The 71,541-nt window shown below is 43.5% G+C and overlaps 2 protein-coding genes and 1 long non-coding RNA gene across 4 annotated transcripts; 1 reads left to right on the top strand and 2 right to left on the bottom strand.

Annotated features, from left to right (window-relative positions):
* Positions 1-2,182: 2,182 nt before the first annotated feature.
* Positions 2,183-4,379, bottom strand: TMSB4X (thymosin beta 4 X-linked). The gene is made up of 3 exons (XM_055268349.2): positions 4,241-4,379; positions 3,040-3,155; positions 2,183-2,629 (listed from the first exon to the last, which is right to left on the bottom strand). Exons 2-3 carry the CDS (start codon positions 3,137-3,139, stop codon positions 2,595-2,597), a joined length of 135 nt encoding a protein of 44 aa, XP_055124324.1. The 5' UTR covers positions 3,140-3,155; positions 4,241-4,379; the 3' UTR covers positions 2,183-2,594.
* Positions 4,380-48,096: 43,717 nt separating this feature from the next.
* Positions 48,097-64,923, top strand: LOC129475155 (uncharacterized). Its single transcript, XR_008654765.1, has 3 exons — positions 48,097-48,144; positions 54,059-54,144; positions 64,733-64,923. It is a non-coding gene; the product is annotated as an uncharacterized lncRNA (long non-coding RNA).
* On the bottom strand, positions 53,298-68,909 carry TLR8 (toll like receptor 8). 2 transcript variants are annotated; one of them, XM_055267157.2, is made up of 2 exons: positions 68,830-68,909; positions 53,298-56,471 (listed from the first exon to the last, which is right to left on the bottom strand). In XM_055267157.2, the coding sequence occupies exon 2, from the start codon at positions 56,463-56,465 to the stop codon at positions 53,349-53,351; it is 3,117 nt and encodes a 1,038-aa protein (XP_055123132.1). In that variant the 5' UTR covers positions 56,466-56,471; positions 68,830-68,909; the 3' UTR covers positions 53,298-53,348. The 2 variants fall into 2 exon arrangements, with proteins under 2 accessions (XP_055123132.1, XP_063491020.1); XM_063634950.1 differs by lacking the exon at positions 68,830-68,909 and adding an exon at positions 65,081-65,389.
* Positions 68,910-71,541: the final 2,632 nt, after the last annotated feature.

Genomic DNA, 71,541 nt, shown 5'->3' with positions numbered 1-71,541 from the left:
CCCCTCCCCCCATACACACTCAATCTTTGCATACACAGCCTAAAAGCTGTGTTGTTCTCCTGAAAGAATAAAATAGCTTTAAAATTCCAACCACTGGAAGGCTGGAAATGTGGCTGTGATGGTTGACAAATTTGTAAGATTTCAAAATGAAGCCAGCTCAATCTCCAAGGTCCTTTAGTGAGTCTCTTTTTATTTCCTTTATTTTTGCTTTATTTGTCTTGATCAATTCAAAATTTGCAGAAATCCCAGACTAAACTGTGTGACCTTCAGGGCTTACTTAAGCTACGTTGGCCTGTTTTGTCCTGGGGGGAAGAGAAACAGTCATAGGGTCTCCTTTAATCCCAACGTTCTCTCATTCTAAGGGTAAACCTAATGTCCCCTTTGTATCTGTGAAAAATACTGTCGACTCCCAAGTCCTACATAGCAGGAACATATGTCCCCACACTGACTCATAAATACCCCCAGCCCTTCTGGGAAGAATCTCTCTTGGGAAAAACAAAGAATCCCCCATCAAAATTTAAAAAATAAACAAATAGAGTCTCTCCTATCCCCGTGTGCAGCAGTTAAGTCTACAGAGTGTGATATGGGCAGAAGTTTCTGAATTTCCCCATTCCACACGTCAAGCAGCCTGAATTCAATCATTACCAGATTTTTTATTTTACTTTTTTTTGTGTGTGTGCTATGTTTTAGCTTTGTCCTTCTAGGGGAGAAAGGCCTTCTGTTCCATGAATCACCCCTTTTCCTAAATGTTCCTTCTTCAACTGAGGAACACTGGGGCTGGGTTAATTTCTTAAAATCCTCTTTCGTCTTTGCATTGTTTGAAAAAGGCACACAGCAAAAGCCTACGTGGGAATGGTTTCTCTTTGTGCCTTGGGCATTTGCACTGTGCCCACACCCTTCCTTATAGGCAAGAAAACTGCAGGGCTCCAGGCCCGTCTCCATCTTGAGATGGCTCCAGAACCTTTGTGCTTACTCCTGTCTTCACCGAGCTGAGCGGGCTGTGGCGCTTCAGGTTTTGTAGCAGCCTCTGCAGCAGCCGGTACACACCCCTTCCCTTGCAACGCAGAACAAGGCTTCTAGCCTGATGGTCTACTTGATTGTCTAAACCACAGGTAAATGGTTTCCTGTACATTTCTCAAAATAAGCGTTGAGCAAAGGAAATGAAAGCAACCATTTTAATAGTGATCAACAATTTTCCCTACCCCTCCGCTTCAAAAAGCGTATTTTCATAAGTCGGTTTTGAGAAAAATGTTTAAGTTCTTGGACACTTGCATTGCAAAATTTAGCTTTGCAGAATTCAGTGAACTAAGAGCCTTCTTAAATGCTGTTGTTTTCCGCTTAATAAAATTGGTGCTTATTTAAAAAATCTCCACCCTTTCCTACAGAACCAAGGAATCCATTAAAGACCTTATAGAATGGCAAATCTTTAACTCTTAAAAAATTGGTGGTTTGTCTTCCTGCACCAAGGACTTTGCTTTTACCCATCAGTGAAAATAACTACTTCCCGATGATTGATAAGTTATCAAAGACTTAAAGACCTAAATGTGAGTCAATTAATTCCCGCTGGATTTAAACTTAGTACAAATCTCACCTGTGTCCTGCTAGTGTCCTTTAAACCCAAAAGATCGAATAAGTTCTTTTAAATCCAAAGATTATTCAAATGAAGAGGACCCAGTAAATTTAAAATCACGTTCACTAATGGTAACTGTATTCATTTAAGCAATCGCAAATATTGAACTCTAATTAGAAACTGGCCATTAGAAAATGAGTAAGCTTGAGTCCTAAATTCCTTAATGCAGCTAAAAATGTAATTTTTACTCATCTATGTTAATGCTAGCACTTGGTTAAATAACCAAGTTCAATTTGATACCCTAAGATACTGTGCTGTAAATTATCACCTTTATTTTCTTGAGCACGTGCAAGTATGTCAGCTTATCAAAACCCGTAACTGCAAATATATTTTTATTAAAGCTCTCACACAATTCATACTAGGAATTCAATCAGCCTGAGAAAATGATCTCCTAGTATAGACAAGGTATTTTGCATACCTGGTTGAAACCCATTTCTATGCCATAAGGGAATTTATCCAGTCACCAGATGCTTGTCCCTCCCCAGTGGACCAAGAGGTAGGCCTCTTTGCAAAGGTTTCATCCGCGATCCTTCCAGAGACCAGACACACCAGTTAAGTTTTTAAACTTTTTATTTGCATATTAAAAAAATTGTGCATTCCAATAATTAAAATCATTTGAACAAAAAAAAAATGGCACTCTGATTAAACTGCATTACAGCCTGCAGGACACCTTGGGCCAGCTTGGTTTTACTCTAGATTTCACTGTCGTCCCACCCCACTTCTTCCACCCCACTTCTTCCTTCACCAACATGCAAGTTCTTTCCTTCCCTGCCAGCCAGATAGACAGATGGGAGAGGCAGGCGCGGCCTTCGTTGTCAGTAGTTCTTTGATGTGAAAGGGGCAGCACAGTCATTTAAACTTGATCCAACCTCTTTGCATCTTACAAAGTTAAACAGCTAAAAGAAGTAAAATAAGAAGGCAATGCTTGTGGAATGTACAGTGCATATTGGCGGCGCACGCCTCATTACGATTCGCCTGCTTGCTTCTCCTGTTCAATCGCTGTGACCAGAAAAAAAAAAAAAAAAGATGGAGGGAGATGATTAAAAGGATTCAGTACAGACTAAAGGGCTTTCATTTAAAGCATCTTTTCAAATCATAAACATTCTGCACGGTATTCCATAATGGAATAAAATATGTATATCGAATAAACTAACTAGAAATACATTTTAATGGGTGTGTTTGTATTAATATGGCATATTAAATATTCCATTACTAAATTACTAAAGCCCCGTGTTTGTTGGCTGCAAAACCATTTTTAATTAACCTTTGCAAGCCACATTCATCAACTGTCGGCTCTTCCCCCGCACTTCCCCCTCCCGAATTCTTCCGGCGGCCGCTCCCAGCCTCCCGCCCTTCCACCGGCCGCTCCCACCCAGCCTTTCTAAAGATGGGGGTGGGTCGCAGCTTACTTTCTTTGGAAGGCAGTGGATTTTTCTCTTGCGTCTCTGTCTTCTTCAGTTTCGACTTATCGAATTTCTCGATCTCAGCCATATCGGGTTTGTCAGACATGGTTGCGGAGAAAAAGCTGCAGGGAGCAAGCCAAGAGCGAGCGTGAGGAAGAGCCACCCGCCCCACTGTCTCTGGGCTGGGAACTGCGCTTCTGCCCCACCGACCCGCAGGCTGAAAACCCTTCCCGCCCTCCTTCCGCTGCCGTTCCGCGCTCACGAGCTTCCTCTTTCTACAGAAAGAGAGGCGACACCCCCCGCGCCCCTCCTCCCCATATTTCAAAACGCTGTGGACCAAAGAGGGCGGATGCCTCTCAAAGCCGAATCTTGCAGAATAAAGGAAATTGACCACTGCGAATTGTTAATTACAGCGTTTAAAATTAAAGGCTGGCTAGGACAAGGGAAGAATAGGAAAGCCACTTCCGAATTCAAGTGGAAAAAATCGGCAAGAATTCCTAAAATGGAGCCCAGGTAGGAAAAGCGTTTCCATTTTCTAGCCGCGGCCTCTCCGCAAGGATGCGGGCCGGATCCGGCTTTCTCGTCCTCTCACAAAGGCGGCGGCCGCGGCTGGAGCTTCCGACCACCGCCCTACCCGCTTCCTCGCCCGCGCCACAATGCAGCCCCGCACACAAAGCGGCCGCCGCGCGCCCCGAAGCCGGTCTTGCCTGCTCTCCTGGCAATTCGGCATCCCTGGCACCCATGTCTCTGCAAAGACTGTGAAAATGTCATAGTATATATAGCCCCGCCGCCGCCAGGCTGCACAGATGCAGCCCGCGCAGCCGTCCGAGGCTGGGAGGAGGCTCGGGGCTCGGGAGATGAACCTCAGAACAAAGGACCTGTCTGTTCCCCCATATGTCAGCCTGCAAGGCAACGCACGATACCTTTGCGGGCAGACACTAACAAATTTTTTAATGTCCCCTCCGAGCGGCACGGCAAAACGCCAGTTTTTCGGTTTTGTTCTTAAATCATCGATTTCCCCACCCCATTATCCAGCATCTAGGGTGTTTCGCATCCCCCCAGCTCCCCAAAGCAGCCTTCCCGGGGAGAACCACTGGGGCTCGGCTTTAGGGAATGCGTTCACAGGGACGCAGATGATGAAAGGGCGAGCACGGTGGGAAAGGGACGGAGGAAGGAGGAGGAAGGAGGCAGGGGCCCTGGGGCTCACCGGAGCGAGGCGCGCGAGTACGAGCGAAGACTGGTCTGTGCAGTGGCCACCACCGAGTTGTCGGGCGGGGTGCGGCGGGCGCCACTTTATGGGCGCTCCTATGTAAATGAGGTGATGTCACCCGTCGGCCCGCTTAACTCCTTCGCGCCGCGTCTCGGAACGGCATCCGGAGGCCTGCCGGGCTTTTCGGGAGCCCCACCCCCATCCGGGGTCCACTAGTGCACGCTAACCACAACGATGGCGAAAAAAATAAATGAGCAAAGCACGCTCCAACACTTCATAACACATTTTCCTCTTTTACGTTTATTTCATTACGATGAATTTTTGCAACAGCAGCGCAAAAATTGCTCTTGGGGACCAGTGCATAATAACTAAGGGTCGGGGTGGCACCTGGGGTGACAGGCATTCTTTTACTGCGAAACTGCCTTTGTCTACTGTGGACATCTCCACACAAGGGCGCGGTGTCTCTCCCTGGAGGGCCTGGCCCGCTGCAGGGGTACGATTCCTGTGACTCAGCTTTCAGACCAGTGGAGGGCATGCGCCCCACCCCGGGCCTCTTTGTCTTCCTTGCTGGCGTTCCTCTTGCCTTGGGTGGGACGTAAAGCACCCTTAAGTGATTTTAAAAGAGAAAGTTTCATCACTGAAACATCCATATTGTTTCATCAGCATAATTTTTGTGAGCACTGGAGTCAACAGTAATATTTGCTGGGTGTAAAGTAATTTGGAATTTATAGGGTAAAACACCTCCCTCTTAGCAAAATAAGTCAAGCTCAAGCTCTGCCATTGACTTTACTGCCTGACAATGAGGAAGTTCTTTACCTTCCTCTTCCTTATTTTCATAAATTATAAAAGTGATGGCTAAGGAGGCCTGCGTTGAATTCCAAAGACTACAGTTACATTATCTCTAACGTCTTAAGGTGAAATTCAAAAATCAAATTATATTTTCGAGGGAGCGTTTCCAGCACTAGGACATCTCTGAAGTGCATCTGCATCTGGAAATATAAGAGATTCGGGTAGAGGGAAGCAGTTTTCAAAATGGCACCTGACTCTGTGAATACCAGTGACCCACTTGCTACTGAAAATTAGTTACAAATACCATGCCACGCGCCTGCAAATGGCGTGTGAAAGGAAAAAGACGCGCCGGTTACAAAGAGGCCTAGCTGTGATTATTTCTAAGAGACAAGGCAGTGTGCAAAATATTCCTTCTCCTTTTCCGTGGCCTAGGGAAATGTTTTTAGAAACCCCTTGCTAATCATTTTTATGGCAAGGCTTTTGTCTCGCTGGGGATTAGAGTCAACCTTATATATAGACCCTTGAATGCCACTGCCAGCAGCTTGGACTTCCCCGTTTCTCCATCTACTTGACTTCCTTTTTCCTGGGGAGGAAGGAGGTGGGGGTGAGCAGGGGCAGGTGACCGTCTGGTTCCCTAGTTAATGCTCTGCTGGGTGGCTACCTTCCTGGCCTCCGAATGGGGCACTGGACCTGTTCGTGCATGCACCAAATGTCACCTGTCTGGTAACAGTCCCCCCGCCCCTGTTCCATGTTGGGAGTCCACTTCATCGTTGAAACACGGAAAAGATCTTGCAGGGTGCCTTTTTGCCCGGTTAGCTGGCAGCTGCCATTGTACCGACACCGTTTCCGCAGGTTCTGTGATTCCATTTCCCCTCACCCAGCTGCTGTCGAAAATCATTTCTTTCCTCCCAATGTCTCCTGATGACAAAGGAGTGCCACTACCTTCTCCTGGCTTCTTCTCCCAAGGGCCTTTCCTCAGAAAGGGTTAGGCCTCACCGAAGCAATTCTCTAAAGGAGATGGACGAATGCAAACTTGGAAATGTCTGGAGAAGTTTTCCAGTGCGGTAGCAAGCAGCCTTACACTGTGCTGAGACACTGATAGAGGGCAGGTGGAAACAGAGAGGAAGAGAAAGAGAGACGTCTGCTTAAAGGAAAAGAGTTCCCATGATTGGGATTGACCTGCCAACCGGTCAGGAGACCTAGAGAGAGAGGAAAGGGAAGGGTGGTGCAGATACAAGGAAATACAAACCAAAGGAATATTCTTAAAAGTTGCATGACTCTGGCCACGTGAATGAATCTTTCTGTGCTGGAGTTTTCTCATCTGTAAAATGGGTTCATTGCAACGCCGACCTCACAGGGTTGTTGGGAGGATTAAATGCTTCAGACAGTGCATGACAATTAGTAAGCTCTTTCTATTGTTATTATTCATATGATTTAGGATGGAAGGTTGAGGAAAAATAATAATTGTCTTAGTGTTTAGAATTAATTGAAAATTTTAGGTGTCTTGATATTATTTCTCCTATAGAGACATTTATATATTATATATTATTTCTATATAATTAATATATATGAATATATATTATTATTTTCGCTTACAAAATGTTGATAGAAGATCTTTTGGTAGTTTTACAGCAAATAAAAAATGACAACTGTCGGTTGATATTTTCTAAGAGTCAGGCATTGTAACAGAAGTTTTACATTGGTTTTTTCCTTTCTTTCCCACCGCCTTTCCATGAGAAGTTTCCAGATGGGGAAACTGAGGCTTAGAGAGCCATCATTGGGTTACCTCAGCTGGTAGCCACTCTGTCGTATATGCCAAGAGCATAGAAAAGTCCTCCCCGCATCCTCTTAGTCTGTACCCGAGAATCACCAGGAAGAGTGTGAGTAACTAGGCTGCTGTGCTTTCCACAGTGTCTGGTGGATAGTAGTTGCTCAATAACAGTTCTCCCACTGCATTGAATTGATTTTCTTTTCTTTTCTTTTTTTGAGACAGTCTCGCTCTGTCACCCAGGCTGGAGTGCAGTGGTGTGATCTTAGTCCACTGCAGCCTCGACTTCCCGGATTCAAGCCGTTCTCTGCCTCAGCCTTCCATGAATTGATTTTCTTAAATGAGGGAGGTACTTGAACTCAGGTGTTGAACCTGTGAGTCTAATTGCCTTGCTTTCTTCTCCCCAGATAATTAAATCCATTTAGTCTTCATGTTCTAGATGTCAGAATGTTCCAGGATCATTCCTGCCCCAGGCAGCTATTTATAAGTCTGTTAGTATGTGCCGGGCACAACTACCATTGAGGTAGGAGTTTTCGATCCCAATTAAAAAGACAGAGGCACACAGGGGCAAAGGAACTGCCTACAATGGGTGCAGACATTGTTCCCAGTGAGAACCCCGCGCCCCCCCCCCCAAAAAAAAGGCCTTGGGTGACTCCGGGTTGTATGGTGCACTCTGGCCTTGGGGCTCTCCGGTGAAAGATTAGAGTCCACTTTGCACCTGTCCTGCCTTCCTCATCTCACGGGCCACAGCGCCCCATGAAAACTGTGCCAACATTGCCTGCATTGAAGGGCGGTTCCCCTCCAACCCTGTGTCCGGTGGAACCCGGAAAGGGTGGCAGGGGACGCAGTTTTATTTTGCTTTCCAGGGCGGGCCTGGGATAGAGTCGTGGCTATTTCTAACCGTGGAGGAGTTGGCTAGAAGTCTGAATTCATGAAAATGAGTTCTATTAGTTTGAACCTATTTAATTTTGTGCCAAGAACTTACCAGAAGAAGAGGAGAAGGAAGAGGAGGGAGGAACAGAAGAACAGAAACAAAGCTGAGCTCCCAACTCTTGCCTTCTCAAGCCCAGATCCCTTTGTCTGAGTTTCAGGGCCTCCTACCATCTGCCCCACCTGCCTGCACCCCACGTTCCCCTGTGGCCCCTGCAGTCTCCATCTGGTCTCCCTCACAGCGGAGCCCTCCTTCCACTGATTGGAATCTAAAACCCCTTAAAGACACAGCCTAAGTCCCCCCCCGTGAATAACAGGAAAATGAAAAGAGAAAGGATATTTAGTAGACTAGCTATATCAGGTACCCTCAGTTATAAGCCCTTTTAAACAATGTCTGATTCCATTCTCACCCTATGGAGTGAGTACTAATATCCCCATTTTTCTACTAAAGAAATTGAGGCTCTGAGAATTTAAGCAATTTGCTCTTTATCAAACGCCCAGGTCTGTCTACCAAGTCTTTCCACCGAGGCCTATCTCTGCCTTATCTTTAGTTGAAGTATCTTTCTCCAGGACTCCCACCCAGAGCGGCCCCACATGGTGCAAAGAGAAAGGCGAGCAGGGGGTGGCAGGAAAGCAAAGAGGAGTGAAAGAACACCCTCGCCCGTGCTCAGTGCTGAGTGCCGGGCTGCTGATTGTCCTGTTTGCTTTATTGATCTGATGGAAACTTTAGAGCCAAAAGAAATGTAAAAGGGGATCTCATTCAACCCAGTTTCCCTTCTGTGGCTTGAATTTTCCTCTACAACATCCCCTCCAAGTGGTTACTCAGCCTCCACACAGCCAGGGAACAATACAGAAGCAGAGAATCTTCGAGTTAACGCAAGGGGCAATGAGTAGCTTAGCTTGGCAGGCACTTGTGTAAAATGAGAGAAAGTGACAGGAAATAACGCTGGGAGCCAGGCAGGGGCCAGGTTGTAGAATAATGATAGTAACAATCATGGCTGTAACCATAGCAGTAATAACAGCAAGTGCTTTCTGAGTGCTTTCCATATACTTGAGGAGCTTTCCATGTAGTATTTCCCGAATCCTCACACAATCCTATGACAGTGGCACCGTTATTTTCCTCATTTTGCAGATGAGGGAATCCTAGAGGGATTAAATAACTTCCCCAAGAAAACACAACGAAAGCCAAAGGCAGGATTTGAACTTAGAATGGCTGGCTCAGAAGCCGCCTCATTTAAACACTACTTTTCTCTAGAATCCTAAGGCCTTTTAAAGACTTTGTTCCATACGCCAGATAAGGGTAAAGTTATATTCTGTCTCAATCAGCTGTCTAGCTCTTTCATCATGTAGATGTTTTTTCTCTTTTTCTTTTCTTTCTTTTCTTTTCTTTTTTTTTTTTTTTTAAGAAACAGGTTCTCTCTATGTTGCCCAGGCTGGTCTCAAGTTCCTGGGCTCAAGCAATCCTTCCACCTCGGCCTCCCAAAGTGCTGGGATTACAGGTGTGAGCCGCCGCACCCAGCCTACATCATGAAGACATTTAAACATACATATCGTAATAATGTCATATACATTAAAATTTTCCCTGCCCCAATTTTCAAATTATTTCATTACAGAAATTCAATCTGCTCTTTTTCCTCCTCCTGCATGGCCAAGGCACTGGAAATAAAGAGAATTTGTATCCTAAACGTTGGTAGTTTTCCTCAGCTTTTCACTACTTCAGTATTTTTTTTTCTTTTTTTCTTTTTTTTTGAGTGGGAGTCTTGCTCTGTCACCAGGCTGGAGTGCAGTGGCGCAATCTCGGCTTACTGCAACCCCCGCCTCCCAGGTTCAAGCGCTTCCCCTGCCTCAGCTTCCTGAGTAGCTGGGATTACAGGTGCCCACCACCACTCCCAGCTAATTTTTTGTATTTTAGTAGCGACAGGGTTTCACTGTGTTGGCCAGGATGGTCTTGATCTCCTGACCTCGTGATCCACCCACGTCGGCCTCCCAAAATGCTGGGATTACAGGCGTGAGCCCGGCCTTACTTCAATATTTTTCTAAGAAGTCATTCATATTACAATGGCTAAAAAAATTCGTAGGTTCAATAGCATATTGAAAGGGGAGGCATTACACACTCCCAATGGCTTTCCGTGTTAAAAATGACAAACCTTTCATTCCATCGTGAAGCAGAATTATCCTTAGCAAGTAACAAGTGTTTGTATATTATAATGTGTTTTTTCTGTGGGTGCAAAGCTTTATATAAAATATAGTTCCCAGATCATCAGCAGAAGATGGTTAATAGCTTTATGGTGAGGAAAATGGAGTGTAGGTAATGGAGCACTGGCTCAAATCTGAGGGGAAAACCCACGTAGGCCAAGATCAACTTCCCTGGCTGACCCTGACGATTTGGCCTCTCCAGGACTGGCCTCACAGGTGCACAGCTGTGCAGCTGCACTGGGCCTTACGCTCAGAAGTCCCTGGTGCTTGGCTTAATGTACTGCTGCCGCCATTTTGAAATTCTTACCCCACATTTCCATTTTGTACTGTGTCCCCCAAGTTCTGAAGCCAGTCCTGCCCTTTTTAGATTCTCATTCTCTGAGTGCCTCCAGTGCTACTGTCTTTTCCTGGACCCAGGAATGGGCCCTTACACATGTGCCTCTTCCTCTGCCTATAATGCCCTCTCAGGTCAGGCCCATTAACACTTCTCAGGTGTGGAAACTCCTTGTTCTTCTTGAGTTGAGAAAGTGGTGGCAATTTAGAAAAAAAAAAAATTTTTTTATTAGGAAACTAGAGGAAAACAAATTTTAAAGCACAAAACAATGGGCTTCTTAACAATACTATAGAGGTTAATCATAGGTTGATTTGGCCAGCAGAGCTTAAGGGCCACAGCATCCTAGTTCCCTCACCCATTCCCAGCGCACCTGGGAGGAGGTGTGGATACCAGACCAAGGTTCTCAGACTGCTGGCACCAGTAGAGCTGGTGGCACCAACGCCAGAATTGGAATTCTTCATCCCTCTCTCAATTTTCTCTCTAGTTGAGGGACATTCTTGTTGACCCAGGACCGGGCCATGCTTGTGCACAGCAGACAATCCCAAGAAATCTTTGATCTTTATGAGAGAGAGGAACTCTCCAACATCACCTCCAGCCGTTCCTTGTTGGGGTTCTTGGACTGTTTTGTCCTGACTTTGCAGCTAAGTTTGTCAGCTCTCCTGGAAGTTTTCCATGCTCCTCCCCTTTCACCCCTTCCTTTCGCTGGTGGATCAGTCTGAGTGTGTACACAGGATGCTCCAGCCTCTTTGCCACCTGCAATGCTTCGATCTGAGCCTAGGTGCCCTTGGAGCCGGTGTTTTGGAGCAGCCGCCACCGTTTTCTAGGCCTCTGTGAGGTGCACACACCAGTTCTGTTCTCTTCCTTTCTGCTGGGTTATTTTTTCCTGTCTGAGGGATGGCTGCAACTTTCAGCTTACTTGTGCCTCAGAACTGACTTGCATGTACCAAGGCCAATGAAGGAGAATTGAAACTGACCCAATAGTCCCATAGATCAGCGATTCCTAACCTTTTTGGCACCAGAGACCAGTTTCGTGGAAGACAATCTTTCCATAGACAGGGTCGGGAGGGTGCTGGTTTCAGGATGAAACTGTTCCACCTGAGATCATTAGGCATTAGCTTCTCATAAGGAGCACACAACCTGGATCCCTCGTATGTGCAGTTTGAAATAGGGTTGGCGATCCTATGAAAATCTAATGCCGCCCTGATCTCACAGGAGGCATAGCTCAGGCGGTCATGTGGTAATGCTCCATCACTGGCCTCTCACTTCCTGCTGTGTGGCCCGGTTCCTAACTGCACAACAGGGGGTTGGGGACCACCCCACCCCCTCATAGATCCTTTCTCAGAATTATGTCAATGCTTAAAATAAAAAACCTGGGATCACAAATGAAAATTATATTTACATACAGTTACCAAAAGTTTTTAATAATTGTGATGTAATATATGTGCTGCTTTATATATTAAAGAACACAGTCTAGCAGTCAGTCTCATATCCACTGTAAATTCCAAATAGTGATCAGTGTTTGATATCTACACGTTAACAGATATAAAAATATCTGTAATTTCTTTTGTTGATACAAGCACAGGAACTGCTAAGATTTCAGAGGTTTCTTGACTACATGCGTATTTGAAGAAACTGCTAACATTCAGTTAGAGGTTAACGAAAATAAAGATGGGTTTTTTTCCTTCTAAGTTCCCTAGATTCTCTCCAAAAATCTCTTGGGTGTCTGTGGACCCCAAACTACAGGAACGGTTTCTTAAACTAGAGAAAGTCACCAACAGCATTTTTGTTTTGTTTTGTTTTTTGAGACAGAGTCTTGCTCTGTCGCCCAGGCTGGAGTGCACTGGCGAGATCTCGGCTCACTGCAAGCTCTGCCTCCTGGGTTCATGCCATCCTCCTGCCTCAGCCTCCCGAGTAGCTGGGGCCACAGGCGCCGCCACCACGCCCAGCTAATTTTTTTTGTATTTTTAGTAGAGATGGGGTTTCACCTGTGTTAGCCAGGATGGTCTCGATCTCCTGACCTCGTGATCCGCCTGCCTCGGCCTCCCAAAGTGCTGCGATTACAGGCGTGAGCCACCGTGCCCAGCCACCAACAGCGTTTTTTTGAGAAAAGAATGGAAGTGATGGCGTGGCTACCGATGAATGTGATAAACCAATAACTCTGCTTTCGAAATTTAATTTACCATTTACCTCTGAATAGTCTCTGCTTGATCTAAATTTCACCATCTATACCAGCAGCTTACCTGAAAGGGTTTGGGCACCAGCTCAGAGAAGGCAACAAATTGGACAACAACTGTGGCGGGGGGGTGGGGTGGGGGGGGAAGACCAGCTTATAGGTGTCACCTTACATTTTGGTGTTTAGTAATTCTTTATGTAATGCAACTCACATTTATCTAGTGTTAGTGAACTTCATCAAACTATTCTCTCACCTTTTGTGTCATTTTGTCCTTAAAGTACTTGTATGCAGATAAAGGGACGAGATATTGGCATCAATATTTTGCAGAGGATGGAATTCAGCACAGAGAGGTTAAGCCACCCGTTCAAGGGTATTCAGTTGGTTTGCAGAGCCAAGACCATAAACCAAAACTCCTTGTATGCAACTGTGGGCCCATAGTCCTTTAGGCATAATTTTAGGGGCTAGATCTCATAGAATCCATACTTTAGGAGGAAGATTGTGTATCTAAGATGAGAAGGAGCCAAATTCAGGTTCAGTCATATATGAAACTCAGTCATCTCAGAGTGTGTATTTTACCTGAATACAGGATGGTTCGCCAATACTGGAATTGTTCCCAATGCTAACCAAACAATAATAGACCTGATTTTGTTTTGGCAGTGGCAGTGGTGGTAATGGTGGTATATATAGTTAGTTTTTGTCATACAAGCATCCATTTCTCAGATTTGAAATTACACACGTGGCTTCCAAAGACCTAAATTTACTCATTCATGAAAATGGCTTCCTAGTCTTTTTTTTTTTTTTTTTTTTTTTTTTACTACTTAAGGTCCTTGGCACAAAGAGTGAGCATACATTGGCACTTAAATTTTTCTATTTTTCTATGTATACACAGACAGGGACACAATTTTAGTTTGGGCCAGGAGGAGGTATTTTAATGTCTGAATTTTATATTTTGTACTCTGTGGTTATGTTTGCATAAATGCCTTACTTTTTAGCTAGAACACTGTGTTTGGTTTTGTGTAATGAAGAATTTGGCTGGCCATTATCTCTAGTTCCTGAGACGTAGCTTCTAAACCCTTGGAATTTCCTGAGTGATTGGAGTGTCTTTGTTATTCACGGTGGGCCCCTTGGACCAGGCCTGATTGTTTATGATAATGAGGTGGCTCACACTGGACAGTTTATGCTAATGAGACGATTCAGAATAGGGGCTGGCCAGGCCGGAAAGATCAAATATGTGATTAGAGGGTTGGGGCTTTAAGCCATGAGATATAAGCCCAACCTCTGGAGGGGAAAAGGGGAGCTGGAGAATGAACCATGTGACCAGTGATTCCATCAATCATGACTGTATGAGGCCTCATTAGGCCTCAATAAAAATCTTAGTACACCAAAGCTCAAGTGAGCCTCCTTGATTGACATTACTCCTTGAGTATTGTCACACTTTCAGGCTGGGAGGATAACACATCCTTTTTTTTTTTTTTTTTTTTTGAGACGGAGTCTCGCTCTGTCACCCAGGCTGGAGTGCAGTGGCGCGATCTCCGCTCACTGCAAGCTCCGCCTCCCGGGTTCACGCCATTCTCCTGCCTCAGCCTCTCCGAGTAGCTGGGACTGCAGGCGCCCGCCACCACGCCCGGCTAATTTTTCGTATTTTTAGTAGAGACGGGGTCTCACCGTGGTCTCGATTTCCTGACCTCGTGATCCGCCCGCCTCGGCCTCCCAAAGTGCTGGGATTACAAGCGTGAGCCACCGCGCCAGGCCTGATAACACATCCTTAAGGATGACAGAAGCGTTGCACTTGGAACCCTGACAGACGTTGCCCTGCGCATTTCTTCTTTGGGCTGTATCCTTTTACTGTAATAAAACTGTAAGTAGGCCGGGCGCGGTGGCTCACGCTTGTAATCCCAGCACTTTGGGAGGCCGAGGCGGGCGGATCACGAGGTCAGGAGATCGAGACCACGGTGAAACCCCGTCTCTATTAAAAATACAAAAAATTAGCCAGGCGTGGTGGCGGGCGCCTGTAGTCCCAGCTACTCGGAGAGGCTGAGGCAGGAGAATGGCGTGAACCCGGGAGGCGGAGCTTGCAGTGAGCGGAGATCGCGCCACTGCACTCCAGCCTGGGCGACAGAGCGAGACTCCGTCTCAAAAAAAAAAAACAAAAAAAAAACTGTAAGTATAGCACTTCCCTGAGTTCTGTGAATCGTTCTAGCAAATTATTGGGCCTGAGGGTGGTCACGGGAATCCCTAATTTTAGCCAGTTGGTTGGAGGAGTGAGTGACCCTGGGGACTGGTGTCCGAAGTGAGGGCTGTCTTGTAGAGAATTTAACTTGTGAAGTTTGGCTTAACTCTGGGTAGATTTACAGAATGACAAAATGAGAAAAAGCTTGTACTCTCATTTATTAAACCAGTGCCAGGTGTATCATCTACTTTAATCCTCAGTTAAAACCCTTCAAGCCAAGTCCTTCTATTTTTGGTTTTGCTGGAAGGAAACTGAAGCTCAGGAATCACAAAGCTAAATTGAGATTTGAATGCAAAATTTTGAATGCAAACTCCAAAACCCAGAATAAACACCTTTGTTGAAAGACACAATTACAAAATTTTGTTAAAAGATCTTGACTGGGCCAGGCGCGGTGGCTCACGCCTGTAATCCCAGCACTTTGGGAGGCCGAGGCAGTGGATCACCTCAGGTCAGGAGTTCGAGACCAGCCTGGCCAACATGGCGAAACCCCCATCTCTATTAAAAATACAAAAATTAGCCAGGTGTGGTAGCAGGAGCCTGTAATCCTAGCTACTGGGAGGCTGAGGGAGGAGAGAATCGCTTGAACCTGGGAGGCGGGGGTTGCAGTGAGACGAGACTGTACAATGGCACTCTAGCCTGGGAAACAAGAGCGAAACTCTGTCTCAAAAAAAAAAAAAAGATCTCGACTGATCATGCTTATTTTTATAGAAATCATTTTAATATGCAACTGCATTGATCTCCCATGTTTAATTTTTGAAATAGTCTTTTTTGTTCAACCAATTTTTATTGAGTTACTACTGTGTGGCAGGCATTGTTGTAGGAGCCAAGGATATCTCAATAAACAAAACTTCTGCCCTTAAGGAGTTTACTTTCTGGTGGGCCAGAAAGAGAGAATACATATTTTTAAAAATAAGCAGTGTGCATAGTATACTAGAAGATGACCATGGAAAGTGAGAGTAAGGTAAGGGAAATGAACAGGGAGTGTGTAGGAGGGGTGGTCCAGGTAAGCCATCAGAGGCAAGACTTCAAGGGAAAGAGGAAGTGAGCCATGCAGATGCCTGGGGGAGGTGCTCCAGGGAGAGGTCACAGCCAGCTCCAAGGCCCTGAGCAGGGACCATGACCACACACGAAAACCAGCATGGCTGAAGCAGGAGAGCAGCAGTGTTCCCTGGAGTCGTACAACGTGAGGCCAAATAGGTCAAATCACCCTTATGGGAGTGTGGGATGGGTGGTGCCAAACATGAGGAACTTCCCAGGCCATTTTAAGAACTTTGGCCTTCCTTTCTTGCGTGAGTTAGGAAGCCACTGGCAGTTTGCCGTCAGAGAAGTCCCATGACCTGATTCAGGTTTGAAAGGGACCACGGCCACTCTGGCTGCTGGGTTGAGACTAGACTAGGAGCAGGGAGGCTGCTTTACAGGCCATTGCAACAATTCAGGTGGAGGACAGACCAGGATGGGACGGTGGAGTGGTGATGAGTGGACAGATGCTGGATGTATTTTGAAGGTAGAGCCAATAGGATTTGCTGATCTACAGGGTGTGGAGGGGAAGAGAAAGAAAGTGAGGAGTCCAGGCTGATGCAAAGATTTTGGTCTGAGCAACTGGGAGGATGGAGTGGCCATCCCCTGAAGTGGAGAAACTTAACTGGGCAGGGGATGGGGAGGCGCGGTGTGCTCAGGTTTTAGGATAGATGATCAGGAGCTCGGATGGGATGTAGGACATTTGATTTGCCTAGTAGAGTCCAAGTAGACATGTCAGGAGGCATTTTAATAAAGATTTTTTTACTTTCTTCCTTCCTCCCAGTGTTCCTGCCTTCTCTACTGAAGGCAGAGAGGATACATACATATAGAATATGGCCTTCACTTCCAATGAGAACAAGAGCCATTGGGAACTGGCTTTGTTGTGAGTCATTGCTTGGCACCTACTGGGTACTTTGTGCAGACATGTTAAATGAAAGAGATTTAAATTTTGTACTAAAAGGAAATTGAAAAACAAAACAAAACAAAATAAATGATCATTCTGTGTACAAGAATGCTAAAACTGCCAGCAGAGGGAGAGTGCTTTGTCATTTGTTTTTGGTTTTACATTTCTGCAACATTAATGTTTTGCTTCTTTTATTAATTAGGACTTATTTATTATTTAGTTTGTAACATGCACCATGGTTGCAGTTACTAGAATGTTTTTCACTTTAGAATAATTTCAAACTTACAGAAAAGCTGCAAAAAGACAGACAAGAACTTTGGTATACCCTTAACCCAGATTCACCAGTTGTTAATAATTGGCCATACTTGCTTTATCAATATTCTACTATCTATCTATCTATCTATCTATCTATCTATCTATCATCTAATCTATCTTTCTGTCTACCTTTCTTTCTGTCTACCTACTTACTTATTTTTTCTAGACCATGTGAGAATAAGTTGTGAATATGACACCTTTTTACCCACAAATACTAGGTATGCATTTTCTAAGAATAAGGTCATTCCCAACATAGCCACAGTACAATTGTCAGTACCAGGAAATGTCACATTGCTACAAGACTATTATCTGATGTGCAGACCTTATTCAAATTTTGTCTATTAGCCCAATAACATTCTTATAACAGCTTTTTCTGGTCCATGTTCCAATCCAGGATCATGCATGGCATGTAATTGATATGCCCCACTAGTGTCTTTTAATTTAGAACTTTCTCAGCCTGTCTGTATTCCATGACACTGTTTTTGAAGAAGACTGGCCACTCATTTTGTGGAATTTCCCTTGATTTAAGTTTGACTGATGTTTCCTCGGGATTAGATTTGGGCTTGCCTTTTTGGCAGGAATGCTACTCGAGCGAGGGACACTGTGACCTTCTCGGTGTCTCACAGCAGGGGGCCCATGAAGTTGGTATGTTCTGTTATTGGGATGTTAACTTGGATCAATTGATTAATGTGTTACCACCCAGGTTTCTCCACTGCAAAACTAGTATTTTTTGAGATGTGTTGTTTAATGTGTCTCTGTTCCCTGCATGGTGTGGATATTTCAGCTGCCTTCACAAAAACCTTAACTCAGTTATGGCGGGATAAATCATAGCCTTGATGAGGGTGAATTACTGTCCTCACCATGCACAAACCCAAGGAGATTCTGTGTGGTACTGAGGGACCCAGAAACGACATCAGCACTTATGCCTACTCACAGGTAACTTACCTGTCATCTGAGCAACATGACAGTATACACAGTGCACCCTGCTTCCAAAGGAGAAAATTTTTAAAAAATAAAACGTGGCAAAAATCATTAGAAAATGGCATTTGTTTCTCACAAAGGAGATTCACAATAACTTCCCACTCCCCGCCCCACCCCAAGAAGGTTTTTTCTTGTTAAACGCTAACGAATGGGGTTGTTGATGACCTCTACAAAGGAGATTAAAAAACAATGGGGGAGTGAGGCTGGGCGAGGTGGTTCACGCCTGTAATCCCAGCACTTTGGGAGGCTGAGGCAGGAGGATCGCTTGAGCCCAGGAGTTCGAGACCAGCCTGGGCAACATGGCAAAACCCTGTCTTTACAAAAAATACAAAAATTAGCTGGGCATTGTAGTACATGCCTGTAGTCCCAGCTACTTGGCAGGCTGAGATGGAAGGATGGCTTGAGCACGTGAGGTCAAGGCTGCAGTGAGCTGTAGCCTTGGCACCACTGCACTCCAGCCTGGGTCACAGAGCAAGACCCTGTCGAAAGAAAGAAAGGAAGGAAAGAAAAGAGAGAAAAAGAGAGAGAAAGAAAGAAAAAACAACAACAACAAAAAAACAGGGTCTGATGGCCCAACCTGCTTGCTGAGCATGGCAGGATCTAATTGTGTCTCAAAGACTGGACCAGAGAGTTGGGGATGCCCTTCCACCACACCCTACTGCAGTGTTTATAGGCCCAAAGGGTCTTCAACTAGCCTGGCACCCAGTAGGTGATTGATAGATTACCCTCTGTTAGTTGAGGTGACTACTTTCCTCCTATCCCACTGGGGAAAGTGGCCTGAGCACTTTAGGGGATCCCTGGCCAAGAAGAACAACCACAAGGATCATTTATTGAGTGCTTGCCAGAGCCAGGCACTGCCCTAAGTGCCTCTTCATTCTCCCAGTGACATTGTGGGGTAGGTAGAGTGAACACTACATTTTACAGAGAAAGAAACTGGAGCTCAGAGAAGTACCATGGCCAAGGTTGCTCAGCTAGTAAGACCAACCATTGAATGTGACAGTTTTAAGTTTTATTTTTCAGCATTTTATTTACATTTTCTACCCTCAAGCAGGGGCCAGCAGTGAGGAGAAGGTGAGATCTCAGATGCTGTAGAGACAGTTAAATTGGCCATTGACTAGGTCAAAAAAGTATATCTATATCCCTGTGTATGTATATATACACACACACACACACACACACAATATAAATATACGGTATAAGACTATATATATATACACACATCTGTATACATATACAGTATAAGACTGTGTGTATGTGCATATGTGTGTGTGTATATATATATATATATATATATACACACACACACACACACAGTCATGTACTGCATGATGACATTTCAGTGGTCCCATAAAATAATACTGTATTTTTTACTGTATCTTTTCTAATTTTAGATACACAAATACTTAGCATTATGTTACAGTTGCCTACAGTATTTAGTGCAGTGACATGCTGTACAGGTTTGCAGCCTAGGATCAATGAGCTGTACCATATAACCTAGGTATGTAGTAGGCTGTACCATCTAGGTTTGTGTAAGTACACTCTGTGATCTTCGCACAATGAGGAAATCGCCTAGAATGTATCCCCATTGTTAAGCGATGCATGACTATATGTAAATATGTATATATATATATCTTTTTGTTTGGATGGGAAACACACTAACATTTGTAGTGATAAACATTTTTTATTGCTTTGTTGCACCCTCTCAGTAAATCCCATGAATTGAGTCTAAGGATGCTCATTTTACAGATGGATAAAACGAGGCTCCAGAGATCACAGTTGGCAAGTGGCTGAGCTGGGACGGTATCCAGCTCTATCTGGTTCCAAAGTCTGGTCTGTAAGGCCCTCCTCACTGAGCCAAGAACAACACGAGAAGATGCCCCTGTATGGTAGGCTTTCAAATGCAAATCAAACAATGAGGACCTCTCTGCTCCTTTCAGACTGACAAAAATGAAAAGGTTGAGTAGCGGCTCCAGTTGGCCAGAATGCAGGGAAAGAAAAGTGAAAGCTCTTATATGCTGTTGTTGGAAGGGTCAGTTCGTAGGGACTTTTCAGAGGCACCAGTGGCTGTCACAATTAAAACAGCATTTCCAGTTGAACCAGCATTTCCAGTTTAAGTCCAGTGACAGGACTCTTATTCTACAGCCATACTAACACACTTACATATCGATATACATACACGTGCACAAACATCTAGATCTTACCCCCATAGCATTGTAGATAAGAGCAAAAGCTACAATCAATTAATTGGGAGATTAATTAAATACATGATAGAGTACCCAAACAATGGAAAACTATGCAGCTGTTAGAAAAAGATTGAGGCAGATTTATTCATGATATGCTGTGGAAGGATGTCCAAAGAATACTCTTTTTTTTTCCCCCCCGAGACAGAGTCTCGCTCTGTCACCCAGGCTGGGGTGCAGTGGCGCGATCTCGGCTCACTGCAACCTCCGCCTCCCAGGTTCAAACAATTCTCCTGCCTCAGCCTCCCGAGTAGCTGGGATTACAGGCACCCACTACCACACCCGCTACTTTCTGTATTTTTAGTAGACATGGGGTTTCACCATGTTGGCCAGGCTGGTCTCCAACTCCTGACTTCGTGATCCACCCACCTCAGCCTCCCAAAGTGCTGGGATTACAGGCGTGAGCCACCGCGCCCAGCCAGAATACTCTTAAGTGGAAAATAAAGAGCCTCATAAATAGTGTCTGATCCCTTCTGTGCAATAAAAAAGTGAGGTGTAGAGAGACCATTTCCAGAAGGGAATTTTAAGAGCTTACCTCTGGGGAAAGGAAATAGAGCCTCCTCTACCATTTACATTTTTACCAGAAGCATGCATTACTTTTATATTTTAAATATTTAAAACATTATTGATGTTTTACTTTCATATTTTATACATTTAACATTTTTTGTGTGTATTTCTTGCTCAAGAAACTTGTCACAGAATCAACAACAGGCAGTTGAGTATGCCTTTGAAAGAAACAATGTAACCCTGGGCTTGGGGTTTCTTTAGTAAGAAAACATCTTTGAAAGGAAGTGAAACATACCACCAGGCACCAAGACAGAGGGAGGGGGACTTCCTGCTTATCTGCAAGGGAAGGAACTCGTGTTCTTAAAGGGGCAGGAGGAAAGTTATTTTCAAGTCCACTGCTGTCATAACCCTAGATCAAACTAACTGCAGACCAGTCTGCAGTAGGCCCCGTTCTAGAATGCAAGTGTAGTCAGCCAGCCCACCATAGGCCCAGTTGAGAACTATCCTCACCTCCAGTGGCTGTGCTTTGGATGTTTTCCTTGTAGAATGTGACCACAACATTACATTTTGGTGAAGTGAATCATATTTTCAGTGAGGTAGGGAAGTTGCTCGTAGGATCATATAGTGATATGTTTATGTGCCTGAATGTTCATGTATGGTGTTTCTCTAAGTAGAAGCACGTGTGGCCAAATTGAACCACTATAAAAGTGTACATTTGTACAGGTACTTGGTTTCTTAATTTTGCCATTATTTTGCATCTGCTAGCTCACCCTTGCCTCCCAGCAGCCCTGTGAGGGCATGAGAGGGCAGCTGGCATCCCATCCATAAGTGAAGACATGAGACACACAGTAAGGGACTTCCCCAGGGTCTCTGAGCCCCTAGCAAGACCAGAAAGGGTCCCCAAGCCTAGCAGGTTGGCTTCTGGCCTGGTGCCTCGGCAGGGGAGGAGCTGTGGTTTCCTGTGGTTTCCTCATCCGTCTGTCTGACAGTTTATGTGGAAGTAACTTTCCACTAGCTTCTCCTAGGCCTCCCTCAAGAGTGAAGTGCCAATGGGGCCCTGAAAGGGGGCTCTTTGAGGGAGGATCCACGTGGGTAGTGGTTGGGGGATGCCTGGGAAAACAGGTGAGGCTGGCGAGGGCAGGGGTGACATCCTACCTCCCCTCTCAGCCTCTCATCTGTGCCCGCACTCACTGCCTTGTGTGGCTTTATAGCATGGGAGGCGTCTGCCAACTGCCCGATTCCTACTAGTTATTGGATAATCACTTCCACAGAAGCAGAGCAGAAAGGCCTCACACGCCACCACAGGCCTGCTCTACTTCCACCCAGGTGACTGCCACTAGCGGCATGGCTTCTGCTGCCCCTGGTGCAGGAGGATTGGATGCGCTTGGCCCTGGCTTGTGGTTCCCTGAGAGGGCCACGTGGGGCTCAGGGAGATAACAGGGGACATCTGTGTTCTCTCCCCCTTCCCGCCATCACACCCTGAGGGAGGGTTGCCAGATTTAGCCAATAAAAATGGAAGATGCCCTCAAATTTAAATGGGAATTTCAGGTAAATAACAAATAGCTTTTTTTTTTTTTTTTGAGATGGAGCCTCGCTCTGTCGCCCAGGCTGGAGTGCAGTGGCGCGATCTCGGCTCACTGCAAGCTCCGCCTCCCGGGTTCACGCCATTCTCCTGCCTCAGCCTCCCGAGTAGCTGGGACTACAGGCGCCCGCCACCACGCCTGGCTAATTTTTTGTATTTTTAGTAGAGATGGGGTTTCACCATGTTAGCCAGGATGGTCTTGATCTCCTGACCTTGTGATCTGCCCGCCTCAGCCTCCCAAAGTGCTGGGATTACAGGCGTGAGCCACCGTGCCCGGCCACAAATAGCTTTTTAGTATGAATATGTCCCATGCAATATTTGAGACCATAGAAATTATTTTATTTCTGTGAAATTCCAATTTAACTGGGCATCCTGCATTTCATCTGACAAGACTACCCTGAGGGGGAAAACTTAGGCCCTCTCACAGGCACATTACTACTTTGGCTGTTTCTCTGTTTTTTATTTTTTTAAATTTTTTATTTTTTATTTTTGAGACAGAGTCTTGCTCTGTTGCCCAGGCTGGAGTACAGTGGCATGATCTCGGCTCACTGCAACCGCTGCCTCTCACGTTCAAGCGATTCTCGTGCCTCAGCCTCCCGAGTAGCTGGGATTACAGGTGCGTGCCACCATGTCCAGCTAATTTTTGTATTTTTAGTAGAGACGGGGTTTCACCATTTGGCATGGTTGATTTTGAACTCCTGACCTCAAGTGATAAGCCCACCTCGGCTTCCCAAAGTGCTGGGATTACAGGCGGGAGCCACCGCTAGCGGCCTGTCTCTTTATCCAAATTCTCCCAAACATAGACACACACACACACACACACACACACAGAGAGAGAGACAGACACACACACACACACACACACACACACACACACACACACACACACCCTCAACAGGTCTCAGGCCTCTTAAGTTCTCCTCTTAGGGCTCCTGTCAGCCCTGCCCCAGCTGGGTCCTCTGCCCTAGGGGGAGAGAGAATGGGAGGGGTGAGGAGGGGGTGAGGGGAAGTAGGGGAGGCAGAGGAAGAAGAAAGTTGCAGAAGAGAGCAGCCTAGGCAGAGGTGGCTGAGAGCTCAACCCAGTGGAGATGTGGACTGTAAGAATAGATGGGAGCCACCAACGTGATAAAGTGGCCTGCAAGGCTCGGAGCTGGCCCGCCCAGCAAGAAGCCTGTGTTTAGTCAAGGTGGGGCCTGTGTTCACTCAATGGGGCTTGTGTTCAGACAAGCAAGCAAAAGCAAGCCCCCCTCTGAAGTCCCTGAGGCCCTGCGGGGCCTTGCTAGAGGACCCTCCCCTGTGGAGGCTGGCTTCAGCCCTGTCTTCTCCCTGTGGCCACCTAAAAGCAGGATGCAGAGCCAGAAGCAATGTGGAGCCAGCTCCTGGGGATGCAGAAAGTGCCAGTACTCCCACCCTCCGTCCTCCTCACGTTCTCATTCTGCAGAGAATTCCCGAGAGCCCACTAGGTGCTAACACGATATTTCAGACTCTTTACTATCAACCTGACTGAGGTTTAATTGACATTAAATTCATCTTGAATGTACCTCGATGAGTGTTAGACAACCATGTATACGCACGTAACCACCCTTCCCATCAAGATTCAGATCACCAATACCCCAGAAAGTGGCCCACTGTGTGAAGCTTCTTTGTCACCCTAAGGCAAAATGCGGTCCTCACCCCCAACCCCCCCTTGGAGGGTCTTCTGCAGTGACGTTTGTCCCAATTGCTGCCACCTGTGTGTTCTCTTTTTATTTTTATTTATTTAGAGATGGAGTCTCTCTCTGTCGCCCAGGCTGGAGTACAGTGGCGCAATCCCGGCTCACTACAACCTCTCCCTCTTGGGTTCAAGCGATTCTCTTGCCTCAGCCTCCCGAGTAGCTGGGACTACAGGACCATACCCGGCTAATTTTTGTATTTGTAGTAGTGACAGGGTTTCACCATGTTGGCCATGCCGGTCTCAAACTCCTGATCTCTGGTGATCCACTTGCCTTGGCCTCCCAAAGTGCTGGGATTACAGGTATGAGCCACCGTGTCTAGCCCCACTTGTGTGTTCTCTGTCTTCTCTCCCCATCAGGCTGGATCTCCTCAGTGGTCGGCCTGGGTCCTATTTCTCTCTGTATCTCCAGGACGTAGCAACGACGGCCTTCTGTAAATAATACTCGTTGAGTGGTGAGAACAATATGGGGCAGCAGGATTTGACGCCTGAATCATGAAAACTGGGGAGATTGTTATTAATCTGGAGAGCTCCTCTTCTTTTTTTTTTTTTTTTTAAGACAGGGTCTTGCTCTGTTGCCCAGGCTGGAGTGCAGCGGTGTGATCATAGCACACTGTAGCCTCGACCTCCTAGGCTCAAGCAATCTTCCCACCTCAGCCTCCCAAGTAGCTGGGATCACAGGCACACACCACCATGCCTGGCTAGTTTTTAAAATTTTTTCTGGAGACAAGGTCTCACTATGTTGCCCAGGCTAGACTTGAACTCTTGGGCTCAAGCAATTCTCCCACTTCGGCCTCCCAAAATACTGGGATTACAGGCGTGAGCCACAGCTCTGGGCCAAGACAGCTCCTCTTTGAAAACAAGTGCTGATGTGGGCGTCAGCTTCCCCTCCCACATGAACTTGCTCAACTCAGGTTTCCGCTATTCTGTTAGAGACCCTGTTATTACTAGCCCATATGAGAGGAAGAGCCTTTGAACCCTTCTGTCTAGGCTTCTAGGGTGGTCATAAGGCTTGACCCAACCTCGTGACTGTGGTGTCAGTGGATGGTACCTTCATTCTTCATTGGGAAAGAAAGAATACATAACAATGATAGTAATATGAGAATTACATAGATGTTTCTGATCTTAAATGTCATTCAAGAATCATTGTAGAAAATCTGGAGATTATGATAATATCTGACATTTATGGCCTGCTTTACTACATGCCGAAGACTAGTCTAAGCATTTCTCATTTAAACTTCAGAACAAGGTAATGCAGTATGATTGAGGTAAGTGCTAGAATGGTTCCCTCACATTATAGAAGAGAACCAGGTTATCTGACTTGCCCAAAGTCACATTATTGGGAAGTGGGAGCTAGGATTTGAATCCAGTGCAGGGGCCAAGGGAAAACCTCCCCTTCGCCCTCTGAAGGTTTACTGCAAAATCAACTCAAAAAAGGCAGATTAATAGACTGGGCGCACTGGGTATAATCTGAGCACTTTGGGAGGCTGAGGCTGGAGGATCGCTTGAGGCCAGAGGATCACATGGGTCCAGGAGTTTGAGACCAGCCTGGGCAACATAACGAGATCACCATCTCTATGAAAACATTTTTTTAAATACTAGGTGTGGTGGCACATGCCTAATTTTTAGTTGTGGTGGTACATGCCTAAAACATTTTTAAAAAAATTCAGGAGTGGTGGTACGTGCCTGTCATCTCAGCTACTCAGGAGGCTGAGGTGGGAGGGTTGCTTGAGCCCAGGAGTTCAAGGTTACAATGAGCTATGATTGTGCCACTGCACTCCAGCCTAAACAACGGAGTTAAGACCCTGTCTAAAAAAAAAAAAAAAAAAAAAAGCCTCGCCACTGAACTCCAGTCTAAGTGACAGAGTGAGACTTTGGCTCTAAAACAAAATGAAATAAAGAACCACATATGCAACAGCCTGGTAGTCATTTCTTCTTAGATATCCCACAGGTCCCCTGTACTCAGTATGTCCAACACACTGATAACTAATCCTCTTGACTCTGCTGAGAGAGAGAGCATTAAAATATATATAATAGGCCAGGCATGATGGCTCATGCCTGTAATCCCAGCACTTTGGGAGGCCAAGGCAGGCAGATCACAAGGTCAGGAGTTCGAGACCAGCCTGGCCAACATGGTGAAATCCTGTCTCTACTAAAAATACAAAAATTAGCCAGGCGTGGTGGCAGGCACCTGTAATCCCAGCTACCAGGGAGGCTGAGGCAGGAGAATTGCTTGAACCCGGGAGGCAGAGGTTGCAGTGAGCCGAGATCGCACCACTGCACTCCAGCCTGGGCAACACAGCAAGACTCCGTCTCAAAAAAAATTTATAATAGTAATAAATTAAAAGGCAGATTAAGTGGAGAAAAAGCATACAAATTTATTGTGCACATGGAGGAGAACCATAGAGTGATTACCAATCCCCGCAGTGGGGTACAGAAGCCTTGAGGTTACAGAAAGACTGGGGCTTGGATCTTGGCAAAAAGATTATGGCATGGGGAGAAGAGGAGGCCTGGCTGGCAAAGGCGTTCTTGTTACATAGGAGAAATCTCAGAGGTAGCAGCTCTCAGACAGAATAGATGGTAAATGTTTCTTTCAGACCTTTAAAGGTATCAGACTCTCAGTTAGTTTTTCCTAGATATGGACAAGAGAGAGCCTCAGAGAAAGCCTGGCTGCATCAATGTAGTTTTTCTCTGCAGATGCAGATCTTCGCCACATGAGACAGCTTTGCAGGGCTGCTTCTGTTTGCAGGCCCTGTGAACAGCCATCTCAAAACATGTCAAAGAAATATATTTTGGGGTAAAATATGTTGATTCCTTCACTGGGCTTGAGGTGCCCCACTCCCAAGTTTGAGAGAAGAATCTGGGAGAGGTTTGGGAGATTTTTTTCTTTCTGGTTTTAATTGCACTCTGTTTCCTCCAGAGTTTACAGTTATTATTATTACTGTGTGATCTAATTATGTGCAAGCAACATAATCACAGAACTGATTATGCCTCTGAAAATTGGAAGAGAATATTTTGGGGGAAAAACCCAAATTGAGAAATGACTGAGTTTATAGCCAGTAACAGCTGTTGTTTTTAGGAAGTTAAATCGATTTCTTTTGCTCAAAGAGTTTAACTTCCTGAAGAGATGTACCCTGTTTTCTATGTGTGCAAAGGCAGTCTGTGTACGTGATGACACTCCATACGGGCCTGATGGCGCTCAAACAAAAGGCCAGGCCAGCAGGCATCAGAAGCTTTTCCTTTCCCCCAGTTTCCTGTTTCCAGATCGTATTCCAAAGCTATCATTTCTACTTACCTTGAAGACTTTCAGTTTTCCCTGTTTCCTCCTTCTACTCCCTGAGCCTCTCACTATGAGATCCCTAGAGTGTGGTTGTAATGGCCTCCTCTAGCGGGTGCCCAGGCCCCGGTCTGCTCTGCTCGACACTTCCCCCTAGGGGCAGTTCTCTGCCTGCGTCCATGCCACCCCCTGCTTCTAAACCTTCCAGCGATCCTCAACACCAGCCGCCTATAAAGTACAAAGGCCTTGCACTTTATAGTTGGCCTTCAGGGAGGGCACAGTTTGCAGCCAGTACTGCCTACCAGCACACTTCTGTTTCCTTCAGCTCACCAAAGCTTTAGCCATGAGAGTTTATCATTCCTTCCTTATCTTCCTGTCCACGCCTGTGCTTCCAGATGGTCATTCACACTGTGCCCTCTGCCAGGAATGCCTTAGTCTCATTTCCAACCTCACAGCCACCTTAGGAGACAGCTCTTGTGGCATAGATGTTAAGATGGAAGGTTCTGGAGTCAGGCTGCAGGATTTGTATACTAATTCTGCCCAGGGTGTGCAGCCTGTGCAGTCACGTAGGAGCTACGCTAAGGAGGGCTCCGGGCTTGGTTTTTTGCTCTGCTACCACCATCTTGAAATTCTTAATCATTTTTGAACCAGGGCACTGGACTTGCAAACTATGTAGCCAGTTCTGCTGACACTGACAGACTGTCTAACTATAAAATCAGGATGACAGTGAAGGCTCAGAACAGGGTCAGGCACTTTGGAAGTGGTCAGTGAATGGGAGCTATCATTATCCCCATCTTACAAACCAGGAAGGAGGCTCAGTGAGTTGCTCCACGCCCCATAGCTGTCACATGACAGAAACGGTGACGTGGCTTACTTTCACTTCCCACGACGATGTGAACTTTCCTACGTAGCCCTGACTCTTTGTAGCACGTGGTCATGTCTGCTCTCAGTGTATTATGTGGCAGTATTTAAAGGCTGCTTATACTGGCCTTGTTCCTTTAGAAGTAAGCAAAGCGCAGAGTTAGTATTTCTCACACTTGAAAAATGAGAACAGTACATCAGTGACTGCCTTAAACACCCAAATCCAATTATGACCTTTGCTGAGACAAAGATGCTGGCATCAGAGTCTGGAGTCTGGGGCTCTGTGAACCCACACACCATGCCTGTCCCTCTTCATTCTGGAGCCAGAATCCTCCCTTTCCCACAAAAGACAAAAGATGCTAACAGATGCACGCTGGTTTCCGGAGGAAAAGGCCACTTCTGTGAGCCAGTGGGAAGACGGGAAGTCTTGGTCTTTCCTGCAGGAAGGGGGTAGGTAGCTCAAGATACTACCAGGAGATGCTTTTAATTGTTCTGCAACAGTGACAGCTCAGCATCGTGATTCCTGGTGGTGCTGGGGTGCAGTACTATTGTTAATGTCAGCTCCCATTCATTCGTTCATGTATTTTCACACTCACATATTCTGAATGCAGTTATTATGCTGTGGTCTTGGGGAAGGAGCTGTGCTAGTGGAAAGTGATGCAAAGTGAAAAGAATATTCTTGCCACTTGGGGATTATGGAGGAGACCAGCAAGTATGCAAAGATTCACAACCATCTGGTGAGTGCCTAAAGCCAGATATTATCAGAACCTGGGTAAAACCAGAGGCCTAGAAAGGGCAGGAAAAACATGGCTCCCTCAAGAGGTGAAATTTGAGCTGAGATTTGAGGGATGAGGAGACCTGATTGCCAGTCCCGTTGGATTCGTTTCCTATCCCTGTAGTAGCAAAGGACCACAGATCGAGCAGTTTAACCAACACAAACTGATCATCGTAAAGTTCTGGAAGTCAAAAGTCTCACTGGGCCAAAATCAACGTACCTGGCAGGCTACATCTTTTCATGGAGGTTCTGGGGGAGAAGCTGCTTCCCTGCCTTTCCAGCTTCTAGAGGCCATCTAGATTCCTTGCTTCCTCCATCTTTAAAGCCAGCAATGTCACATCTTTCTGACCAGTCCTGCATAGTCACATTTCCCCCGACTCTCCTCTTGAGCTGCCCTCTTTCACTTTTAAGGGCCCTTGTCACTACACTAGGCCCACCCGGATAATCCAGGATGATCTCCCTACTTGGAGGTCACCGGACTAGCAGTATTAAATCCATCTGCAGTCAAAATTCCCTTTTGCCATGTAATCAAATATTCATAGGTTCCAGGGATTAGGATGCAGACATGTTTTGGGGGCTGCTATTCTGCCTACTATGCCCATTTTGTAGATTACTTGCTGTGTGCCCCTGAGCAATTTTGTCCAGTCTCTCTGAGCCTGAGGCTTCTTGTCTGTAAAACATAGAAATAAGACCCGCCCTGCCCATCTCACCTGAGAATGTAATGAGATAGTGTTTGTAAAAATGCTTTAATAATGGCAAAGGTCTCTGTCAGCATAGATGTTCCTATAAGGGGGAAGGGCAGGGGATAACATCCTGAGTGTCTGCTGCATTCTAGGTAGGTTCTAGGAGATGGGTTATCCCAGATGGCGCATACCTCTTCCCAATTTCACATTCAGAGCTGTCACATTGGTGTCTTGAGATCTGCCATGGTGAGAGTATTTACACCATGGAAATACTCCAAATCAGGGCTGCCCCCACCACCTTGACAGCCAGCTGTTAAACATTTACCAGCATATGACAGGTTTATTCCATTTATTTAAGAAAAACCACCTGAAGGGGCTTTTATTCCTTTATAGTATAGCTAGGCAAGTCAAGCTCACAGCCAGTGATCCACTCCAAAGTGGATTTTTCCACTGTACCCTCAAAACCATTCTGCACTCCTCCAATTCTGCCTACCCTTGGCAGGTTTGATTACTCTAACTAACCAAGAGAATTGTGGGACTTAATAGCAGGTTCAAAACTGTAACTGTCATGCCTAAGGTGGTGGATGGCCATGTTTTGGCTGTGGAAGTGCAGTTTCCTGGGGGCTCACCTGGGTCACTGCCAACTTGACCTAAATCAAGTTTAAAGCCTTCCACCCTAGAGCTTAGGCAGCATATGAAAATACTGAATTCTCCACTGTCAACTGCAGAGGGTTAAAAGGGATTTGATGTAAACAAATTGCCAGGTCACACAAAAGTCAAAGTGCCACATGGCTTCCTCTTAGACAACCTGGAAGTGTTTGAAGGTCAGCAAACACAAATGCTTCATTCAGAAGTGAACAAAGCAAATAGCAGGCTAGCATTATTGACCTATGGGAGCAGAATTAATGGTGGCAATTGGAGATTTAAAACAAAACCAAACTGACTCGACTTTATGTTCCATTTTAATTAGGTTCCTATTTCTCTGCGTACTAACTTTGTTTTATTAAGTTTTGGGTTTTAAATGTGCTCAAAGCATAAGACATCTAAAGTAGTTAGTGGGCGTGAGGAATTAATTGACCCAGGAGCAAAGACTGCACATCTGACCATGGTTCTCAGTCTTGGCTGTACATGGGAACCACGTGGGGACCTTTCAAAACTCCATCTGCCCTGGTTGCATGCAGACCAGTTAATCCAAATCTCAGGGGCAGGGGATGGGGGGGCGGTCCCTGGCATTGGTCCTTGCGGATTGAAGCTCCCAGGTGATTCCCATGTGCAGCCAAGGTCAAGAACCACTACTCCTGTAGTTTATTTCCCTTATTCCCACTTAGCGTTTCTATTTTTTGAGTTTTCTGTTGTGTATAGTCTGTTTGGGAAAAGCATTGTGTGCAGTTACATGAGAGGTCCTGACACCACAGAAGGTGAAAAGGCCTCAGGGCGTTTCCTAGTGGGTGTTTCAGAGAATAAAGAATCCCCACACCTAGAAAACGAGTTCTCCCACTCACCAGGAGTGACATCACCAGGAGCCAATAAAAAATTTCCACTTGAGTTTACCGGTTAAGCCCTCAGTTGATTGAACCTAGAAATTGCTAGACAAACTGTGAAGGATTAGGTTCCTCCAAACTGCGCCTTTTAGGAGGCCCATTCTCTGATTTACACTAGATCTAGCCTCTTACCAGTCCTCTCAGTTTCAATGCATTTATTCTGTGGCTGTTGTAGTATTGGCAGCAGGAGGATTTGAGTCCGCAGGCAGATGAGAAGCCAAGTTTCAGAGAAAAAACAATGCAGATTCCACACCCTGAGCTTGAGTCTAAAACCAAAGCCTAAAGGCTGTAGGCAAATTGTTGCTGCCCCCTATTGGCAGTGATTGGTGTTGACACATGAGAAAGAGTCCAAGCCCCCTGGTGGTAAATCTCAGCTAGGCCCATCCCTTGCTGTCGCTCCACAATTCCACTAACAATGCTGTAGGCACAAAAGAATCCCCCCTTAAATATATCAGATGGGAGTTGTGAAAGGAAAATAAATCTTGGGACCCCAAAATCACTAAGCTAAAGGGAAGTCAAACTGGGAACTGCGTCAAGCAAACCTGCCTCCCATTTTATTCCTAAATAGGACAGCTACAAAGATTAAAAAAAAAAAAAGACATACCTCTCTCACAATTTGCCCACAAGGAAATTCCTCGTGGACAAAGGACAGACAGAGCTCAAAGTCATCCCTCTGAGGCTCATGTGAGACAAATGCATATCTGATTGCTTCCTCTGCCCTGTCGTTTCACCAAGCCAGACCAGGCATAAGTGACTATTCCTCCACCCTCCTCTTCCATGTGAATTGTATATTCAGTGAAAGGCTAATCAGAGACCCAATAGAATGCAACAAATGTTTCTTATCTACCTGTGACCTGGAAGCCCTCTCCCCTGATTCGAGTTGTCCTGCCTGTCTGGATGGAACCAATGTACACCTTACACATATTGATTGATGTCTCATGTCTCCCTAAAATGTGTAGAACCAAGCTGTGCTCTGACCACCTTGGTCCCATGTTGTCCGGACCTCCTGAGGCTGTGTCATGGGTGCATCCTTAACCTTGGCAAAATAAACTTTCTAAATTGACTGAGGCCTGTCTCAGATATTTTGGATTCACAAATTGGTAACCATGAAGGGATTCTGAGTGGAGGTACCCCTGACCTTTGACAAATCTACTGTTGGTGCTTGGTACCAGCTTGAGCTATCTTTATGGCTTAAGCCAGTAGGACAATTGGCTGAGGCCTGGGAGACACCCCCACCCCCGACCAAGAGAATCCCTGATCTCCCCAAATTTGGTTGAGATCTAAAGTTTATTTTGCTGTATAACTCCTTTTCTGGAGTTTCACTTGCTCCCAACAAGGAAGGCAAGTTTTCCTGCTTCCATGATGAAGAGTGCAGGTAACTCCTTTCTGGAATTTCAGCTCACTTCCAACAGGGAAGGCGAGTTTGAGTTTTTTCCTGCTTCAAAGATGGTAGAGAGCAGTGTTCAGCCTGAGCCCCATTCCTAGGTAAGTAGCTGAATTGGGCTTTTGTCTTGGCTAAAGTTAACAATCAGCTGGTGGCCGGGCGCGGTGGCTCACGCTTGTAATCCCAGCACTTTGGGAGGCCGAGGCGGGCGGATCACGAGGTCAGGAGATCGAGACCACGGTGAAACCCCATCTCTACTAAAAATACAAAAAATTAGCCGGGCGTGGTGGCGGGCGCCTGTAGTCCCAGCTACTCGGAGAGGCTGAGGCAGGAGAATGGCGTGAACCCGGGAGGCGAAGCTTGCAGTGAGCCGAGATTGCGCCACTGCACTCCAGCCTGGGCAACAGAGCGAGACTCCGTCTCAAAAAAAAAAAAAGATCAGCTGGTTTTAATTTATCCTTACCATTAGAGCGCTCAGTAACCATATATTAGGTTGGTGCAAAAGTAATTGAGGTTTTGCATTATTTTTAATGGCAAAAAGCACAATTATTTTTGCACCAACCTATAAATTGTGGCATTGTTTGCTTTGCTCAGCTGTTTTTTGTTGTTCTTTGTTTGTTTGTTTTGGTCTTTTTTTCATTGGTTTCACTCGCATCCGTGTGAAGAGACCACCAAACAGGCTTTGTGTGAGCCAACAAGGCTGTTTATTTCACCTGGGTGCAGGCGGGCTGAGTCCAAAAAGAGAGTCAGCGAAGGGAGATAAGGGTAGGGCCGTTTTATAGGATTTGGGTAGATAAAGGAAAATTACAGTCAAAGGGGGTTGTTCTCTGGCGGGCAGGAGTGGGGGTCACAAGGTACTCAGTTGGGGAGCTTTTGAGCCAGGATGAGCCAGGAGAAGGAATTTCACAAGACAATGTCATCAGTTAAGGCAGGAACAGGCCATTTTCACTTCTTTCGTGGTGGAATGTCATCAGTTAAGGCAGAAACCGGCCATCTGGATGTGTACCTGCAGGTCACAGGGGATATGATGGCTTAGCTTGGGCTCAGAGGCCTGACATTCCTGTCTTCTTATATTAATAAGAAAAATAAAATTAAATAGTGGTAAAGTGTTGGGACGGCGAAAATTTTTTGGGGGTGGTATGGAGAGATAATGGGTGATGTTTCTCAGGGCTGCTTCGAGCGGGATTAGGGGCGGCGTGGGAACCTACAGTGGGAGAGATTAAGCTGAAGGAAGATTTTGTGGTAAAGGGTGATATTGTGGGGTTGTTAGAAGGAACATTTGTCATTTAGAATTATTGGTGATGGCCTGGATACGGTTTTGTATGAATTGAAAAACTAAACGGAATAAGAGAAGGAGAAAAACAGGTATTAAAGGTCTAAGAATTGGGAGGACCTAGGACATCTAATTAGAGAGTGCCTAAGGAGGTTCAGCATAGCCTTGCCAGCAAAGATTATTTATTTACTTCAAGAGTTTAGAGTGGCAGTTTGGGGATAGCACGAGGAGATATCAGCTGTGCTGGCTTGGAGAAACAGTGTAAACCGGCAGTGTAAACAAGAGCAGGGCATGTATGAGTAGTTGAGAACAGTGAATAGGAGTATGACTAGACAGAAGATAGTAGTGATGACAAGTTTTTTGGGGGCACAGTCTAAGTTGGTTTGGTGTCTCGAATGAGACTGGGGCCTAATAAAAAGGAGCGTCTATACGGGAGCTCAAATGGGCTGTACCTTGTAGCATTGAGGACAGGTCTGACTTCTGAGAAGGGAAAGTGGTACAAGTATTGTCCAGTCCTTTTTAAGTTGGTGGCTGAGCTTGGTGAGGTGTTTTTAAAAGACCTTTGGTCCGTTCTACTTTTCCTGAAGATGGAGGACTGTAAGGGATATAAAGGTTTCACTGAATACTAAGAGCCTGAAAAACTGCTTGGCTGATTTGACTAATAAAGGCTGGTCTGTTATCAGACTGTATAGAGGTGGGAAGGCTAAACTGAGGAATTACGTCTGACAGAAGAGAAGAAACGACTGCGGTGGCCTTCTCAGACCCTGTAGGAAAGGCCTCTACCTATCCAGTGAAAGTGTCTACCTAGACTAAGAGGTATTTTAGTTATCTGACTCGGGGCATGTTGAGTAAAGCTAATTTGCCAGTCCTGGGTGGGGGCAAATCCTCGAGCTTGATGTGTAGGGAAGGGAGGGGGCCTGAATAATCCCTGAGGAGTAGTAGAATAGCAGATGGAACACTGAGAAGTGATTTCCTTGAGGATAGATTTCCATGATGGAAAGGAAATGAGAGGTTCTGAGAGGCGGGCTAGTGGCTTGTACTATAGCATAGCCTGCCTTTGCTGGTGTGTGGCGATTAGGCCTGGTGGAACTGCCATCAACAAATCAAGCGTGATCAGGGTGAGGAACAGGAAAGAAGGAAATATGGGGAAATGGGGTGAATGTCAGGTGGATCAGAGAGATACAGTCATGGGGGTCAGGTGTGGTATCAGGAATAATGTGGGGGGCCGGATTGAAGTCTGGGCCAGGAACAATGGTAATTGTGGGACTTAACAAAGAGTCAGTACAGCTGAAGGAGCCGGGGAGCAGAAAGTATATGCGTCAGGTATGAGGAAGAAAATAGATTTTGGAAGTTATGAGAAATGTAAAGAGTGAGTTGAGCATAGTTTGTGATTTTGAGGGCCTCTAAAAGTATTAAAGCAGCGGCAGCCACTGCACGGAGACATGAGGGCTAGGCTAAAACAGTAAGGTCAAGTTGTTTGGACAGAAAGGCTACAGGGTGTGGTCCTGGCTCTTGTGTAAGAATTCTGACCGCACTAACCATACCTAGGAAGGAAAGGAGTTGTTTTGTAAGGGATTGAGGTTTGGGAGATTAATGGGACACGATCAGCAGGGAGATCACGTGTGTTTTTATGAGACTTATGCCGAGATAGGTAACAGATGAGGATGAAATCTGGGCTTGACTGAAGTAATGGGGGCTGTCTGTGAAGACTTGCGGCAGTACAGCCCAGATGATTTGCTGAGCCTAATGGGTGTCAGGGTCAGTCCAAGTGAAAGCGAAGAGAGGCTGGGATGACGGGTGCAAAGGAATAGCAAAGAAAGCATGTTTGAGATCCAGAAGAGAATAATGGGTTGTGGAGGGAGGTATTGAGGATAGGAGAGTATATGGGTTTGGCTCCACGGGGTGGATAGGCAAAACAATTTGGTTGATAAGGCACAGATTCTGAACTAACCTGTAAGCCTTGTCTGGTTTTAGGAAAGGTAAAATGGGGGAATGGTAAGGAGAGTTTATAGGCTTTAAAAGGCCATGCTGTAGCAGGCGAGTGATAACAGGCTTTAATCCTTTCAAAGCGTGCTGTGGGATGGGATATTGGCATTGAGCGGGGTAAGAGTGATTAGGTTCTAATGGGATGGTAAGGGGTGCATGATCAGTCGCTAAGGAGGGAGTAGAGGTGTCTTATACTTGTGGGTTAAGGTGGGGAGATACAGGGGGAGGATGTGAAGGAGGCTTTGAACTGGGGGAAAAGGTGGCAATGAGGTGTGGCTGTAGCCCAGGAATAGTCAGGGAAGCAGATAATTTAGTTAAAGTGTCTCGGCCTAATAAGGGAACTGGGCAGGTGGGGATAATTAAAAGGAGTGCTTAAAGGAGTATTGTCTAAGTTGGCACCAGAGTTGGGGAGTTTTAAGAGGTTTAGAAGCCTGGCTGTCAATACCCACAGCAGTTATGGAGGCAAGGGAAACAGGCCCTTGAAAAGAAGGTAATTTGGAGTGGATAGCCTCCGTATTGATTAAGAAGGGGACGGACTTACCCTCCACTGTGAGAGTTACCCAAAGCATCTGTGATAGTCTACGGGGCTTCCGAGGCGATCAGGCAGCGTCAGTCTTCAGCTGCTAAGCCGAGAAGATCTGGGAAGGAGTCAGAGAGCCTTGGGCCAGAGTTCCAGTGGCTCTGGGAGTGGCTGCCAGGTGAGTTGAACAGTCTGATTTCCATCCGATTTCCAGTGGGGTCCCGCACAGATGGGACACGGCTTAGGAGGAGGAATCCTGGGCTGCGGGCATTCCTTGGCCTGGTGGCCAGATTTCTGGCACTTGTAGCAAGCTCCTGAGGGAGGCGGTTCTGGAGGAACGCCTGGCCACTGCGGTTTAGGCGTTTGGAAGTTCTTGTGTGCTGGAGATGTGGCTGCGGTTTGTCTCACAGTGGAGGCAAGGAATTGCAACTCAGAAATATGTTGCTACTTGGCTGTCTGTATTATTGTACACCTTGAAGGCGAGGTTAATTAAGTCCTGTTGTGGGGTTTGAGGGCCGGAATTTAATTTTTGGAGTTTTATTTAATGTCAGGAGCGGATTGGGTAATAAAATGTATATTGAGAATCAGACGGCCTTTTGACCTTTTAGGGTCTAGGGCTGTACAGCGTCTCAGGGTTGCTGCCGAACGAGCCATGAACTGGGTTGGGTTTTTCATATTTGATGAAAGAGCCTAAATGCTCACTGATTTGGGAGAGGTCTGATAAAGAAAAAGGAGCATTAACATTGACTATGCCTTTAGCTTCAGCCACCTTTTTAAGAGGAAATTGCTGGGCAGGTGGGGGAGGGCTACTCATGGAATGAAACTGTAAACCTGACCGGGTGTGAGGAGGGGAGGTGATAAAAAGATTACAGGGTGGAGGAGCGGAGGCTGAGGAAGAATTGGGACCTAGCTCAGCCTGGTGAGCAGCAGCCTGGCGAGGAGGGGAGAGGTCAGATGGGTCTGTAGAAAAGGAAGATTAGAAAGACTCAGTGATGCTTGGGGTTGGGACTGAGGGGACAGGTGGGAGGGAAAGAAGGAAGATTTAGGACGACTTGCACTGGGCACAGAGACTAGGGAGAGACCGATGTGTAAAAGAGTGCCTGGAAGTCAGGCACCTCAGACCATTTGCCCATTTTATGACAAGAATTATTTCATGCGCGTCCGTGTGAAGAGACCACCAAATAGGCTTTGTGTGAGCAACATGGCTGTTTATTTCACCTGGGTGCGGGCGGGCTGAGTCCAAAAAGAGTCAGCGAAGGGAGATAAGGGTAGGGCCGTTTTATAGGATTTGGGTAGATAAAGGAAAATTACAGTCAAAAGGGGTTGTTCTCTGGCTGGCAGAGTGGGAGTCACAAGGTACTCAGTTGGGGAGCTTTTGAGCCAGGATGAGCCAGGAGAAGGAATTTCACAAGACAATGTCATCAGTTAAGGCAGGAACAGGCCATTTTCACTTCTTTTGTGGTGGGATGTCATCAGTTAAGGCAGAGACCGGCCATCTGGATGTGTACCTGCAGGTCACAGGGGATATGATGGCTTAGCTTGGGCTCAGAGGCCTGACAGTTGGGTTTGACCGACTCTATCCAACTTCATCAAATCCGAAGGAAAGTTCCAAATTACGGGGAACAAGACCTCTGAATTGGCTAAATTCCACAGCTGAAAAAAAAAAAAAAAGCAGGGAGAAAGAAAAACAGTCCAGCAAAAGGGGAAAAAAGAGAAAGGTTCTTGATTTCGACTACCCTGAGGGCTTTATTTACATAATAAGGCCAGTTTTTGTTAGCCAAGCCAAACCGAAAGAGCAATGGCTGTCGCCCCATGCAGCAGTTCCATAGCTAAGCTTCTGCCCCCACTTTTTTTTTTCATCAAGACAGTCTGGGTTTGGTTTCTAAAGCCCTTTCTGGTTTGATATTTGTGTTACTTTTGAAATATCAGCAATTTATCCTAGTTAAAATATGGTAATGAGATTTAAAAGGTTTTTTTTTTAATGGAGCTCAATGGTTAAAAGTCAGCTTAATTAAAAGCTAATATCCAAGATGATGATGATGATGATGTGTGTGTGTGTGTGTGTGTGTGTCTGTCTGTATTTAAAAAGGTTGTTATGGGTTTTTTTTCTCTCCTAGGACCTTGTTTTTTTTTTGAGAAAGTTGTTTTCTTTTCTCAGTTGACTGAATTCTGTTTTCACCATTTACTTCTGCTGTCTCTACATTATTTTGCCACCCTCTGCTGCATGAGGGGACTAATACAGTTTCTAATAGCATGGGATTCCTTAAAGAAAACAGACAGTGCCAGACTCCCTTTTGGGCAGAAACCTCTGTTTTTCCTTATGGAACACCAAGAGCATAAAGAGACAAGTTCATCTCGGATCTTAAACTGCTTTTTTTATTGTGTTACCTGATTTCTTTTTTCTTTTTTTTTTTTTTTAACTAAAATAGTTATAACAGGTTTATCTTGGGTGTTTAAAGTAAAGAAGATAGTTTAGACGCTTAGAGAAATGTCTTTTTTTTTAAAAAAAAAAGCGCACTGTAAAAGCATCATGTGTTCTAGTCCCATAATAATTCTTTTTGGAGACCCAGGATTCAATGGGCTCTCTGCCCAGAGCTCAGAGATCCGTTTAAAAGATAGAGACTAAATGTATTTAATAGAACTACCTATCTAAATAAAATTTGTTTCCTTATACAATCCTGATAGATTTCTATAAATTTATGTTTGATTTGGCATTTGTTTTTAATCTCCTAGCACCACCAGACTCTCTCTCTCTACCTTGAGATATAAATTTCAATATCTGATTTTTCACCTGAGAGCTATTCCTTTGATATGGAAATTTGGGGCTGTCTAGCTGACAACTACCTAGGGTAATAAAATGGGTCATCAAGAAACTGGAAGTCTAAAATAGGAGGAAAAAGAAGAGGTCTTATGAATCTATAAGGTCTATCTGCATGTCTAATATATCTATTTATGTGTCATGTATATAATGTTTCACTATTAAAAATAAATGAACAAGCTCTGATTAATTGGCTTAAAGGAAAAAAAGTACTTAAATCAAATATTTTTTTTTTCTTTGAGACAGAGTCTTGCTCTGTTGCCCAGGCTGGAGTGCAGTGGCATAATCTCAGCTCACTGCAACCTCTACCTCCTAGGTTCAAGTGATTCTCGTGCCTCAGCCTCCCAAGTAGCTGGGATTACAGGAGTGTGCCACCACGGCTAATTTTTGTATTCTTATTAGAGACGGCGTTTCACCATGTTGGCCAGGCTGGTCTCGAACTCCTGACCTCAAGTGATCTGCCTACCTTGGCCTCCCAAAGTGCTGGGATTACAGATGTGAGCCACTGCACCCAGCCAAAATCAAATTATCAGAAAAAAATACTTTAAGCCAAATGCTTTTTCAAGTTCATATGACTTAAGTAAATTTTTAATAAATAAGCTGGTTTTGAAAGTATTCATGAAATAGAATTAGAAATGGCTTCAGAATTGTCAACATACATTATTGTTTAGATTTATTGGTAAAGTGGTTTTATATTTTATCGCTGCTACATGTTAAAATTTGGCATGAGGGTTGTAAAGCTATGAATGCAGCCCAAAGGAAAATTATCTTTATGTAAGCTTTGATAAGTAAAGCATTTAATATTATTCAGTTAATGAAAACAGCTAAATCCTGAGTTATTGGCAAAAAAAAAAAAAAAAACCACCAAAAAAACTATTTATCTAACCTTAAGGTTCTCACTTAGGAAAACCTGAAATTCACAGGTTATAAAATGGTTAACAGGGAAATAACTTTAAATGATAACTATCACAATTTTTATAAGTAATCTGGGTAAACTATGTTAAAAATTAATTAGGTAAATGTAATGAGATAAATGCTTATAAATAAACTTATAAAATTTAAAATCTAAAGTTAAATAATAGATATTCATTGAATGTCTGGGTCATTTCCAATTTTTTTAAGTGATAAGAAAACATTTTTTCTAAAAAAAAAAGAAATGTGTTCTTATTTAAAGGAAAATAATTTTTGTCTAATTCAAAGTTTATTTAAAAGTTATTTAGAAAACAAAGTAATGGTAACCAGTAAATAAAAGCAATGTAAAAAAAGTTATAAATGTAAAGAGGTATTTTTGGTAAGAAAGGTTAAAAACAAAATAATTTTATATGAGAAAAAATATTGTATGGTAAATTTTTGTGCTAGAATAAAATGACTGGTTGTTTAAGAAAGAGATAAGTTCAGGACAATCCACAAAGTCCACGCATGTCATGAATATCATGAATGGCCTGTGTAAGTTGTAATAAGGTTTGTAAAAAGAGAATTTATGGAAAAAAAGGGTCTTTATGATCAACTTGCCTAAAATTAAAAGGAAATTATTTATGATGGTCTTTCTAGAGATCGGGCTTTAATATTTAAAGAGCACTTACACACTAAAGAATTGGGTAGAACAATGGAATTTTCTTTTTTTTTTTTTTTTTTGAGATGGAGTTTCGCTCTTGTTGCCCAGGCTGGAGTGCAGTGGCTTACTGCAACCTCCGCCTCCCAGGTTCAAATGATTCTCCTGCCTCAGTCTCCCAAGTAGTTGGGATTACAGGCATGTGCCACCATGCCTGGTTAATTTTGCATTTTTAGTAGAGACAGGGTTTCACCATATTGGCCAGGCTAGTCTCGAAATCCTGACCTCAGGTGATCCACCCGCCTCAGCCTCCCAAAGTGCTAGGATTACAGGTGTGAGCCACCACGCCCGGCCTGGAATTTTCTTAAGGTGTTGGTTTATTCTTAATAAAATTACCAGAGATTTTAATTTTTTTAAACCCAAAGTTCAACTTTTTTGTGTCTTGCTATTTTCAACTTTCTCTCCCTTTTTAAAAGGCCTGAAGTAATAACTCTATCCTTCAACTCATTTTTAGCTCCTGTAAGATTTTTTTTCTCTTAGGTTCTAACTGTTTGTTGAAATCTGATGCTAAAAATGTTTTATAAATGTCTAAAGGAAATATTTTATTCCAACATAACATTCTGTGCTCTTGGCTTTAAATTGTTCTATGAATCCAAAAATTTTCACTTATTACCCAAGAAACACTCTTCTTATGTCTGATTAATTGACATACCCTTTTCATTAGTTTGACTTGCAGGTTATCTAAATGGACACCCATAGGAACAGCAATTGCACTGCAGAAGGTCTTTTCTTCTGCCTTTTGGTGACTGGTCTAACAAACGAATTTTACATTTTATCAAAATAATTCCTATGTCATTGTTACTAACTTTTGATTTGCTTAGAAAAAAACTGAGACTTTAAAAATTGGTTTAAATTAAAATTATCACATCCATGTAACTTCCTGTATTTTGCTCTGAAAGTCTTTGTGCCATTAAGTTACAAGGCTTTGACTCCTGGGTCTAAAAAAGACACCAAGTCCTGCTGAATCTTAAACACTGACACCAGTTAAAGCCTCATCCTCAGACCTGGTAGAAGATGCCAATCAAAATAAGCTGTGTTTGTGAGGCACTGGGCCAGAAATTAAAACTATTCAACTCCTCAAGGCCCAGGGACTACCATGGAAGAGGATGGTGTAATAGATTGTAAAGGCCAGTTTTGAGAGATAAAATTAGTTCAGTTTCTCTATAAATTAACCATTAATATTGAAGGTACACTGATGCAAGACCAGCATATGGGCCCCTGTGTCAGATTAACAAGTTTTCTTGGAATGTTAACCCACTCCTTAATAAAAGGTTATAAAAGGGTTTATGGAAATCGTATTTTACAGTCAAAATGATTACAATTTTTTTTAATTTTTTTTTTGAGATGGAGTCTTGCTCTGTTGCCCAGGCTGGAATGTAGTGGCACGATCCCGGCTCACTGCAACCTCTGCCTCCCAGGTTGAAGCAATTCTCCTGTCTCAGCCTCTGGAGTAGCTGGGATTACAGGCACCTGCCACTACACCCAGCTAATTTTTGGGATGTCAGTAGAGATGGAGTTTTGCCATGTTTGAAAGGCTGATCAGAGACCCCAAATAATGCAACCTTTTGTGTCTTATCTACCTATGACCTGGAAGTCCCCTCCCCTGCTTCAAGTTGTCCAGCCTTTCTGGACCGAACCAATGTGCATCCTACACATATTGATGTCTCATATCTCCCTAAAATGTATAGAACTAAGCTGCACCCAAACCACCTTGGGCACATGTTGTCAGGCCCTCTTGAGGCTGTGTCATAGGTGTATCCTTAACCTTGGCAGAATAAACTTTCTAAACTGACTGAGGCCTGTCTCAGATATTTTGGGTTCACAGAGTAATGCGAATAAGGAGCCACAACTTACCTGTGGACTGTGTACATGTGAAAATGAAACGAGCCTTCCTTTTGTAATGTTTCATATTTTGTGATCAGAACATGATGATCGTGTGTTCAGATTAGTGGCTAACTTGAAACTTCTGGCTGTTGGAGGCTCGGGAGGTATGCAAAGCTCTCCTGATAAGTCAGAGGAGCAGGAAAGCCAGAAAAATCCAGCTGTTGTGCTTTAAGAACCAGTCAGCACGTCTTTGCCAAACTATATCCCCTCAACAGATCTGGTGCATTGCTTAAATGAACATCATTAGAAATGCATTTGTTTGGTTTTAAGATATTGCCATCAGTAAACAAACCATGTAAATCTCTGGAAAGGTTAATGTATGCATCAGTTACATAATACACATTTATCGGATCACTTTCTAGAATTTTATTCCACAAAAATTGATTAAACAACTGCTAACTAATACGTACTGTACTTTGTGCTCTGGAGGATACAGGCATGAGTAAACTGTGGTCTCTGCCTTCCAGGAATTTACAATCTTCAGTCCCCTACAGTCCCCTATAGAATTTACAGAGGAGGGAGATCAAGCTACTAACTGACCAAGATAAAACAAAGAAGTGCCATGATACAGGAGCAAAGTGCTGTCTAAGGTGGAGGTAGAAATTGTTGATTTTGAGCGGTGCACTTGGGGGATGCTTAGATCAGTGGTTCTCAAAGTGTGTTTCCCAATCAGCAGCATCAGCACCACCTGGTAACTCACTGGAGATGCACACTTGTCAGGCATGCCCCAGACTGTGTTTTAACAAGCCCTTTAGGTGATATAGGCCGAATTTGAAAATCACTACCTCAAAGAGAAGCTGATGTGAGATAGGCACATCAAGATAAATACCTTCCCTTGACTGACTCCTACCTGCATCTTTCCCCACTCACAAGGCCTTATTTCTTCTCTCTCCTTCCCAATTCTTTCTTCTTTTCTCTTCCCCATCACCAGACGTTGAACCACAGCTCACAGATCTGCTCACTCTTGGCCTCTTTTTAGCCTATGTGCTGAGCCAGGAAAAGAAATGCCCCTCAGGGAATGATGCAGATTTTGTCTTTCTTGCTTTCAAGGGGAATACTTCCAGCTTTTTCCCATTCAATATGGTATTGGCTATGGGTTTGTCATACATGGCTCTTATTATTTTGAGGTATGTTCCTTCAATACCTAGTTTATTGAGAGTTTTTAACATGAAGGAATGTTGAATTTTATCAAAGGCTTTTTCTGCACCTATTGAGACAATCATGTGGTTTTTGTCTTTAGATGTGTTTATGTGATGAATTACATCTATTGATTTGAGTATGTTGAACCAACCTTGCATCCCATAGATGAGGCCTACTTGATTGTAGTGGATTAGCTTTTTGATGTACTGCTGGATTCAGTTTGCCAGTATTTTGCTGAGGCGTTTTTTTATTGAGACAAAATCTTGCTCTGTCATCTGGGCTGGAGCGCAGTGGTGCAATCATGGCTCACTGCAGGCTCCATCTCCTGGGTTCAAGTGATTCTCATGCCTCAGCCACCCAAGTAGCTGAGATTACAAGCCACCACACCCGGCTAATTTCTATATTTTTAGTAGAGAGGGGGTTTTGCCATGCTGGCCATGCTAGTCCCAAACTGCTGCTCTCAAGTGATCTGCCCACCTCAGCCTCCCAAAGTGCTGGGATCACAGGCGTGAGCCACCACGCCCAGCCTGTTGAGGATTTTTGCATCAATGTTCATCCAGGATATTGGCCTGAAGTTTTCTTTTTTTGTTGTGCCTCTGCCAGGTTTTGGTATCAGGATGATGCTGGCCTCATAGAATGAGTTAGGGAGGAGTCCCTTCTTTTCAATTTTTTGGAATAGTTTCAGTAGAAAGAGTCCCAGCTCTTTTCTTCTTTGCACCTCTGATACAATTCAGCTGTAAATCCATCTGGTCCTGGGCTTTTTTTGGCTGGTAGGTTATGTCTTTTCTTTTGTGTGTGTGTGTGTGTGTGTGTGTGTGTGTGTGTTTTGATGAGGTGATGCTTTTTGGTGACTCCACAACAAACTGGATGTTAGGAAAGAACATTTAAATAGAAATAGAAAAATTACTACATCATGCTCTCATTTTCCTTATTTCCTTATTTTAAATTCTATTCTCTTCTTTATATCTACTAAGCAGTCAATAATGAACATCTCTATCTATATATAAATACTCCTCTACATGTGTCTATATAGGTACATTATACATACATTCACACATTTCATATTAGTTTCCAATATAAACAATATCATCTCTAGAGTACTCAACCTCAGTTGGATAGGGTTTGCTGATTCAAAGGTGGAAATTCTCTCAAGATCAGAGACTAATTGCTTCAGTCACTTCCACTGGATTCAACATCTTTGAAAGTACTATATTCCCTAATAAGTCCCTAGAGAGCTCATCCAGCCACAGCCAAGGTTAGCCCACTCAATGGGAGGATTATGTGTGTTTTCAGTTTATGTCAAGTGCTGAAATTATCCTTTATGTGGCTAATGATGCTTTAGAAATGAATATTAACCTCTCCACCCTATACCAAAGGAGAAGCTATCATTTTTACAGTTTTATTATTCATCGCTTCTGAATCATATTCTGCCTTGTTGTCACATCTCTCTTCAGGAGCAATAACGTCTCCTCTAGAGACCTAATAGGACCAGTTCAAGGAGCTAATTATCTTGATATAAAGGCCTCAAGGGACATGGCCTAGATTATTGTGGGTTTTTTTCTGTTTTTAAAACATAACAATTCATGTCAATATGGTGACTATCATCATATACCTGGGAACATTTTCAGGGGTTCATTAGGCTGGGTAAATCTCTCTCAGGCCTTCAAATCTGCATTTCCAAAGAAAGAGAGAGAGAGAACATTAGCTCTAGGAGATGCCCTGCAAAAAAAAAAAAAAAAAAAAAAAAAAAAAAGGAATCGTGATCAAATAAGTTTGGGACACAGTGTAGTATAGTTCTCTTTTGGAGATCACAAGGCATATGAGAAATACTATAGTAACTAAGATGTTTCCAAACCTGTTTGAACTCAGGAGCATTTTTAATGGAGTACTTAAGTATGGAATTGACTTGGGGAAATTCTGCTTTGAATGGTGGCATAGAACTAGTGAACTAGCGCATGCTGGCAGAGCCACACCAGCCTTCCGTGAGCCTGAATTCAGACTTGCTCTTATGCCCATATTTTTTTAGGGACCATCACATGATTTCTACATAGTTGCACTCAATTTACACACTTCTTCCGTTTCATGATAACGTCCTTTGCCGCCACCTTGGCTTATGCTGTGCTTGCTCTGAACCATAGCCCCACACTCAATAAGAATGTAAATGATTCTTGCCCAGGCTCAGAGCCTCATGGAATCAGCATCATGGCACCCGAGATTGTTGGTGCTGTGTAGTACTCAACAGACAATCAGCATGCTTGCCACCATGAGTGGGCAATGGGAACATGGAAGGTGCAGAAGGCCTGCCCTTATGCATGACTGCTACAGTGGGACATTTGACAATGTGACCTGACCTTACTGTATCTGTCCTAGGGTGTAGCTGCAGAAGCCAACCTGAACCTTTGCTCATTCATTCATTCACTTGAAAAGTATTTATTGAAAGTCTTTGTTGTGTATCAGGCATGGTGATGAATACTGGGGACAGAGTGATGGACTAAAAGTCACCTTCCCTGATCTTTGGATCCTACAGTCTAATGGAAGACACATGTTGCAGCCACACTATTTATTTCTCTATCATTTACCCAACAAAACTTGTGGTAAATGCTAAGAAAATAGTATAGGGGGGACGTCTGAGTGGGATTTGGAGTTTAGAAGAAAGCTGTTCTCAGTGGCATTTAACCTCTCCCTGTAGGGTGAGCAGGAATTAGCTAAGTGAAGTCTGGAGTCAGAGGTGCCTTGGGGCAGTCGTATGTGTGTAGATGCTGAGATGGGAGTTTGGTGTGTTCTTAGCACAAACCGAAGACAACTGGTGGGGGTGCTTAGAATGGAGGCCGGAGGGGTGCACAAATGGAAGGTCACAAAGGGATTGTGGGTCTTGTCCAGGAGTTGAGATTGTCAACCTAATTCAGAAGAAGGCACACTTTTGATAAGAATCACTCTAGCTTCTGGAACTGAATTGGAGGGAACACAGTAGATACCGGGAAGCTAGTGAGCAATGCAGGTATCTTGCACAAGGGGTGTTGATGATGGACACAGAGATGGGGGATGGATGGGAGAAGAATTTAGGAGGTCAAATGGAGAGTCCTTGATGAGTGGTTGGATATCACGGTGAAAGGGAAGAGTCAACAACGAGGCTCTGGTTTCTGGCTTGAACAACTGCATTTGGGCTTCTGTCACAAACCCAGACATGGCTCTTAATTATCTCTGAACTTCTGGGGTCATCATTACTGAGATAACCAGGGAGCCATCCCTAAAACAGTTTAGGGGTAATCTCAAAGGAGGGAAAGACTGAGTACATAAAACAGGGGGGCCTTTTCTCTCTACTCCTGGAAATATGTTTCTCACACACAAAAAAAGAAATTTTAAAAAGGCTCAAATAATAAACAGCTCCCCAATGGCAGTGTTCTATGATCATAAGTAGATTTTTTGTTTAGTTTGGTTTTTCTTATTAATATCTGATGAATTTTAAATTCTAGTCTCTACCCTTTGCACACTGGAGGGACATTTATAAAGACCATTTTCCATTTTGAGTCTTTGGCACAGGAAGCCCTGGGTTGTCTCCTTCAGGTTCAAAACACTGCTACGTCTTGCCCCAATTGCTGAGTAAGGCCTAGGACTTTATCTATTCCCCCTTTCCCTGAAAGCATTTAAGGGCAGCAATGAAGAGAACACAGTAATGTGACCTTCCCTTGTACTCACTGGAAATAATGGATACTATTATGACTTTAAGTTCAAGGATAATGAGAGTAGAAACCTGGCCATATTGCTATAATAGCTTTATTAATAGCCGACAGGAAAATTGCCTTTTTCTTCCAATAGTCATGAATGACTCTCCCATTCACAAGGGCATTTTCAACTTTCATGGAGTTCTCAGTAATTTCTTTTTTTTTTTTTTTTTTTTTTTTTTTTTTTGAGAAGGAGTCTTGCGCTCTTTCACCCAGGCTGGAGTGCAGTGGCGCGATCTTGGCTCACTGCAGGCTCCGCCCCCCCGGGTTCACGCCATTCTCCTGCCTCAGCTTCCCGCGTAGCTGGGGCTACAGGTGCCCGCCACCTCGCCCGGCTAATTTTTTGTATTTTTAATAGAGACGGGGTTTCACCGTGTTAGCCAGGATGGTCTCGATCTCCTGACCTCGTGATCCGCCGGCCTCGGCCTCCCAAAGTGCTAGGATTACAGACGTGAGCCACCGCGCCCGGCCCAGTAATTTCTAAGGAAGGAAAGCCATGGTTGTTGTTATGGGTTGAACTGCATCCCCACAAAATTACATGTTGAAGTCTTAACCCCCAGGACCTCAGAAGCTGACCTCATTTGGAAAGGAGGTTGTTGCAGATATGATTAGTCATGATGAGGTCATAGTAGGAGTAGGGTGGGTCCTTAATCCAGTATGACTTCTGTTCTTAAGAAGAGGAGAGAGACATAGAGGGAAGATGGCCATGTGACAACAGAGGCAGAGACTGGAGTCCTGCGTCTTCAAGGTAAGGAATACTGTGGATTGCTGGCAAACACCAGACGCCAAAAGAGGCAAGAAGGATCTTTCTCTATAGGTTTCAGAGGGAGCGTGGCCCTGCAGACACCTTGATTTCAGACTTTTAACTTCCAGAACTATGAGACAATAAACTTCTGTTTTTTAAGCCATGCAGTTTGTGGCAGCTCGAGGAAACTAGAGTAGTTGTCATATTTCAAAGTAACTTAGAGATCATTCAGTCCACTCTATAGATGAAGAATCATGCTCAGCGAGGTGGAGTGATTTGTCCAGAATCACTCCTTTGACCAGACCAGGCATTCCAATTCCTGTAGTTTGGGGTTCTTTACAGAAGCCAACAATCAGAGGTCAGTGCCACACAATGATCTGGCAAATCTTGATCAATTCCAAGAAAAAAGCAGAGGGTCTGGGAAAGCTGATAGAGAAGACTTCAAGAGTGTAAGTGCCAGGAGATTCAGACATGGTACAGCAATGCCAGAAAAACCACCCAAAAAAGGGGCCAGGAAGAGAAATATTGCTGTCAGTATATTCACAGAGTTGTGCAATCATCATTCCAATCAATTTTAGAACATTTGCATCACTTCAACAAGAAATCCCAGACCCCTGAATAGCCATGCCCATCTTCTCCCAATCCCTCAACCTTCTACTGCCTCAGGCAACTACTTACCTACTCTCTCTCTCTATGCATTTGCCTATTCTGAACATTTCATATCAGTGGAATTGTACAATATAGGATCTTTTGTGTCTGGCTTCTTTCACTTAGCATGATGTTTTCAAAGTTCATCGATGTTGCATCATAGTATTAGTGCTTCATTATATTTTATGGCTGAATAATATTCCATTGTATGGATAGATCACATTTTATTTATCCATTGATGAGTTGATGGATCCTGGCCATTTCTGAACTCACCTTAAGACTTAGCACATATTAGTTGTTCAAAAAGCCTTTGTCCACTAAGTATACATTTTGGATCAAAGAGGAAGATAGTTGAGGTAACCCAGGCCTGATGATTTTATATGCTTACCTAAATTGGTGATAGGAGAGGCTAGAACCTTGAGAGGTAAAAGAGATTTGCATCATTTGAGACCTATCTTTCTCAACAGAAGATGTCTGAGGATCTAATTTTAACTGAATCACAGGTTCAGTTGTTCACCCCTCGCAGAGTCCAATTAACAAGGGTGAGATGTGGTATAAAGAAAGTGACTTTTTAAACAAAATTTTATTTTTAGTTTTTGTAGATACATAGTAGATGTATATATTTAGGGGGTACACGAGATGTTTTGATACATGCAATGGGTAATCGCATCATGGAGAATGGGATATCCATCCCCTCAAGCATTTATCCTTTGAGTTACAAACAGTCCAATTACACTATTTTAGTTATTTTTTAAAAGTACAATTATTTTTTACTATAGTCACTCTGTTGTGCTATCAAATAGTAGATCTAATTCATTCTTTCAATTTTTTTGTGCCCATTAACCATCCCTACCTCCCCTAGCTTCCACTTCCCCTCCCAGCCTCTGGTAACCATCCTTCTACTCTCTATGTCCATGAGTTGAATTGTTTTGATTTTCAGATCCCACAAATAAGTGAGAGCATTTGATATTTGTCTTTCTGTGCCTGGCTTATTTCACTTAACATAATGACCTCCAGTTCCATCCATGTTGTTGCAAATGACAGGATCTCATTCTTTTTATGGCTGACTGGTACTCCATTGTGTATGTGTACCACATTTTCTTTATCCAGTCATCTGTTGATGGACACTTAGGTTGCTCCAAATCTCAGCTATTGTAAACAGTGCTGCAGCAAACATGGGAGTGCAGATATCTCTTCAATATAATTGCTTCCTTTCTTTTGGGTATATACCCAGCAGTGAGATTGCTGGGTCATATGGTAATTCGATTTTTAGTTTTTTGAGGAACCTCCAAACTGTTCTCCATCGTGGTTTACTAATTTATATTCCCACCAACAGTTTATGGAGATTCTCAGTAAAATGACGTTTATTCCAAAAATTAGCTTAGGGGGAAGAAGTATAGGCTCCTGACTTTAAGGGTACCACTTTGCTTTGGGGCAGAAAGCAGGGGCTTTTAAAGGGAGAGTTGGCATGAATGGCATGCAGGGAAGTGAGTGAGCAGGTGAGGTCTATGCAACTTGCTTTTGTGTCTTATGTACCAAGTGGTTGAGCTGGTGCCATTGCAGGCAGAACTAGGTTGCAAAGTGACCATTGTCTCAGGATATCCTCCAGGTGGGAGAGAGTTTTATTGTGGGCATGCTTTAGGTTGTAAATTGACTGCTGTCTCTTGAGGCAGTCCCCTAGTGGGAGAGATTTCTGGCTCTGGAGCTTTTAAGTAAGCATATACATAAGCTTGCCCTGTAGGGAGTGTCTGGTGAAGGGAAGATAAAGGTTACAATTGCATCTTTAAAGATCTAACTAGGGAGTGGGGAAAAGGGGAAAAGGAGGAAAGAGAAAAGAAGAAAAAAAAATTAAAAATAACTCATTCTCTTACTCTTAGAAAAATAGGGGTACTCGGTTATATAATGATAGCTAAAGTGTTAATGACTTAATTATCGGCTCCATTAGCACATAGAAATGAAGAATGTATGGATAGTTTCAAGAACTGTGGCAGTCCCAGGAGGAGCATGGAGGCTTTGGTCGGGGGGCTCTGGAAAGTCCTTCACATACCCAGAGGCTGACTGCTATGACACAGCTGCCACTTTCCAAAGCCCACTCTTCCTTCCCTTCTTTCACTTCATGAAAACATGCTACCCTGAGGCCTGGTCTTGAGAAAAATGCAGAGGAGAAGAAGACTTGTCACCAATGATCCAAGGACTCTGCACAAGTACATTTTGACACAGTGCCAACTGGTGTACATAATAGGTGCTCATTCAATTTTTATTGCTTGAACAGTGCAGAATATCTGAGTATGAATGACCTGCATTGAAAGAATGGAGATTTCCTCTGAGTGAGAGCCTCCACTTGGCAGAAAAAGGTCTGGGAGTGTGAAGGAGAATGTATCAGGGTCTGACTCCCAGGTAGCTGATAAAACTCAATCCTCACAAATTCCTCCTCCATAGAAAGGCTCTAGCTTTCCTCTAACTAAGGTGCCCTTTGCTGAGGGCAGTGGGAAGCATGTGGTTCAACTGGTAGTCCTACAATTGAGGTAGATTTTAATGCAAGGATTATAGGTGTGAGATACCACACCCGTCTGATCTTGCTTTTAGATATTTGTCCCTATACCTCAACAAGCACAAGCATAAACATCTTCATATAAACTCATCATGGTCACAAAACAGGATGCAATGTGACAAAATTAAATTGTCCTTGGCAAACTTGCACTGCTTTCCACTTTGTGTGTATTAAATAACACTACGACGCATTATTTTGGTCAGTTTCTTAGAACCACGTATTAAAAAGTAACTCATGCTGTAAGATTTAACTAAAAAGGAAAGATGGTGTATTGGAGGTTTCTCTTCTTTTCATTCTGAAGCGACTTCCTTTTCTTATGCTTGGATAATTTCTAGTTATTCTCAGGTAAATTTCATTAGATATCTCAAGATTCATACTGGATAGAGGATGCTATGGACTGATGCAGAGGAACCAAGGGGACAGTAGAAGTGGAAAGGGTTGCCAAAGTTGTTTCATTTGGGGGAATTGCACAAAGGCTACCAACAGCCAGGCATTCTGACTTTATGTCTTCTGAGTAGGGATCAAGATAGAATTTATCTATTAATAAGTATCTTAAAGTAAAAGCTTCATGAAAACTGCTTCCCCTTTGATTTCTACCAAATAGTTTTTTAAAAAGAGTTCTCAAAAAATTCAGTGTATATGGCAATTTCTTTTATATTAAAGAACAATTTCTCTACCATGTATTTATCATACACTCCTCTTGTAAAATGAAACATTTTCATTCATTTTAAGATTTACAGCAATGGCAATTAACAATATAGACCCAAAGCTTCGAATTTAGCTGCATACGTTTAAAAAAATGGTTAAGAAGTAAAAGATGCTTTAAAAGCTGTCCATCTCAGTTTTTTTTTTTTTTTTTGAGACAGAATCTCGCTCTTTTGCCCAGGCCGGAGTGCAGTGGCGCTATCTCGGCTCACTGCAAGCTCTGCCTCCCGGGTTCACGCCTTTTTCCTGCCTCAGCCCCCCGAGTAGCTGGGACTACAGGTGCCCGCCACCGTGCTTGGCTAATTTTTTTTTTGTATTTTTTTTTAGTAGAGACAGGGTTTCACCGTGTTAGCCAGGATGGTCTCCATCTCCTGACCTCGTGATCCGCCCGCCTCGGCCTCCCAAAGTGCTGGGATTATAGGCGTGAGCCACCGCGCCCGGCCTCCATCTCAGTTCTTAAATGGCATCTAAACCTTAGAAGTCAAATGTTATAGCAAATATTTGTAAAAGCAACTGTAAATAAAACCGAATGCAACCACAGCATAATATAACCATGTAGCCATGGATATATGATAAATATAAACAACAGCTTAATATTAGGACCATTAGTCACAGTGGCAAAAGTTCTTAGATATTGAAAAGAAGATGTATTATGTCAACTGCCAAGATGGTCCACAGTGATCCCTGCCTCCTGATATTCACAATCTATGATCAAGATAGCAGGCCATCCCAGGACAGCAGTCAAGGGAAAATAGTTGATGACCAAATGAGGCAATCAGAGCTCACCATCTTGGTCTTCAGCTGTTTTCCCTGGACTGAGGTGGTCACTCCCATGGAGCTGGTGGGACCTGTGGTTTACTTCTAACAAATAGAATATGGCCAAAGTGATGAGATATCGCTTTTTTGATTCGATTACAAAAGATTGTGACTTCATCTTGCTAGCAACCTCTCTTTTTTGCTAGCTCTGATGAAGCAAGCTGCCTTGTGGGAGAGGCTCACACGAGTATAGCCTTTGGCCAATAGCCCAGGAGGAATTGAATCCAGAAAACAACCACATGAGTGTGACCCCAGAGATGCCTATGTCTCTGGTGAATACCTACATTGCAGCCTCTGAGACACCCTGAGCAGAGGACCCAGTTATGCTGTGCCTGGACTCCTGACCCTCGAAAACTGTGGACTAGCAAATGTGTTGTTTTAAACCACTAAGTTTTGGGATAATTTGTTACATAGCAGTAGATAACTATGACAGAAATGTCATTCCTTTGCATCTTTATTATGGCGCGAAACCATGCCTTAACGTCAGTTAGTATTGCTTAATGGAATCAACATACATATTGTTATACCGTGAATCATTTTCAGTTAAGACCACATTTCTCAGAGTTTGCCAAAACAAGCCTTCTGCCTTCGGGTTGTCAGGCCACTGGAGGATGGAGCTCTTACAGATCCGCTGCCGAAGCCTCAAATACTGAGAATGCTGTAACACTGGCTCCAGCAGGATAAATATAATCACATCCATGTTCTCATCCATTAGCCTCTGCAAAGCCAAGTAAAAAGCTGTTTTAAAGTTCCAGCTTTTTGCATATTTTTTGGTTAAAACAAATACTGTTTTCTTGCTTTGGTTGATGCTTTGCATGAGGTTGTCAATGATGGCCAATCCTGGGTCCCAATCCCTCTCCTCTAGACAAAGGAGAACGTTTTTGTCTCGGCTCTCTTCAAGGTGGTAGCGCAGCTCATTTATCACCCAGTCAGTAACAGAGGCATCTTTGGTGTCATAAGAAATGTAAGCATCATAGAAAGTTTGGGATGTGGAAAGAGACCTGTAGCCTTTTACCTTAGCTAAACACACATTATATATAAACCAAACATCCCAGTAAAACAAATGGTGAGCCAGGGCAGCCAACATAACCATGGTTGTGATAAAGAACGTGAAGAAAAATAATATCACTGCAGTGACATCTGAAACACAAGTTGTTAGCTCCAGACTCACAATACTCTTCCCTCTTTGATCCCCAGGACTGGCACAAATGACATCTACCAGTCTGGGAATTCTGACGTTCAGATGTTCATCCATCCATCTTCGGAAATCTCCAATGTCACAGGTGCATTCAAAGGGGTTTCCGTGTAGTTCCAACTTAAATAATTTGGTGGTGGTCTTAGTTTCAAGTGTGGATTTGTTGATTGTTTTTAGCAGATTGGAACTTAAATCGAGGTGCACCAGACTACTGACTTCAGAAAGAAAGCCAGAGGGTAGGCGGGAAATCCTGTTATGACTCAGCAGCAGTGTCCGAAGGGAAGATGTAAAGTCAGATAGGCTATCAGTTAAAAAGAATAGTTTATTTCCACGTAAGTCAAGCAAGTCGAGACGAGGAAACTGCTGGAGTAATGTCCAGTTGAAAAACTTTAACATATTATCATTTATATGTAGTTCAGTGAGACTCGCTGGCAAATTAAGGAATGCTTCATTTGGGATGTGCTTGAGCCTATTAAGGGATAAATCCAGACGTGTCAGATTCGTGAGGCCTTTGAAAATGGAGATATACCTGTTATCATCATCATTCCACAAAATGTCAAGGCGGTTGCCACTGAAAACTAATTCTACCAGGGACTTGCTTTCCAGGTTATACTTATCTGTTAAAGTATAAATGTTGTTGTGGCTCAAGTTTAAAACTTTTAGATTTGTAAAATTTTGAATAAATTCTAGATGATGTGTTACCCCTGCTATTCTGAAATAGTGTGAATTATAGCTGAGATCTAGAACTTCCAAGTCGGACAATTCAGTAAGAGCACTAGCATTATCAAAGTCTAGTCTATTGTTTGTCAAATCCAAATATTTGACGTGAGGAATGGCTGAAAATTCAGTTCCACTTAACACTTGAGCATTGCTATTTGCAGACAGATTTAAACAGGCAATGTCTGGAAGATTTTCAAATTGGTTTGGCCCAATGAAGAAAATACTGTTGAGGCTTAAATCTAAGGCTTTTCCATAAGCAGCACATTGTGGCTTTATTAAAGGACGGGTGAAATGGTAAAAGTTCGAATGTGGGTCAAACTCAAAATCTGTTGATCGTCGTTTCAGGATATGACGTTGAAAAGAGGAACTATTTGCATAACTCTGCCTGGTATCTTTTACCAGTGGTGATATTCTGTTTTCTGACAAGTAAATGATTTCCAGATTGGAGAAATTTTGGAAAAGTTTGAAATCGATTTGCTTAATAAAATTAATACCCAAGTTGATAGTTGATAAGTTTGGAAGCTGCATCAGGGGCTGGAAATCTTGTTCTCTGAGTTCCTGGAACACATAACCTCTTAAATGCAATGCCCGTAGAGACAAAAGTTTAGAGAAGTTTTTGGAAATATTAATATGCTGCGGATAACTCCCCTTTATATAGTTAAAAGACAAGTCAAGTATTTCTAAGCGGGGCAGCATCGTTAAAAATGCCCCAGAGGCTATTTCTCCCACTAAATAGTTGAATTCAAGATCCAGCACCTTCAGATGAGGCATATTTTTAAACCAGGCAGCATTAATCTTCCTGAGGGAAGTGCTAGAGAGGTTTAGGTATCGAAGTTGGGTCAAGTTTTGAAAAGCAAAACGATCTATATTAATTGAAGCACCACCATCACAAGGCACGCATGGAAATGGGGCATTGAAGCACCTCGGACAGTTCCCACTTAAATCTAGTAATGTTAAATTTATCAATCCCTTGAAATCTTCTTCACCAACGTATTTGATCTGGGTGTTGCTCAGATAAAGTTTGCGTAGGGAGCTTGGCAGTTTGGGTGGCACATGTGAGAGAGAATTGAAAGACAGTGATAGCAACTCCAAATTTGTCAGCGTTTCAAATACTCCATCTTCTATGTTAGTTTTCTCGCAAACTTTGTTAAAATAGCAGTTCCAGGCCAAATAGAGATTTTTCAAGTTTATAAGTCTTGAGATGCCCTCTTTAGTTATGTTGTATATATTGTTTTGAATTAGACTAAGTTCTGTCAAAGACTCTGGCAAACCAGAGGGTATTTGGGGTAACTGGTTGTCTTCAAGCAGTAACTCCCTTAGGTTTTTTAGGTTGAGGAATGCCCCGTCTGTGATATTCAAGCCATTTGATTGTATACCAGGATTTCCGTTCTGGTGCTGTACATTGGGGTTGTGGTTTAGATTGATTTTAGTGAGATTTTGCAGCCCTTGAAATGATTCATTCGTTATATGTGTGATGAAATTATCAGACAGGTCTAGTTCTGTCACATATTTGCCCACCGTTTGGGGAACTTCCTGTAGTCGACGATTGCTGCACTCTGCAATAACTGAGTCATTTTGGTTTTTCTCATCACAAGGATAGCTTCTATAAAAATTTTCTTCAGTGCATAACTCACAGGAACCAGATATTAGCAGGAAAAGGCAGGTCAGCATTGACGACTGAAGGAACATGTTTTCCTAAGGAAAATCAAAAGTGCAAGCACAGTATTAGAGTAGCAGTATTTGCCAGGTGTTTTGTAAATAAATTAGCAGTGCTGCACCATACTTATATGAATTTTAATGTGTGCATTCACTTAACAATTAAATAAATTGCATCAGATTAGGTCCAGAATGATTTTACTTTTTTACTATGTTCAGCTTCATGGTGCTAAAAGAAGTTGAAGATGGGCTGGGTGTGGTGGCTCACACCTGTAATCCCAACATTTTGGGAGGCCGAGGTGGAAAGATGGTTTGAGCCCAGGAGTTTGAGACTAGACTGGGCAGCATAGGGAGACTCTGACTCTACAAAAAATTAAAAAATCAGCCGGGCGTAGTGGTGCATGCCTGTAGTCCCAACTACTTGGGAGGCTGAAATGGGAGGATGGCTTGAGCCCCTGAGGTCGAGGCTGAAGTGAGCCATGATTGTGCCACTGCACTCCATCCTGGATGGCAGGGTGAGACCCTGTCTCAGAAACAACAACAAAAAAAGGAAGTTGAAGATGAAGCTATCTGAGATGATGATGATGAGAAGACCTGGGAAGCTTCTGCAGAGGCCATTAATCAAGATACTCCACCATCATAATGAGTCTAAGCTGATCCACAGCTTTGGTTTATAGTAAGTCTATAGCTTTGCAAGCTATATATTTATAGCACCAACCTACTGACATGACACTTGATGAAACTTTGGCCAGCCCCCAAGGAGAGTTCAGATGCAACTTCTAATATGATATCATCCTAGATCTTCTAGGCAGTCATCTTTACCTTATTTATACAACTATATCTCTCTTACTGGTATTTCCCACAATTGTTCTATACTTCTATGGTGACATATATTATGTTTTCTTCTTGCATGACTGGAAAGTGGGCACCTTATGTTGATAATAATAACAAACAAAATGTCAGGTATTGTGCTAAGTGCTTCATAAACATTTCATCACCCACATTAATGCTCATAAGAACATGATGCAGTAGGTCCTATTATTATGTATAATTTGCAGATGAAAAAACAAACTCAGAGACTTAAGTACCTTTTTGAAGGATGGTATGTTGTAGCACTGGGACTTGAGCCAATCTGATTCCAAAATCATATTTTTAACAACTAAGCCATCATGCTACACAATCTCCTTTTGAAATCCTTGTGCCTAAACAGTGCCTCAAATGTAAACAGCACTCAAAAAATTGTTTGTGGAATAATTACTACTCATATGTTCCCTATCACATGAACATTAGCATTAATAGCTATTTGCTTGCTAATTTTGAAACTTCTCTAGGGAAGACACATGGTGCTTTATATTTTTATGCGCCCTCAGTAACACAGGAGAGTGCCTCACTTTCTGTAACTGTTTCTTAATAAATAGAGAGCTGAATATATCACTTTTGGTAACCATACAATGCAATAAACAGATTAATGTGATAGGTTTGATCAAGGGTTGTAATTAAGAGAACTCTCAAAAATCATCTTTCACTGAACACAGAAACCAGCCTAGATTTTTCGCTAAAGCCCAACTCATGTCTTTATTATGGGTTAAACCAGATAAGTGGCTTTTTTAAAATTCTCCTAAAATTTAGGGCCGGTGAACTAACACCTTTATATGTCACACCCTCACTATGTTATAAAAAATTTTTATGTGGACATTGATTATTCTGAGGCTCAATAATTATTGCACATTTGTAACAGCCAAGGACAAGCCAGCTCCTTTTGAGATGGAAATTAAAGTGGAGCAGAACTCCCAGACATGTTCAGTTGCTAGTAGTTATTTTCAAATGCAACACTATCGTGATGTTGCTGCTTAATGTTCAACTTGCACTAAAACAAGGCTCTACTATACCTGGTGTGGTAGGCAGAATTTTAAGATGACCCCCATGAATTTTGTCCCGGGTATTACTGCTGTGATGACATTATATTATATGGCATATGGGAATTTATCTGGATGGGCTTAATCTAATCATACAAGCGTTTGAAGGCGAAACGTTTTGTCTGGTTATCGGCAGAAGGAAAAGTCAGAGGGGTAGGATGCATGAGAAGAATTGGATGCACTATTTCTGGCATGAAGAGGTTAGGGGCCCCACAACAAAGAATGCAGGCAGCCTGTGGAAGCTGAGAGTGGCTCTCTGCAGGCAGCTAGCAAGGAAATGAGGTTTTCGGGGTGGTGGTGGGGTGGTGAGACGAACAACAACTGCAAGGAACTGAAATCACCTGACAATCTGGATGAACCTGGAAACAAATTTTTACTCAGATCCTCCAGATGAGAGCGCAGTTTGGCTTTATGAGACTTGGAATGGAGAACTCAGGCAAACCTGCCCAGATTCTAACTTACAGAAATTAAGGCCAATCAATGGGCATTCTTTGAAGCCTCTACATTTGGGAGCGATTTGTTCTGCAGTAATAGAAAACTAGACGCTATGGATTCTAAGATGATTTATGGCTTGAAAACATGGAGCTCCTGCAGAGGCAGCCACAGGCCTCCAGGCTTCACATCTTACTGGGAGACACAGGCACACCAAAGGAAGGGGCAACGGGGCTCAGACATGCAAGGCACTTTGGGGAAGACGCCACAGGCAATGCTATATTTGTTCAGGCACCTGAGCAGATCTCAGCCTGTGTGATTTCCAAGTCCCAACATTGCTAGATTTCAAAGTCACTTTCCGGACTCATCCCTGCCTTGATTAGCTAGTGGGTAGCCTGGGAAGTCTGTTTGATTACACTCACAATATATGAATTGGCTCCCAGTCTCATGGGTACAACAGATATGACTTAAACACAACATTACAAGGTTTACACTGTGATAAAAAAGAAGTGCATGACACTGTAAGAGCCTAACCAGAGGGGACTTTGGCCTGGTCATGGCAACTGGGGAAGACTTCTATAAAGAAGTGGAACCTAGGCCGAGGTGGGCCGATCACCTGAGGTCGGGAGTTCGAGACCAGCCTGGCCAACAAGGAGAAACACTGTCTCTACTAAAAATACAAAATTAGCTGGGTGTGGTGGTGCATGCCTGTAATCCCAGCTACTCAGGAGGCTGAGGCAGGAGAATCGCTTGAACCCAGGAGGCAGAGGTTGTGGTGAGCCAGGATCACACCACTGCACTCCAGCCTGGGCAACAAGAGTGAAACTCCGTCTCAAAAAGAAAAAGAAAAAAAAAAAAAGAAGTGAAACCTGACCTGCAATCCTAAGGTTGAGTAGGCATGTGTAAGGCACGACCAAGATGTCAAAGGAATTTTTCAGGAAAAGGGAGCAGCATGTGCAAAGGCCCTGTGTCTATTCCCGTGAGTTTCCCAGGCTGTACCTCCAGAGAAGCCCTGGGACAGGAATTCAGAGAGATATGGTGTGGGTCTAAGACAAGGCACATCAGCTTTCATGTTTGCCATGGTAGGACTGCTTGCCGTGGTAGGACTGCTTGCCACAATGGGGCCCAGTGGACTGGAATGGCACAGAGGAAGTGGCTAATGGAGATGTCGTTGAGGTTCTCAGTATCTCCATGTCACTATGTTCAGTGGACATTTTTCAGTCCTCATCTTACTAAGCACATAAGTTTAAGAGACTGAGAGAAAGCCAGGGACTTGAGTAAAGACCAGAGTGGGCCAGCACAGTGGCTGACGCCTGTAATCCCAGCAGTTTGGGAAGCTGAGGCAGGTGGATCACTGGAGCTCAGGAGTTGGACACAAGACTGGGCCATGTGGCGAGATCCCATCTCTACAAAAAATACAAAAACAAATAGCAGGGCATGGTGGCGCATGCTTGTGGTCCCAGCTACTTGGGAGGCTGAGACTGGAGGATCGCCTGAGCCTGGGAGGTGGAGGCTGCAGTGAGCCATGATTGCGCACTGCACTCTAGCATGGCGGACAGAGACCACCCGTCTCAAAAAAGGAAAAAAAGACCAGAGTAGGTTTAAAAAATATTAATTAAATTGACAACTAAAAAGTGTATGCATTTATGATGTACAACATGATGTTTTGAAATATGTATACATATAGAATGCCTCAGTCAAGCTAATTCACATATGCATTACCTCATACACTTATCATTTTTTGGTCGTGAGAACACTTAAAATGGACTCTCTTAGTGATTTTCAAGTGTATAATATGTCGTTATTAACTATAGTCACCATATTGCACAATAGAGCTCTTCAATAGAACTTTTTCCTCCTGCCTAACTGAAATTTTGTGTCCTATGACCAACATCTCCCCAATCTCTTCATCTGAGAAGTGATGCGAGCCTTTGAAGGTTTTTAAGCAGGGTGGCACCATGCTTAGATTGATTCTACAGTGTTCACTGGCAAGAGGGCACAGAACTTCAGTCATGAGATGATGGGAGTTTGAACTTAGGGTGGTGGCAATAGAGATAGAAAAAATGCGTTCAAGAGATATTTGGGAGGTACATTTGAGAGACATAGCAATGGATGAATAAAGGGAGGTAGAGGTTGTGACGGAGAGGGATGCAATCAGAGTGACTTCTAGGTTCCTGGTCTGTGCACCTGGAGGGATGGGCGTCATTCACTGAGCGGGAAGATTGTTTAGGGTAGGGCTACTAGTAATTAAATTTGACAGGTTTGCTTTTGAGTTGAGTTTGTGATATTCAAGTAGAGATGTCCAGTAGGCAGCTGCGTATGTGGGTCTGAAGCTCAGAGGAGAGTTCTGACAGAGGAATGAATTTGGGATTCATGACAATTGAAGCCATGGGTATGAATGAGATCACTCAGGGCAGTGTAAGGCATAAAGGATCTTCCACACTTCAGTTTTAGGAACAATTTTCTCATCTTTTTCCTAGTAATTTTTTATGATTTCATTTTCTTATCCCACTGGAATTGTTTAGGTATAAAATGTGAGGTGTAGACCCATATTTTTTTTTTCTAAATGGAGACCCATTTACCCTAACGTTATTAATTGGATGATCTTTTGCTCACTGATTTTATAGGCTTCCTGTATCACTAACTCTTCTGTTATTTGGATCTATTTCTAGGCTTTCTGCTCTGTTTCATCAATATGTTAGTATTTAATACACACTTGGTATAAATATGTAATAGGTATATGCATTAATGAAAAGACAAATAACCCAATAGAAAAATTGAAAAAATATATTAACAGTTCACATAAAAAGGTAACATAAATTGCTCTTAAAGCATAGGAAAAGATACTCAACCTCACTCAAAAATTACACTGTCATACCATTTTTCACTGATTCTATTAGGCAGTTGAGGATATGGGGAAACAAATACTCTTAAATTTTGCTGGTAGGAATCTAAATTAACACCACCTCTAAGATGGAGGGTAATGTGTAATATCTATCACAATTGGAAACATATACTTGGAGTCAGCAATTTCAATTCTAGAAGTAGATCCTAAAGACACACCCTCATATATGCAAATGTCTGTATACAAGGATGTTCATTGCAAGGGCTGTTAGCAATAGCAAAAGGCCGGAAATAATCTAAATGCCTGTGAGTAGTAGTCTGGGTAAATAAATGATGTTATGTTCACACAATGAAATACCATGTGGCAATTAAACGGATAAGGCAATTCTATATTCATTCATTCATTAAATATTTATTAGGCAGATATTTTATTTCAGGAACTGTATTTGAGTTGCAGATAAAACAATGAACAAACCAGGCTAAAATACTTGCCCATTTTGAAAGATAGAATGTTAGATGGTGGAAAGTATTGTGGAGAAAAATATAACTGGGAAGGGAAATGGTTATGTAGAATGTCCCTGGATGGGGACTTATCTGATGCTTTTGTTATGATTAGACCGAGCTGATGGGTCTAGGGGAGGAAGATCACAGAAGTGCAAGGCCATTCTAGCCATATCATATGAAGGGTGCATGCTATCAACACGACTTTCACTATTTATGTGTACCTTGATCATCTGACTGAGGTAGTGTTTGTCAGGTCCTTATTACAATTTTTAACTACAGATTAACACAAATTATTTTTTTCAAAAGGCCCAAGGAGAATATGTCAGGGCAAGGCCAGATTCCAGACCATTCCCTTTGCATGCTAAACAAAACACTGTTAGTTGGTAACTCATGTTTAGGTGGACACTTGGGTGGGTCCAGAGGGCCGGATCCATCTTGTGTGGCCTCACTAGCCTGGAGGTAAGGCCTCAACATCCGATTTCAAATCCAATTCTATTTCATACAAGGCAGAGAACAATTGAGGGGGAAATCCTCTAGGGGCCGCTAGAGACCAAAACTGGAGTCTTTTGAGCTCTGCTCTGTTCTTTCTGGATGAAAATAGCCTCCGGGAGGGTCTAAAGCAGCTTAAAGCAAATTATGGGCCATGAAAATGGCCAGAACATTCCAAAAGACATTTTTTAGTTAAGAGTTTGAGGTTTGTAATGCTGCCCTCCCAAAAAAGTACTGAAGTAAGAAACATGAGTCGACAAATTCCAAATAACCTGATTTTGAAAAGTACATAAATGGGAAGGGCAAGAAATGGTGAGCAGGTTGCTTGCAGAGAAGTTGGGGAGACTCTCATTGCTCCACCTTCTATATTCCGTGCAGGACTGCACAGAGTTTGAATGGATTGCTAATGCTCACTGTGCAGGGTGCTCTGCTCAAGTCCATAGGAGTGCTGTGTGACCATGCCAGGCATGGGGCAACCCCAGCTCCCAGCAGCCACTGATCTCAGAAGACAGAGCAGAGACCAAAGGCCCAGCAAGAGCTGCACCTTCTGAGCCAAGTTCTTCCTTTCAGCCACACCCATGCCTCTGACTACCAAAAGTTGTGGCTCCAAAAGGGTATCAAAGGGCATCTTGTCCCAGATGAAGTGAGGATACTAACGAGAAGTCACCCTCATTACAGCAGAACCAATCAATAGAAACAATCCAGCCTGGCAGAAGAGAAATATGCAAATAAAATAGAGAAACAGCAACTCTACAATAACTTAGAGAAATGGCAATTCTGCAAATAAAATAGAGGGAAAAAAAATACCACTATGCAAATAGAAAGAGAGAGAGAGAAAGAAAGAGAGAGTGAGAGAGCACAACCAACTTCTGGTGGTTGAACCTAACAATCGGGTGCTCCCATTAAAGCCATGGTAAAAGAATAGAATCCTATAAGATCAAAGAAAGTGTAGGAGGAGACAACAGCTGACAAGAATTGTCTACAAAGTTTAGGAAAATGGAAAGGAGGTGGATGAACAATAGATGGGGCAGAGCAAAGCAGAGAAGGCTGAAGCCTACAGCCCTGTGCCTTCTGTGCTGAAAGAGAAGTCCACCCTTGATGTCAACAGCTGATGGTATAATGGGGCTCAGGCCAGGCCCCAGGGACCAGTTAAGATAAGGAAGAGACGCTTACTAGAAATAAGATAAGTATTAGATTGGGCGCTGATGAAGTGAAGAACCTGGATTGAGTAGAAGTGGCAGAATAGAGAATCAAAAAAGGGCAGTGTTTAGGTTGAATTGTGTCCCCTAATAGATAACTTGAAGTTCTAACCCCTGGTACCCGTGAATACAACCTTATTTGAACTTTGCCGATGTCATCAAGTTAAAATGGGATGCTACTGAATTAAGGTGGGCCCTGATCCAATAACTGGTCTCCTTATAAGAAAAGGGGAATTTGGAAATAGACACACAGGAAAGAAGGCCACCCACATGAGGAGAGAGGTGAAGGCTAGAGAGATGCAGCGGCAAGCCAGAGAACATCAAGAATTGCTAGCTACCACCAGAAGCTGGGAGAGGGGCATGAAACAGATTTTCCCTTTAGCCCCTTAAGAAGGAACCAACCCTGCCAACAACACATTGATTTCTGACTTGTGGTTTCCAGAACTGTGAGAGAATATATTTCTGCTGTTTTGATCCACCAAGTTTGTGGTACTTTGTTTCAGCAGTTCTGGGAAACGAATCAAGTAAGAACAGAGAACAGGTAAATGACAGTTGTTCTGTGAAATCCTCTGCTGAGACAAGTTCAAGCAGCCAGAAAAAAGGCCTTTGCCTGGCATGCCCTTGAGCTTGCTGCAATGAACACCCTGATGAGGATGACTGGGTCTTTGTGGTCCAGATCTTTCACTGGGGTTGTCTTGGAGCACCCAGTGAAAACCAAAACCCACTTCTTTAAAGAAAACGTATGAATCATGAAAAAAAAAAAAAAGAAAAAAAAATCTGCCCAACTTCTCCTCTCCCTGCCAAATACAGTTATTGTTAATGAGGAAGCAATTTCACAACAGTTTTTCTATTTTCCATGCACCATTTGTTCTTTGGTTAGGTCCACAGTACATAACCTGCCAATTTTCTTCTGCAGATTTTGAAGGAAACAGACAGCACAACAACAACAACCTCTCTCGGTCCTCACCCAAATCTTTCTTCTGAAATTGGAAGCTGATGGCCACCAAACACATTTTTAAAAGACCAGCGCAGTTTGAAGAACAGCTCAGAAAGTCTGCCTTCGCTGAAAACTCATTCCCTGGGAGTTGCAATGAGCAGACAGGCCACACCCAGAATTTGCCTGAAGGGGAGGCCTGCAGCCAGGGCGGAGACCAGATGTGAGGGCACGCTGCCATGTGAGACTAAAATAAATTCCACGTAATGTGCAGTGCAGGTGGTCTGGGAGGGGCGTAAAGCTGTCTTCCTGGAATTAACAGCTTTTTACCTTTTTAGTCTCCTTTCCCAGGCTGCAGGAGCTATTTTGCAAAGATGCTCCTTCATTCTCCCTTTCAAAGGCTTCCTTCAAGCTCTCCTGGGATGGGTCTTGCCGATGTTCCCTAACACTGAAGTGTCAAGAGAACGTATTGATTATAACATGTAATTAATCTCCTCAATTGAATGACTTAGCTGCTTCAGCACAATGTTTGGATTCAACCAGAGCTGAATTTTTGCCAGACTGGAAATAGTTCTAATTTTTGATGGATTCTGATTCATTCGCAGTTAACAATGTTGACCACTGATACGTGATGAAAGGAAATTAAGAAATGGTTATGCAGGTAGGATTTGTCACTTTAGATGAAATTTACAATTAATAATAGATACTTTATTTTACCCATCCCAAATTCAATGGATTCACTAACAGGTTTGGAAGACAAAAGAAAACATGACCACATTAAGTGCACTTATCAGTAAAGAGATGGATCCTGACTTAACATACACAAAAATATGAAAAACTATGTTATTGGATGCTGGGAAATAGGGTAGGGAGCATTTGTTTAATCCTCAAAAAAAAAAAAAAAACAAACCCAAATCAATGAAGTCCATGAGGCCCCTGCTTTACAGACATGGGACCTGAGGCTCAGAGAGATGAATGTTTTCAAGGTAGGTGGTAGAGTTGAAAGTGACCCTAGATTTACCTGAGTAGTTAACGAATTAGGAGGGCTGAAGCCAAGGGGCTAGTTGGCCATGATCTGGTTTCAATGATCAGCAGAGACCTGACAGTCCTATGTGGAACCTCCAAGACTCAAATGCTGGTGGCGGATTTTCCGTGTTCCCTTTCTGCACTGAGCAGGCTACCACAGAGAACTTCCAGATTATTTGTCATTCCTTAGAACCACAGGAAGTCTACTGATTTTAGACATACACACCAACTAGCAGCTCTTCGTAACTTTCTGCAAAATCAACACAGCCTGTATCTGCTGATGCCAATCCAGAACCACAGGTTATGCATTTAAATTACTGTGTCTTATAGCAGGGGTGTCCAATCTTTCGGCTTCTCTGGGCCACACTGGAAGAAGAAGAATTGTCTTGGGCCACACATAAAATACACTAACACTAACAATAGCTGATGGGCTAAAAAAAAAACAAAAAAAAAAACGCGTAATATTTTCAGAAAGTTTATGAATTTGTCTCGGGCTGCATTCAAAGCTGTCCTCGGCCACATGCAGCCCGCAGGCCGAAGGTTGGACAGGCTTGTCTTATGGTCTTGAGTAGTCATAAATTGGGGCTACTAATTTAAAAATAACAAATCCCTCAACCCCATTTAATAACCCAGTTGAACTCAGAGATGTTGCATTGGAATGATGTTCCCCTCAATGGATCCTGGAGGCGACACTATGATGCACTTACAAATAATGTCCAACTGCGTTTCAAAGACTAACCGTGGGTAATGACATCCTTCCCTGTGAAACACACCCTAATATTCTGTAAGTCTGGTGTCTTCCATAAGACTGCTCTCTCTTTCATAAACTCTGAGGTTCTTAGATTATTATAATGAAAGGATGAGAAGCAGTGATTGAAAGAGGAGAATGAACTCCATCAGCTTCCCTCACTCTTATCTGCAGTCTCAGCTTTTCAGAGAAAGTATACTTAGAACTTCTATTTTGCTTTCTAAAATCAAACCAAGGTGGCTAGTAAATATATTTCAGCTCTTCCTGGAGCATTTCTAGCCACCTAAAAAAAGGGACTGTGCTTTTTAACAAAAGGACCAAAAAACTGTTGATGTTCTGAGGCACTGATTCTTAACTTTGGCTGCACAGTAGAGATACTTAGGAATTCTAAAAGCTACAAATGCCAAGCCCCATATCCAGAGATTTTGGTTTCATTGATCTGGGGTTCAGTCTGGGCAGCAGGAGTTTTGACAGCTCCCGCTCTGATATGAGTCCATTGCCAAGGCTAACCACCTCTGCCTTTAGGCAGGAGGTCAGCCGGGTCCTTGACCTCCATTGGCCACCAGTGGGAGCAAAGTGGCCATTTTTTGCAAGTTTAATTTGATTTTATTATTACTCTATCTACCAGTCTGTTGTTGTTGTTTTGAAACAGAGTCTCACTCTGTTGCCCAGGCTGGAGTGCAATGGTGTGATCTTTGCTCACTGCAACCTCCACCTCCTGGGTTCAAGTTATTCTCCTGCCTCAGCCTCCTGAGTAGCTGGGACTACAGGTGTGCACCACCACACCTGGCTAATTTTTGTATTTTTAGTAGAGACGAGGTTTTGCCGTGTTGACCGGGCTGGTCTCTACCTACTGACCTCAAGTGATCCGCCCACCTCGGCTTCCCAAAGTGCTGGGATTATAGGCATGAGCCACCAGGCCCCGGCTATTTACCACATTCTTGTAGTACAATTATACTGGCTATCACAGCAGCTTACAAATATCAAGTAGAAATTGGATAATTTCAACTGCAATCCCGTATGTGTCATTGGCCCAGTTGACCGAATTCCATATGGGCCACCTACAGTCATTTTGTAAAGCATCGTAAAATTTTAGTGCAGAATTGATTTACCTTCAAGATCCATAATGAACATTAGGTGGGTATAAAAATTAACTTCAGGCCAGGCGCGATGGCTCATGCCTGTAATCCCAGCACTTTGGGAGGCTGAGACAGGCGGATCACCTGAGGTCAGGAGTTCGAGACCAGCCTGGCCAACATGGAGAAAGCCCATCTCTACTAAAAATACAAAAATTAGCCAGGCGTGGTGGCACACACCTGTAGTCCCAGCTACTTGGGAGGTTGAGGCAGGAGAATCGCTTGAACCCGGGAGGCGGAGGTTGCAGTGAGCTGAGATCGTGCCACTGCACTCCAACCTGGGTGACAGAGCGAGACTCCATCTCAAAAAAACAAAACACAAAACAAAACAAAACAAAAAACCCATTAACTTAAAAAGACTTAAATGCACTTTAAATTGTCAAAATTAACTCCAAGGACTTTAGGGAAAAATATATAGTACATTTTGGATGAGACTGTCTTGAAATCAGACTTTTCAATTGTTCTTAAACCTCATTGAATTTTCTAGAAAATGTATCATTTAAAAAGAAGTGTAAAGTTCGTTTTTAGTCTGACAGTTCTTGACAATAACAAAAACGGACCACCTGCTATGTCTAGACAGTGTAAAGTAATAATTACAGAAATTGTAGCATGTTATTAGGTTGGTGGAAAAGTAATCACAGTTTTTTGTACCAACCTAATTATTTAAAACTCTGACCAAGAAAAGTAGCAATTAATGTTGAACTTTAAGCTTCCAACAGTAGGTTAAGCTCAGGCTTCACTAGGCTCTAGCAATTGACCTATGTATGTGAAGGAAGAGAGTTTGTCCTTTTCTACAGAAATAGCAAAGGAAAAATATTTCCCTCACCTTCTCTTCCAACCCCGTTGTTCTGGAAGAGGATATTGTCTCTGGTAGGGCCAGTAAGTAATATTTCCAGTTCAATTTCTAACTTGAAATTTTCTTATTTTCCTGTTCAAATTAATAAGATCATCACTGCATTTGATTTTCAAAATTTACTCTCTAATTCCTTTATACTAACGTGTGCACAAATTAAAGATCATAGCAAGCCACTTTACCTGCTTTAATTTTTATCCTTATTTGCCCATTTATTACTTTCTTGGCTCACACCATTTGCTGCCAACCCAGATTTCTGGGTCAGAAACCCCATATTCTGTTGGAAAGCTTTGCTAAAGAAATAGAAGTGGCTTACCACGTTTCTGTTGTTCTAATTTTTCATTCTGTAACTTGCAGCAGTGCAGAATGGTACCCTCTATGCAGGAGGTGGCCGAGAAGAGAAACTGGCTAACTTCCTGAAATGGGTCTGTTTACCGTCAGCAGAACCTAGCGTGTGTTTTACAGAAGTTTACATGAAAAGAAGGGAACTTGTGATTTCTTAGCTGTTGCCAAATCATTAATTGACTGTGCTTTAAAACTTTGAAACTGAAGTTGTGGGAAAAAGTCATTTATAAAATGATTTAAATGCAACCGAAATCAGACACATACAGCGTATTTTTTGTTAGTTTTTGTGTATTTGTGTGTACAGGGGAGAAAAAGGGAACATTATTCCATTCACTAAGAAAACCTCAGTGTATTCTTTTTTAAAAAAGTTACCATAAATTTGTACTGAACTTAGGATTTCTCAAACTCGTCTTCCTTGTGTAATTCACAGATGTAGGCGAATAACGTGAACATTGCTTCATCTTTGTTCCACAAGTTTCTGAGATAGCACCAGTAGGTATGGGTCTCCCTCCCACTGGGCTGTGGCCACAAAGCAAGCATCTTTCTCCTGGGAGCCCCATGCCTCCCCCAGCACCTGGCGTGTAGTATAAGCTCAATGAATGTTCATTGTATGAATGAGTGAGTCAATGGCTGAGCATTCGTGAGGCTGGAAAATTTAATCTTCCCGATTTAGTCTGATAAATGGATTCAATTTTATGCTCGCAGAGCAAGGGCCTCAAAAGGCGTAACCAAGAGCAGAGGTCAGCAAACTGCAGCCTTTGAACCAAATCTGGCCCAGAAGTGAAAACACTTTTAGATGAACATTGGCAATGGATTTGATGATAAAGAACACTAACTTTAAATTCCAACTAAGCAGAATGTTATCACCTCCAAAAATGATTCCATTCTTCTCATTATTAAACCTATACTACAAAAAACTGCCTTTGATGATTATTATTACATTTTGAGTTTCATCAATTAAATAATTGTGGAGATTTTTATTTTACTATATAAGTACCTACATAATATGCCAAATTTGCTTCTTGGCCTGTAAAACCTAAGATATTTGCCATCTGGCCCTTTACAGAAAAAGTTTGCTGACCCCTGGCCACAGGAAAAGTTTAGAATGGGATGTGATGTGTTTCATCTTGCCTTACACCCCAGGAGTGGGAGAAAACCAAATTGGCAGCAGGGTGGGCAGAGATGACATCCATCTATAAATGGACCGTGGAACACCTTGTTATGAAGGAAGGCCTGTCAGCAGTCAAAGAACGGCTTGGGTGGGTATGCCTAGATGGACCTCTAAAGATCACACCCTAAGGGAATTCAAGACCTGATGCATGGTTTGAGAAGTGATTCCTATGACATCAGAGAGTGCAGCCTGGGCCTTCATGGGCAAACCAAAAACGTTTGTGATTGTACACCTAAAGGCCTCGGCTGGCTGCATCCAAGTCTCTTGGTTTCCCTCCAAACATTTGCTTGGAAATAAAGTAAAGAAAGTAAGTAAGAATGCATCGAGTGCAGTGGCTCACACTTGTAATTCCAGCACTTTGTAGAGGCCAGGGCAGGAGGATCACTTGTGCTCAGGTGTTTGAGACCAACCCGAGCAACATGGCAAAACCTTGTCTCTAAAAAAATACAAAAATTAGCCAGGCATGGTGGTGTGCACCTGTAGTCCCAGTTAGTCAGGTGGCTGAGGTGGGAGGATCGCTTGAGCCCGGGAGGTGGAGATTGCAGTGAGCCATGATGGTGCGGCTGCACTCTAGCCTGAGTGACAGAATGAGACTTTGTCTAAAAAAAAAAAAAAAAAAAAGGCCGAATCGCTTCTCGGCCTTTTGGCTAAGATCAAGTGTAAAAAAAAGGCCGGGCGCGGTGGCTCATGCTTGTAATCCCAGCACTTTGGGAGGCCGAGGCGGGCGGATCACGAGGTCAGGAGATCGAGACCATGGTGAAACCCCGTCTCTACTAAAAATACAAAAAATTAGCCGGGCGTGGTGGCGGGCACCTGTAGTCCCAGCTACTCGGAGAGGCTGAGGCAGGAGAATGGCGTGAACCTGGGAGGCGGAGCTTGCAGTGAGCCGAGATGGCGCCACTGCACTCCAGCCTGGGCGACAGAGCGAGACTCCGTCTCAAAAAAAAAAAAAAAAGAAAAAAAACGAAGTAAAAATGACTTCCAGCGGTTGACTGAGCAAGGATCCTTGGAACTGGAGAGTTTGTCAGCTTTCTAGAAAAGTGAGACTCACATACCCTGGCTTCTAGGCCACCAAGTGTCAGCCAATTGTAGACCAGTCAATTGGCCTTGTAAAGCATGCTTGTATGTATATATAAATATATATGTGTGTGTGTGTGTGTGTATCATGTATATATGATATATATATATATTTTTTATATACATATGCATGTTTATATGTATATATACACACATACAGTCTAGTATCTATGTCAAGCAAACTCATAAAAAGGAGTGACTTACTTACACCAAATGAGCCTTCAGTTTTCTCCACACAACCAGTACCATAAAAGATGAAAATGGAATTGACACCAGGGCAGGAAGGTTACTGAGAGGCAGAAGCTCCATCTGCTTGTAAAGTAGCCAGATGATTGGCTTCTGCCCAAGCCCAGAAACTGGTCCTTGGTGGCCAGGTCTGCTCTCCACACCCTGCACTGTGAGGCCCAAAGCTCCTGGGCATCTCCTAGACCAATC

The sequence above is a fragment of the Symphalangus syndactylus genome, chromosome X, assembly GCF_028878055.3.
Source record: "Symphalangus syndactylus isolate Jambi chromosome X, NHGRI_mSymSyn1-v2.1_pri, whole genome shotgun sequence".
NCBI classification, from domain to species: Eukaryota; Metazoa; Chordata; class Mammalia; order Primates; family Hylobatidae; genus Symphalangus; species Symphalangus syndactylus.
Note: the sequence above shows the minus strand (reverse complement) of the source record. Positions and strands in the feature narration are given on the sequence as shown.

Excerpts from the sequence above, each read along its gene's own strand:
- TLR8 (XM_055267157.2), bottom strand. The coding sequence starts at position 56,465 with ATGTTCCTTCAGTCGTCAATGCTGACCTGCCTTTTCCTGCTAATATCT.
- TMSB4X (XM_055268349.2), bottom strand. The coding sequence starts at position 3,139 with ATGTCTGACAAACCCGATATGGCTGAGATCGAGAAATTCGATAAGTCG. Across the intron at positions 2,630-3,039 it reads TCCACTGCCTTCCAAAGAAA|CGATTGAACAGGAGAAGCAA; the intron begins GTAAGCTGCGAC and ends TTCTGGTCACAG.